Source organism: Cyprinus carpio, chromosome A20 (assembly GCF_018340385.1).
Source record: "Cyprinus carpio isolate SPL01 chromosome A20, ASM1834038v1, whole genome shotgun sequence".
Taxonomy (NCBI): Eukaryota; Metazoa; Chordata; class Actinopteri; order Cypriniformes; family Cyprinidae; genus Cyprinus; species Cyprinus carpio.
This window is the reverse complement of record NC_056591.1, coordinates 27,003,977-27,065,316: the sequence shown is the minus strand read 5'-3', so window position 1 is coordinate 27,065,316 and position 61,340 is coordinate 27,003,977. Positions and strand designations below refer to the sequence as shown.

Below are 61,340 nucleotides of genomic sequence, written 5' to 3'. Positions count from 1 at the left end.
CTCTGACAGATGGATTCCTGCTGTCGGAGAGTAACGTGACCTCATAAAGGATTCAAGCATCATGTATGAGCAGTGGATGAATATTACATAAAGCATTTGGAAAGCTTTCTAGTTATGAATTTGAGGTTGTGTTCTTAAAGCTTGGTTTGGGGCCATCGTGCTTGTCTATTTTTGTGTGTATGTGTTATTTTTTTGTATTCTATATGTGACTCTGTACTTGCATGTTGTGTGTGTGTGTGTGTGAGGCCAAGGCCTCCTAAACACAGCCATATTCTGCAGATAACTGGATTAGGAACGAGGCGTATAATAAGTCTGTGAATGTGGCCCCTGGCGCCGCTGGTAATCCTCTGCTTTGATGTCTCTCTCGGCTCCATCAGGTGCGAGCGGGCTCTCGGGGCCCCGGGCTGAAGCTCCGCTCCGCAGCTCAAAGTGCCTCATTAGTTTTGCCTGTTTTACTAAACTTGGCCCCTTGTGATGGAAAATAGTCAGATGCACAGCCAAATCCTGTCAACGATGCACATTTCTCTCTTTTCAGAAAGTGGGAGGCAGGGAGAAGGATGCCGGAGACATCTTGCAGTGTCCGAATTTACCTCAACACCAGCGTGGGTTCATTATTTGCAGCTTTATGCATCATATATCAGCACTGGGTTCAATTATTTCAGGATCATAAAACAGAAAATGAGAGAAAAGATGTACTAATTAGAAGTGGTTTAATACACAGGACTACATTTTCATGTCGATGTGTATTGAAATGCATGCATTTTAAAGGGGTCATATGATGCGATTTCAAGTTTTCCTTTCTCTTTGGGGTGTTACAAGCTCTTGGTGCATAAAGAGGATCTAACCCAAAGAGATATTCTTTATAAAAGTTAAGACTCGTCCAAGCCCTCCTAAAATGCCTCATTTAAACATGCCCGCCAGTGCCATGTCGTGGAGACGCTGTTTCGTTGTGAAAGCGAAAATTTGTTTGGCCTTCCCAAAGAGGACACAACTAGAAATCAGTGGTTAAGTTGTATTTACAACACAGTTCAACAGTTCAACCCAAATATTCAGATGTGTGCTGCACATTTTATGGAGGACTGTTTCCTGATCCTGGGAGAGAAGACTACAATGCCAGCTGTTCTGACTCACAGTCTGTAATTACATTTACATATGTAAAGGATTTGCCACTGATGATTCAAACGAGAGTTTTGAGCAGTGTAGAGCAGCGGTTCTCAATTCCAGTCCTCGCGCCCCCTGCTCTGCACATTTTGTATGTTTCTCTTATGGCTCAGATGTTTGTTCTATTCGAACGTAAGTGCCCTGCGAAGTGGACATCACAGAATATTCTGCCATGATTCCAGTTTGAAGCGAACGTATGTTCCATTCAAAGTGCATTGAAGTGTGTGAGACGTAAATTTAAATTGTATCTATTTACAGATGGATATAATAAGACACATTTGTCCATGTGTGAAGATGTTGCGCAGCGCAAATCTGTGAATGAATGTTCCGAAGTGAGGTAAACTTCAACAGATTTCCCGTGCTCAGGGAGTAGGGAGCAATGAACACTGTGTAGGGACCATGTCAATGGGAACACAGTTCATGCACGGAGCTCACTTCTTATGAGCTGGTTATCTGAATTAGGGGTGTTAACAAAGAGAGACATGCAAAATATGCAGAGCTGGGCGCAAGGACTGCAATTGAGAATGGCTGGTGTAGAGTAGCGCTTGTTGTTTGTCGTTTCTCTGATCAAAAATGCTAACATGGTTTTATGTTTACGCGGCGCGATAACATAGTGTATAAGTCATTATAATCCGTAATTATGTCCCCACTGGATGCAACAAATGGCTCGTTTGTAATGGGTTTTATTGTTATTGTCTTGTCACGCCGGTGTTCTCAAAAACTGAGACATATAAACTCAAAACAATACGATCAGTCAGTTCCAACAGATCTTCAATTCCAAAAGTTATACATTTTATTCGTTTGTGGATTCCCTGGGAATCAAACCCAAAGCCTTGCTGTTGCAAGCACCATGCTCTACTTGAGCTACAGGAATGTGCATCACTGCTTATTTTTGGTGTTTGTTGTTTATATTATATTATTTGTGTAAAAATGTGTGTTTTTATGTGCTTTGTGTACGTGTGTGTGTGTGTGCCTCACTCAGCTGCAGATTCTAATTAAAAATATCACAATAATTAAAGTCTTCAGCCTGACATGCACAGACTGCGCTACGCCTTCAGACATTCCCAGCTAATTAGTTAATTAATCCAAACGCAAATTATAAGCAATAATTAGTCAGTCAAGCTTAACGTGAAGTCTGGTGACTTGTAGCGTTCCTTCACCTCCTTCTGTTCGTGTCTCTACGCTGTCTCACACAGTCTCCTTCTTTTGGAAGCATTCCTGCTCTGGTGAGGTAATTAATTTTCGGCTCTTAACGGGTTTAACAGCAGAATTGACTACGGCTCTCGTAACGCTCCGGATTCAGATCGGACTCTCACCCTGAGCGGAGCAAGACAATTACACATCACAAACAACAGAGAGCAGCGTGAAAGAGCTCTTATTAAGACATTAGACACACCTACTCATATACACACACTAGTCTGATCATACACACATTCGACGCTCCTCTTGAACATCCACATATAGCTCATACTTTCCCAGGTAGGTTTCACTATCATTATAGCTCATAACTTTATTCAAGTGGCTAGGGATTTTCTTTTAAACAAACCCTCAATCTTTTAGTTTAGCATTAATGTACTTCTCAGAAATGGGCTTATGTAACTCCTCAGACATATTACTTTAAAAATGACATTTATCTTGACTCTTACTCCAAAGTCTAATTAAACTTAAATGCATATCTTTTCAAAGTGATAAGATTGTGATTTTTAGCTGACAGATGATAAAATGGGTAGAAACAAACTGACAGATGATAAAATGGGTAGAAACTGACAAACTTATAAACGAGGGACTTAGAAACGTCCTAGCAAACTAAAAACACTTTACCAACAGCAACACCCTGGCAACTGTAACATGCTAAAAAAACCTCTCAGACGGCCTTAGCAACGACATAGCAACGCAATTGCATAGTAACCAGTGTTTAAGTTTGGGATACTTTTACACTGTTCTCCTATTGAAAGAAAACAGCGGAAAAAATGGGAATGAGCTGGTTTTGGCCTAGTTTTGAACATTGGCTGGTTTTGTTTCTCAGACCTGGCAACCCTGATAGTAATCTGCAAACCCTTACAAAAATAAACTATGGTTTTACTACTTTCACCAGTCGTGTCGTGTCACATATTTTCTGAATCAGACTCAGCGATGCCTGAATTATGATTATTGAATCACTGTTTTAAGTTGGTTCTTTTCCGTGGCTTCAACAGACGGATCAGCAAAACGATGTGTTGCATGTATTGCAGTGCATGCATTTGAAGGATCTTTGGGGTGTCGGAATGTGCTTTTTTATTTGTATATATTATTTATGTATCTGTACTTTATTTATATAGGAATTAATTCAGAATAATGGGGACATTTTCCCAGTCATCCCAATAGCAAAGTGTCCTAGTTTTCCTGAATTCACACTTTTATTTACATTTATGAATTTGTCAGACGCTGATGTTCTTGATCAAAAATGACAGGCCTTTTAAAAGTTACTTGTAAATCTCTCATTATGCTGTATTACTTTTACACTGTTGCAGCAGATTTCGACTGAGAGGATCTCCAGCTGAAGGAAAAACCGCAGAAAAAAACTGGATTGAGCTAGTTTTGAACAACAATTGGGTTGGTTTTGTTTTGCAGATCTGGCAACCCTGATAGTAATAGCTATAACCTTACGAAAATAAAACATGGTTTTACTACAAAAAGAAAAAGGTTATTATAGTTAAACAATGGTAACCACAAATTTAACATGGTTTTGCTACACTAACCATAGTAACCATGGATTTTGTAGTAAGACTGTGGTTATAGAAACGGTAATCAAAACGCCAAAAAAAAAAAAAAAAAAATGTTTACTACACTGTTCCTGTAATAAAACCATGGTTACTACAATTTTACTAAATTTAAAAATGTTCCTAAGGGAAACCCCCTCAAAGCGCCTCAGAACCGCATAGCAACGCCATGACATCGATTCAACACCGCAGCAACTAACGTTACATGCTAAAAATCCCTCGTAAGATTTACTTATAATTCATTGTTTAACAATGAAGACTACAATTTACTGACCTGAGAATCTTTTCCCTCACGATATTTCACCAGTCGTGTCGTGTCTCATTTTCTGAATCAGAACCAGCGATGCCCGAATCGTGATTACTGAATCACTGTTTTGAGTCGGTTCTTTTCCGTGGCTTCGTCAAACGGATCAGCAAAACTGTCTGAATCGGTTCGCCATTCAGTATGAATCGTTTGGATAGTTCACTCACACAGTGAATCTTGGAGCGGTTTCTCAATCAGTAAACAGATACTTCACGACTCAAAGAATAAAAAGAAAGCTGAGCGAGGTGAATATTTAGGCTACCTAATATCCAGTTAACTAAATTTTAAACAAACCTGCAAAATAATCCTATCATTTGCCATTAAGAAGGTCAACAGCACGTGAAGCTTGAGAACGTCTCTGTACTTCAGGTAGTAGGCTATGTTGCAACAATTTGTTGCAACTTTGTGTGTTAATTTCACTTTATGGTAATGCCTAAACTACCGTTTAAAATGCTGAGGTCAGTATTATTATTATTATTATTATTATTATTATTATTATTATTATTATTATTATTTGAAAGAAATTATACTTTTATTAAGCAATGCATTAAATTAACCAAAAGCGAATGTAAACACATTTAAAATGTTACACAAAATTTTGGTTCAAATAAGTATTGTTCTTTTGATATTTCTATTCATTAAAAAATCCTGAAAAAAAAAATCACAAAAATTTTAATTAGCATTGATTAGTTTCTTGAGCAGCAAATCAGCATAATAGAATGCAGCAAAAGAGACTTATGTCATGGATCCCAAACACAAACTCAACAAACCAACATTTTATATAAAAGACACATTCCAACAATACACACATATATTATATATTAAACAAAAACATAATTTCATCCAAAGATTGTCATTTATATTTTTTATTTCACAGAAATATCATTTCATTGCCTTGCATTACTTCTGCACACTCCATTGTTTTACATTTAATAAATTTTGATTTGATTTGATATCTTAATATAATTATCTTTCTTACAAGTCCCTTCTGTGAGTCCTTAATCATGATGGTGAATTTCCCCATGGTACTTAGACTTTGAGTAGAAATGTTTAAGCATGTGTTTTTTATGATGGCGATTGTTTTAAATACAGTATCATATCAATCACTGTCTGACATGAGAAAATGAGTTTATGTGCTGAGCTGACCGAGAGGAAGTGAGAGAAAAAGGAAAATGAGGAAAGGATGGACTGAGAGAGAGAAAGAGAGAGATGCATGTAGGAGCAAGTAAGCTGCCCCGAGGGAGCATGACTGCAGCTGTCAATCAAAGTTCAGACAGAGACTGACAGAGGATGACCTGAATGTGCAAATCACACGCACACACACATAAAGAAGAGGAAAAAAAGACAACATCACATTCCAGTTAACTGGAGACTTACATTCTGATACGCACTAGGTCTGAATTTGAATGAAAACTATATTTTACACTCTCCAAGAATGCTTAAAGTTTCACTTTAATATCCTTTAATATACTGCTCATCTCATATGATGGTCTTTTCATTGTTTTTAGGTTCCCCATTGGGACAAAGGCCAGAAATATAGATGATACATCAGAGTAAGTTCTTCATTGATCTGTTTGGATTGACTTTATGTTAAATATATATAATTCAGTGATTTTGAAATGAATTATTTGTCTTCAAATTGTTAATATAATCTACTGACCTTACAAAACTGAATAGGCAGCTATTACTGAAGTTCTATAACTTAATATATATATATATGTGTGTGTGTGTGTGTGTGTGTGTGTGTGTGTGTGTGTGTGTGTGTATATATATAATTTTTATGGAGGATGTTTGATGCATGTTATCAATTTTGTATCAGTGTGTGTGTGTGTGTGTGTGTTCCACAGAAAGATGAAAAATCATGTACATTTTGGGTGTCTCTTTAAATATCAATATAATATCAATATAAATTAAGGTCAATCTGTAGCATTTGCAGCATAATGTTGATGCCCTCAAAAATGGCTTTTGACTTGTGACTTTTGACCTCATTTCTATAAAAAAGGACTTTAATATGATTTACTTACAATGGAAGTGATTAGGGACATTTTTTGGAGGATTTAAAAGCAATGTAAAAATGTATTTCATAAAAGCACATATTAATTCTTCTGTGAAAACTTGTAAACAAAGTTGTAAAATTGGTCAGAACTTTACACAGAAAAAGTTAGTAAGCGTCCATTGTAAGTTCCTCAGTATAATTTTGTTTTTTAAGTTTAAATGCATTTTTTTGTGGTAAATCAAAACCTGGAGTTATTCCTGAAAGAAGTAAACAGGCTTAAGGCAAGGCAGCTTTATTTATATAGCAGATCTCATACACAGTGGTAATTCACATTATAAAAATGCTTATAAGAAAAAAAAGTAAAAATTGAAATAATTTTTTTTTTTTTAAGAAATAAAAATTGGTGTAAATTACATGATTTATATTTAAGCAGAAATTATTCTAAAAACTAATTATCACTGAAGAGGTAAAAAAAAAAAAACATGCAGGCTGTCATGTGCGAGAGCAGTGCCCATGTTGTTTATGCTGGGCACCACTCACCACACTAGTCCTTGTCACAGAGAGTTTAGGCGTCCGATGCAGTGCCTGCGCTGGCAGTATGACTGGTGGGCAGACACCAGGGCAGATGGGTCTTTCACAAGACATTCTCATCTCACACACACAGTGGGGGAGAGAGAGTTTCTCACAAACACACACACATATATATGCTGTCCACACTGCTGAGCATCTTGTTCCATGAAACAATGTCTCAACCAATCAGTGTTCAGGAATGCCGTCGCCAAAGATATACATCTGCTGGACATCAGCACTGCTGAGAACCAAACATACACACATATTACAGTACAATCACATTCTCACTTCCTCACTGCTCATTAAAACTAGCTGTAAAAATGAGGAAATTTTAAAGAAGTATTTTTTCTTCGATTATTAGATTAAATAGTGATATTGTGATGTATTATTGCAATTTAAAATAACAGTTTTCTATGTGAAAATGTTTTGTAATTTATTCCTGTTATCAAAGCTGAATTTTCAGCATCATTATTCCAGTCTTCAGTGTCACATGATCTTCAGAAATCATTCTAATATGCTGATTTGCTGCTAAGAAACATTTCTCATTATTATCAATGTTGAAAACAGTTGTGCTGCTTCAGATTTTTTTATGGAAACTGTGATATATTTGTTTCAGGATTCTTTGATAAATAGAAAGTTCATAAGACCAGCATTTATTTGAAATATAAATCTTTTGTAACATGAAATCTTTTGTTTTTACCGTCAGCTTTGATCAATTTAATACATCCTTGCTGAATAAAAGTATTGATTTCTTTTAGAAATTAATCTATAAAAAAAATCTATAATATAGTAATGCACTTATAATGACTAACCCTATTTCTAAAAAATTGTTTTATTTTTATTTTTTTATCCAATTGAAGATGTCTGCAGATGTCCTGGTGGATTTTTGTCAGATTTAACTGATTTTTGGAGACAGTTTGTGTATAGCTAAGTAACCCGTGAACAGTAAACAATAAACATTTTGTAATTTTTTTTAATGAAATAAATTATACTTATGTATTTAATTTCTGAATTATTTTCCAATTGAGGACTGCAAAGGGAGGTTTGGAGGGGACAACTAACAATTGACAATTTGGGGATACACTCTTAAAAATAAAGAACCTTTTTGTCTAAATGGTTCCATAAAGAACCTTTAACATCTGAAGAACGTTTCTGTTTCACAAAAGGTTCTTTGTGCTGAGAGAAGGTCCTTCAGATTATAAAAAAGGTAAGAGACAGATGGTTCTTTAAAGAACCTTTGACTGAATGGTTCTTTGTGGAACCTAAAACGGTTCTTCTATGGCATCGCTTGAATAACCTTTTGAAACACCTTTATTTTTAAGAGTGTAAACTGCTCATGTTTTGATCACCATAGTTTGTGTGTCAAATGGACGTTCTACCTGCACATGTGCATTCACACATAACAGCACATATTCAACCAGCCAGGCTTCCAAAAAGTGCCTTGGTTTGTGTGTGTATGTGTGTGTTCGTCCATGTGTAAATAACAGTAGCCAAGGGCATGGATTTAGTCAGCATACAAGGTCACACAGCAGAAAACCCAAATGAAAGTGAGAGAGAGAGAGAGAGGTTTGCTCCTCTCATCAGAGTTTATAATTGTAATTGTATGTTCAACAGACTGTTCCAGACAAACACTATAAAGCTCATCATAAGCGCAAGGATAATATTTTACTTATTCAAACAGTGGCCTATATTATATTGTGAACGTTCATTTTTATTCCCCCCCCCCACCACCCACAGAGGTCATTAAATCCTGAGCAGAAAGTGTGTGTCTGTGTGTGTGTGTGGAACATTATAGAGAGAGATCACCAATGCGTTAGTTAGTTAGACCTGGAGGCACTCACACACAATACAACACACACACACATACACACACACACATACACACACACACACACACACACACACACACACACCAGCCTATGTTTCAGAGGATGGAAAAAGTCCAGTGGTGCAGTGTGGGAAATGAAGTACTATATGCCTGAAGAGAAATGAAGCAAACTCAGAGACACCTGAAGCACAAGTGAGACATGAAACACGCAGGTGCATTTTCTGCCCACAAATGTTTCTCTTTTGGTTTCAAGATTAAGAGAAAAATTCACCCTACACTGTAAAAATTATCTTAATTTTACCAGTAAAAGGCTGCAAAAATCCTCCTGTAAAAACAGTTAGTTAGTAACGGTAAGTACCCTAAAATGGTCATATCTAAGAAGACATTTCCTATAATTTTACAGTAAAAATATCATTACATTTACAGTTTTTTGAAGTGAAAATTTGTCAAGTCATAATTTATGGTGAAACATTTATTGAAATTATGTTTCTTTGTTTGTCTTGTCAGTTATGTACTTTTTTTATTTATGTATTTATTTTTAAATCATATGTTGTTTAATTAAAGTTCATTGCATTATTTTTAGTGTCATGTGTTACCACAATGATAGTGTTTTGTATTTGTATGACACAGGGCACTTTCTATATATTAATATATATATATATATATATATATTAATATATATATATATATATATAAATGGAAAAGTAACTTGTGATAAAATTTGATTTTAGTAAATTGGTATATTATCATTTTTTTCAGTAAATGAGATATATATGGTTTTTACTGTGAATTTAAATTCAATCTGGAAACCTTAAAGCTATCTTATCCTCAAACAACTTGAGTAGATTCAGTATTGTTCCAATATTATGCTCTTTTGCATTGAATGAAAGCATAAAGTGTCCGGCTGTCAAACAATTAATCAGTAGATTCCAAAATAAAAGTTTGTTTACATAATATATGTGTGTATACTGTGTTTGCATTGATATATAAATACACACAAAGTGTATATATTTAGAATAGTTATGTTTATATATTAAATATATAAATAAATAAATAATAAGACTATAAATATATAAATGTATATAATATAAATATATATATATATATATATATGTGTATATATTATATATACATAATAAATATACCCTGTCACATACATATAGTTTGGAAACAAAACTATTATTTTGGATGTGATTAATTGATTAATCATTTCTCTTCTGCAAAAATCAAACCTGCAGTTTATTTTGATCAAAAATACAGAAAAATAAAAGTAATATTGTGTCCAAAGTATTAAACTTAACAACTTAAATAAATAAATAGTTTTCTATTTGATATATATTTGAAATATATATATTTATTCCTGTGATGCAAAGATTAAACGATTTTCAGCATCATTACTAAAAGCCTTCAGTGTCATAATATGTAACATCCAGGGTCTATTTACGATGTATATAGAAATCACACATAAATATATATTTAGAAAATATTTATGTATGAGTTATTGGAAACAGTTCTTATATTTGTCTAATATATTTGATTATATAAACATAACATATTCTTTTAAATATATACATGAATGTGTGTGTATTATATATACAAATAAATATACAAAAAACATTCTATAATGTAAACAAAACTTTTATTCTAATGTGATTAATCGTTTTAATCATTTGACATCCCTTTTTATATATATATACATACATATCCTTACCAATGAATAATAAGTATATATATTATTATTTAAAAAAAGATATATACAAAAAAATTATATGACCCATATAATTATATAGCACCATAAAAATAGTCCATATGATTGTTATTACAAAATATTGACATTGTAAAATATTTAGCTCTCTCTTATTTTTTTGTATTTATTTTATTCAGCGATTGAATATTCATCAAAGTGATCCTATAAAAAGTATTTGTACAAAGAGTTCTGAATACCAAGAGGGAGTAAATGATGACAGAATTTTCATGTTGCCACACTTTGATTTAAAATGAATGTGGAAGAATGTTAGAATGATTACTAAAGGATCATGTTCTGGATTCATCATCCTAACCTGTTTTTCTTTGCATCAACACAGAAAGCAAATTATACAAACTTAAAGTATACACACATAAGACCTTTAAAAACAGCACTTACATTTTAAATTCAAATAATCCTTTTTGGTCACAATTATTATTGATGTTTTTGTGCATTTTTTCATCAAAAATTAATGCAGGTGGAGTGGTCTTTTTGATTTAGAAGAAATTCTGTGTGTAAAGTATTTCAAAATAGTAAAGGTAAAATCCAAACTTTTCAGGACCTGTAAAGGGATTTTTTTTATACACCTTAAAAGATAAAGGTTCTTTCTTGGCAAAAGTGGTTCCATGAAGATCCTTTAACATCTATAATCTTTTCACTGCTTGAAAGGTTCTTTATAGTGGAAAAAAGTTCTTTAGATTATTAAAATGTTCTTCACACTTAGAGAAAAAAAAATATTTTAAGAACTGTTCACTAAAAGGTTCTTTGGGGAACCAAAAATGGTTCTATGGCATTTGCTGCAAAACCCCCTTTTGGAATCTTTATTTTTAAAAGTGTTGAATTGGAATTTTGGGGGGAATTAATTTGTTTTATTTCCTGCAATTCCACAAAGTGGCAATGTTTCTTGCTGTCTATATTATTGGTTGAGTTGCTGATGACAAGTGAACAGAAAGAGTCGGAGCAAGTTCGGGGTGTGTGTGTGTGTGTGTGTGTGTATGTGTGTGTGTTAGATGAAACATCAAAGCCAAACATAGTCAATCATTTACTCACACAAAACCCAATGATCCAAAACCACAAACAGACATCAAATAAAACCAGTCCTGCCTTTCTAGGCATTATACCGTGTGTGTATTTATGAGTGTTTGCTACCTGGAGAGGAGCTGAAACCTTGAACATTTATAGCCCCTTCCTTCTTTCTGCTTACAGACAAACTTCAGTGCAAATCTAAGAAAAACAAAGGCAAGTAACCCTTGAAGAATCTTAAATCAAATACATTACCTGGAGTGATCACCTCAATATGTTCATGTTCTTTGCTTTGAAACTCTCAGTGAAAGACAGTGTGGACGGAGGAGCTCCAGTGCAGAGCTAAAGGAGGTAAAAGCAGCTGTGAATGAGGAGGTCATGGGAGGTGTTTTGATTCAGTGAAGCATTAAACAGAACTAAAGTTATGCATACAGAGACTGTGCGCTACCACCATTAATGACAGCATGCTCAGTTAATGAATGATGACAATGATTAACCATCACTACTGTAAGAGGCCTATACATTTACATTTAATCATTTAGTAGATGCTGTTATCCAAAGCGACTTACAAATGAGGAAACCCACAAGCAATTAATCATACAGAAGCCCAAAGTACCGCAATATAGAGTTTCAAAAGTAAATCAGAGCAGTGCAGAAGTGCTGGAAAGGAGGAAAATTGCTTCCTTTATTAAAATAAAGTGTCTATTTTATTGTTATGGATATTATTAAGTGCTTGCAAATTAAGTATGTTTTCAGCCATTTCTTAAGGGATGTTAGGGTTTCTGGGCATTTTTTAACTAGTTTAATCATCTGACATTTTGTAAATCATTTTATAAATACTTCATTTGTAGAAAGTTTATTTTAAATTCACTAACATAGATTAACAAGAACAAGTGTTTATCACAAGAACACTTGCAAACCATTAATTGTCTTGATGAAATGTACTTTTTTTTTACTTATTTTCAATCATTTGAAGTATTTAATGTAAAGCTCAGATCATAGAAAAACAGTTGGAAAGTGAGTAAATTATTTGGCACGAAAGCGAAATTTTTATCAAAGTAAAGAACTATGAGAAAACCTGACATTGTTGTATTATTGAAAGAGCTGTAAAATTATGTTTTGATAACTTAGATCAGAAATCAATTAAACTGCCTATACTCCTTTAACCAAACTCCCTCTCGTTAAATAACTACGTTCTTCAAATCAACAGAAGTTAGCAAAAGACGCAAAAATGATTGATAGACAGAGCGCGTTTATTATTGGCTACAAAAAGGCGGGCCGCTCCCCAAATTGTTGTTGTTTACAGATCCTGGGGGCTGTAGCACAGGTAGGTGTGATATCTCAGGACACTATTAGTTCAGTGCAGTCTGTCAGGTAGTTGGGGCATGTGTTTGGTATTCCAAAATAATCGCTTACACAAGTCTGATGAGACGCTTCTGCTTCTGATGTCCTTTCGTCCAGTGTGGACGCGTGTCATTGCCGTAGCAATCGCATATCTCCGTTTGTTTATCAGCGTTGTTTTGTCTTTTCCAAATAGTGACTGAAGTGGGGGGTTATATTAAAAACGCCTCGATTTTTCCACGGGCTGTGTCACGCTCAACGGGCTTTGACAAGCTCGCGCGCTGCTTATTATTCATGACGATCTCGAGCTGTTTCGGGATGTTGAATTGCCTATAATAATAATACACACAGAGGGGGAAAAAAACAGCTCGGGATCAAATGGGCCAATTTTCCACGCCTGACACCAACTGCAGCCGAACGGTCGGATCCTGCAAGCCGCTCCCGCGATAATGAGAGGGATTTGTTAAACAGTAAATTAATGAATAATGAAATATCCAGGTTGATCAGTTAGGCTCGCTGCCTGCGGTCATCCAGCCTCGAGCAGGAATTACGCGCGCCCTGCGCGTGTCTGGATAAACCATTTTTACAGTCCATTGCGTGACAGTGAGCAGAGGGACCTGCGCTCAGACGAAGCTCTTCTTCGTCCTCTCATCCCCGAAAAAAAAATTAAAAAAAATAAGATGATGGAAATGGGACTTTTCACTACAAGGTTTTAAACCTTTAGTCTCAGGACGCCAGAGTCTGTTCCACCTCAAACCGATTCAGCTGAAAGTCATCAGGCATGAAGTCGACCGAACAGATTTTTATTCGATATTTCATGTCTTGTTTTTTAAAGGCCTTTGTGTTTTACCCTTCCCTCTTTTGATCATAAATTGAGAGAATAAAATGGATTTTTTTAATGTCCGATTATTAATCTTTTAGCTACATAGACTACATGTCCTAATCCCAAACATTCATTAATGTTTGCTTACGTCTTTGAATAAAATAACTCAGAATGGTTTGAGATGTTTGATAAAATCAGGGAGTTGGGACTAATTAGCAGTTTATAGCCCATAGGGCATTTTGTTGGTGCACATTTTATTTTTATGCTTGGAAAAAAAAAGTTAACTGATGTTAGTTGTTTGTGATAAAAAAAAAAAGGTCAATAATTATGGAGTATAAAAGCAGCGATATTATTGGTTTGGTCTTATGTGTTTTTCTATCTCTTTTTTTTTCAGAAGTAATGAGAACCAAGTTGGAGGGAAGGATGAAAGATCCCGGCTTGTGTTGTTTCAGGTCCCATGGGTGAGAGCGAGGCTAGTCTTTTTTTCCTGCTGAAGAGAAATCTCTGAATCTCGTAGAGATCCACGTCGCTCGCGGACATGCGGGTGCTGCACCTGGGTCACAATACTTCACGCATGACGAGTCACGCGATGGAACCCGCAGGCCACGCGCTCCTCCGCATTAAATACACCAGCGCGAGCTGATGCGCGCGGGGACTCGCGGGGGTCTGACCTGCGGCCGGGATATGAGTTCACTTTACTGCCGCGAACACACGTCTTCAAGGGATTGTTTTCGATAAATTTTGGCATTCTTTTCTTGAATGAGATAGGAAGATACAGAATCAGAATTTTCATTTCCGTTTTTCAATTCCGAGTTTTGTTGATTTCCGTTCTGCTGATTGCATTATGAGTCAGTGTGATAATGAAAACATTACTAGACGTTCATATAACAATGATAATATTCAGAATACTGTTAGATAAAAGGTCTTTCAGTGACAGATTTTGACATTTTCTTTAATCTTAAATTAATCCTTGATACTAATTGTGGTAAAATATTTTTAATACCAACAGCAATGACATAATTGACTGCAATTTATTTATTTTTTATATTATTCATTGCCTCCCTTGGTTCTGTTACAGCTGGATTAACAATGTTAGCAAAAAAAAAATTCAAAGGAACACGATTTTCTTTATGAAGAAAAATGTATTTTTATTTGGATGAAAACATATTTTGGAGGTTTATATTTATTTTCCAAAGTCAGTACTAATTATCATTGATTATTCAAAAACTAATGATAGTACTGTTGTCTTTTCTTTCTTTTTTTTAAATAAAATCAGCAATTCTAATGCTAGCTTAGATGCTGTTGCTTGACTTCTTGCCCATCTAAAAAAAATTACTTTCATGCAAATAAAACAATTACATGAACTAATTGTATAACTACGTAAACATTTTACTTGGATGATATTTGGTTTAGTTATTCGGAATTTAGGCACTTAAAACTGCATGCTTTCTGAAACGTTTTTGACGTGTCATGCGTAGACCACGTTATAAGACAAGAACATAAGGGTTTAACCACACAGCAACGACTACAATAAAACACACTATTTATTCTTATTTCGAGGTAAATGAAAATCACCAGACAAGAACCAACTTCTAGCCTTCACCACATAACACCGTATCCATGAAACAAAAAAATACAAGATGCTATCTAAAACAAGCGTTCACCCACGCACAGAGACAGTCACAGATAGACGACCCAGTCTATTCCTATGTACAAACGCCCATTAAATTAAGCATAAATAAATATATACAAACATAAATAAAATAACCTTCCTCACACAGTTAACCAGATATTTACTTTGACAGACAGGCTATAATCCAGCGTGCGCACTCACGACGGCTGAGGTGTGCGCGAAAAGGCTGCGCCAGTGCGCGTGGCCGTGTTCCAGCACGCGCGGTCACCTCAGTTCTAAGCGCACAAATCCGGGACCCTTGTTATGTCTATTTTCAAAAGTCTTTTTTTTTTCGGTCAAAGCAAGCTTCCATTCACCTGATGTAGGGTTGTAAAACCAATAAACAATATTTAGGCCATAAAATGTGTTTTCTTTGTCCTATGTTGATTTAGCTCTGTGTAAATGTTTGCATATAAAAAAATACATACATAGATGAATTGTCATTGAAACTGTTGATTCAGTTGGTCAGATGATTGCTGTCAAAACTAACGGAAAATGTCCTCACATTTTCATAACCAAATGGCCAAGACAGCAAGCAATAGCAGTTTCAAATACAAAGAAATACAACCAAAAAAATACAAAATTATCAAATATTGCCCAAGGTGTTTTAAAGAATATGTTAAATCTCAGTGTTTTCATTTGGCTTGTAATCTTTTTATGAACAATCAGACTGAGAACGTTCTAATGATTCTAATGAATTGCTGTGTTTATGTAAAGTATGTGTGAATGTTATGGGCTGTCAGATGGTGAATCTGTCATATATGTAACGTGATGGACTGAACCATAAATAGCATTATGCTTTGTTGTAGCACAAATAGCCTCTTTTCGGATAACACTCAATTTAAATGCACCGCTTGTGTTACTAAATGCAATAAAATCTCTTATATTTGAATATTCTGTCTCTTTTGTGGAACATTTTTACTTTTACGGACAGAATATGATTGTTTTACTGTAGGTGTAGTTTTGGTGAAGGTTGAATGGAATGTACTTAATATTGCACAACTGTGCACCTATAATTTTGTATAATAAGTATAATTAAATATAGTAGTTGATAGTGTCTCCACCAGCATCCCAACAAACCTGTCCTCCTGTGTGCTGGCCATTATAATGATGATCACTCAAATATTAGGTATCGGATGCATGTGTGTAAAGGACTGCCTGCGTCTAACATCATGTAAAATGTCATACTTTGATACACGAAAACACACTCACAAACACTCCTCGAATATTTTCACACTCGCACACGAATGAGATGAAGATGGTGAACATGTCACAGCAGACTCGTGTCCCCCAGTCTCTTTTATGGTATCGTTCCTTTCGTTTCCCGTGATCTGTTGTCCACTCTCCACCTTCAATCCAGAATGTAAAACGCAATGTCATAAAACTAGAGTTTATAGAATCTCTGAACATCTCCAATGACTCTCCTTCCTTAAAATCATATTTCCACAGTTCATTTCCTGTGTTTTTCCTCTTTTTCTCCAACTCCTTTGGAGCCGGGTCCATCTGCAGGTGTGTGTCGGTTGGAGGTGGGGTTGTTCAGGAACATCTTGTCGAGGCCTTTAAGGGCTTCAGTCAGGTAATTCTGCAAAGCCGTGAGGGCGGCGCAGATGGCTGGAGAACCAAAACCGTGCGTGATGAAGCTAAAGTGTGACAGGCAGCTCTGGATTCCTGGCTCCAGGATGGATGTAGGTCGAGAGTTTCCTAGTGGAGTGCGATCTTGAGCCAACAGGTCTGTGAATTCCTTACACAACTGCCTGAGAAGTGAGGGAAAAAGACAGAGATGAAGCCTAGAATTTTCCATTATCAATCCAAAGAATTACAACCAAAATTACAAAATTGTTCTTTATTGGCACTGATGGTTCCATGAAGAACATTTAGAATCCATGGAACCTTTCTATTGCACAAAAGGTTCTTTAGATTTTTTAAAATGTTCTACACACTAAGAAAAAATGGTTCTTTTAAGAACTGTTCACTGAAAGTCTCTTTGGGGAACCCAAAATGGTTCTTCTATGGCATCACTGCAAAAAACCCTATGATTTGGCTTGTAATCTTTATAAGTATAATAAGACTGAGAACTTAATTTCTGACAAATTGCTGTGATTAAACTCTGGACTATCGCGAATCACTGTGATAGACCATACAATGAATGTAACATCTGTGATGGACTGATCCACAAATATTTGCACTAAAGACAAATGAAGCTCAGAATTTTGTTAGTTTCCATTATCACAGACAATACACAATTTCTAATTAAAACAACCAGCTCTTGCCAGAAGTGTCGGCCACAGGGAATGATGTGGCGTTTATTGGAGAGTAGAAATATTTAAGCAAATGTATGTTTTCAGTTTCAAAATCATTCTGATGGCACAACGCCATTTAATGGGGCGAATGTCTTCTTTTTCTTTTCTGGGAGTTTTAGTGAGCTGCTACGAAATTCCACGAAGAGGGCGGATTGCTTTACGGCAGCAACAAATGTGTGCATTCAGATATACACTGTAATTACGACAGTGGTATATTTTACGACAATCAGTTCCACTGACTTAATGTAGGAGGCTCAAGTCACAAAAATAGAACTACATACAGTTGTTTTAAAATTAAGAATTAAAGGCTAATTTGAAGCTAAAAGTGTGCTCCAAACAAAAAATTACTTATGTATCACAATTACATTATGGTGTATGTAAAAGTTAATGCTCTTTTCAACAATGCAATTATGCGTTAAAATACATATATGCTGTCTGATAACATTGTTTGTACAATATACTGTTCATTTTCTGACTGTATTGTGGATATTGTTGTGTTTATTGTTGTTTGTCTCATGCTGTTTGCACAAGGTGACTGGAGGAACTACATTTTATTCCTTAGGAAAACAACTTTGACTTAACATGCCAACAGTCTGCTAATGGGACAGTGTGGGGTCTAGACATGCTGTGCCTATAGCAAGACTAGTCAGGTGGGTTTTAGGATCAGTCCCACTAACTGTGTCCTATCTGATTCCTTTACCATCTACACAGCTTTGATCCAATCAGAGAATGTCATGACATTTTTTCATGGCACATCAAGCATGACAAATTCTTCATTCACATTTATCAGAACATGCATCAGAAGGGACGTGCTTGATCTTCTGTATCAGTTAAAGAAATGCGACCTGCTCGCTCCTGGATTACAGCATTCATTTTTCAAGAAATGAATTTAAGTCATAAGTTGAATTAAACAATCAAATGGAAAAGACATCAACCATGATTCCATTAAAAAAGCCTTTCTGCCTACCAAAGAAGCTGAAAAGAACTATCAACTTACTGCCATGGATATTCCTACTTATTTCTTTATATATTCTTATTTTCTCTACATATTCTTTTAACTTCGTGTGAAATATTGATTATAAAGAAGATCTCTTGCATAATATCAAAAGCCACTGCACAGCAACTCTGAAAACCTTCATCCATAAATTACAAACACTGTGACTTCAGCATTTGAACATTTATGATGAAATTTATAAAATAAAAAATATTAAATGAAAACTGTTGATATATTAGGCTCTCACAGATCAAAAAGTTAACCATAAATATTACAAAAGCCCTAGTTCACATCACACCCATGTTTGTTCATCTCAGTGTCTCACATAATGATGATGTGATTGCTTCAGTTGCTCTTAATTATCTTGAGTAATAGAAAACACTTAGATAGCAGGTGCTCTGACAGGTTCAAGCTTGCAATAGTTCAGTAGCTCTGTGGCGTCCCTGGGAATCATGGGTTTCTCATCCCCCAACACACTGCAAGCAAAAGGTCTCCAAAAAATATTTTTACAATTAAAAAAAGGCTGACATCTACTTTAAATGAAACTATCCAGTGTTCACTGTCCATACATATGAAGAAAAGAGATACAGAACTTGAAAGCCTCAGAGCAAAGCCTGCATATTTCTGCTTCTGAGAGCAAAGCCCGTCAATTAGAATAAAGCCATCAATTTAACTTCCAGTCTACTGGGAGAGTGTCTTTATCTGTCATTACTGGGGAATATTCTGTTCTCAGCATATTTCACTTCCTGAAAGAGCCAGTGCTCTCAATGTGTATGCTTTTCTTGCTTTGGGGAATCATATAGAAAAATACAGGCAGGTATTTTAGCCATGTGCCCAGATGGCCTGACATACTAATGACCTCTTAACATTTGACCTCCACGTTTCTCTGAAACTGCCTGCGTACAGTATCTGTAAGTGAACATCCAATAATAATATGATCAGCAATGTAATTCAGATAATTATCTGAAACTTGCAAGGTAAATTTAAAATTAATTAAAATTTCCCAAATGAAGAAAAACTATTAAATTCATGTCTTTTTCACAGCATGCACCCAAAATACTTGTGTCCTGTTCATAATAATAATGCTTCGAGGTGCAATGTAATCTCAAGTAAGAATCTGAGCAAATGATCATACTTCAGTCTTTAAAAGGTCATTTGTGACAAACAGTTCAAATGCCTCCGACTGGCAGCGTTGCAGAGCCCTGCTGCGGCATCTGCAGTTGTCTGGACTTGTCAGATTTTGACCCACATTCGCTTTCGCGTCTCAGAGCCACAAACAGTCTTGTTGTCCAGTCGGGAGAGCGCAGCGCGCCTCTCTCTCTCATTCCAGAGCGACAGAACGCGAGTGCCCGAGGCGCGTGCAGGGGCGGGGGCGCGGGCTGACTGACGGGACTTTGACAGACAGACTGTGAAAGGAGAGGCGAGGGAGGAGGAATGACCTTAGGCAAAACTTCAAGGGGAAAGCTGGCACTTTAAGACTTGAAACATTTCACTTAAATATAATGAGTTTCTAGCTCGGTGCCAGGCTGAGATGGATAAGAGACGCGTGTTTCTGCTGGACCTGAACTGCCTCATTAGAAACCAGCTAAACGTGTCAAAACGCACCAGGCACTAAGCGGACAGCTATCAAAACGACACACTCCCCTGCAATCCGTGATGGATTCAGCATTCACCTCGAAATGTGGCTACACATTTGTTCAGATGAGGGCGGCAAGCTGTTACACCACCAGCTTCCAATGAAGGCAACGATATTAATCAGGCAAAAAACACATTGTGACACGTTGTTTACGTACTTTGTGGCGAGCAGCATGTTCTTTCGCGAGTGCAGTTCGTTTGGATCCGTGTGCTGTCTGTTCAGATATTCAGACACGGCCTTTGTGGGAAATTCAGTTTCACAAATGTAGCCGAAGTCCCGAGCCAAATGAACAGCTTCTCCTGGAAATGAAAAATAAACACAATATGGTAAAAAAAATGGAATTACCCCACATCTTCGCTTAAAATATTTTTATAGGCCTACTAAATTACAGCTGTAGCTTCAGCTGAACTGGAAGGAGAGACAGCCTATTAAGCAAATGAATGATTGCGGTGCAGCAACAATCAGACAGTCACAACAATAATTAGGCTAGGCTATATGAAATTAGCTGTGCTGTTAAAATGCATCTGTTAACTATTTGCAAGGAAAACAAATCAAAAAAAATAAACTCAAAATGTTCGTGGTTCATTCTAAACTCAAATTTTCATTTTAGGCTTAAATTGTAAAATTATTCGATTAAACTGATAAACTATAGGTTGTTTATATATATATATATCGATTAAATATATATATTATATGATAAATATATATATATATATATATATATTATATATATATATATATATATATATATATATATATATATATTAAATCCGTACTTGTTTTCCATTATCATTGTCTATTGTTTTGCTCTCTTTAAGGGCCTAAATTCCCAAACATGGTGAAAAAAAAAAAATCTAAATAAGAAACAAGAATCAGATGTCCTGCTTTACCTTCTACTAGAGACGTCAGTAAAGTGACATTCGCTGCTTTGCGTCTCCCCGCGGGCAAATTCAAGCCGATTTTCTCCAGCTTTTCCCTCAGTGATCTGCCGCCATTTTTCGACTTCGCTCTGAGGATAGCGCAGGTGTAATTAGAGACGTGCTTCATGACGGATTGACAGCAAAGATACACCATGAAAAGTGAGAATTCAAAATCAGACATGTTATTGGCAGAAGTAATTTTTTTGTTTTTAAAAAAGAACTTTTGTTCAGCGTCCGTTGGCTAATCAACGTCTCGTCAGAAACCGCAGATGTGCCCATAACCCTGATGTTCATCAGTTATAAATTGAAAGTACGATTTTTTTGTCTTTAATCCATTGACCTCTGGTCTGCTTATAATGTGGATTCTTGGCTGATTTATCGATGCTCTCACCTCCGTAGAACCCCGCCGAGCAGAGAGGCGTTCAGGCACTCCGGCGGAGAGAGGCGTCGCTGGACCTCGCCAACCGTCACTTTGTATTTGGATGTGGAGCTTAGAAGCGACAGGCGGCCGGGAACCGAGCAGAAGACCTCGTTGACGTTTACGGTGATCCCGCCGATTAGACCGTCTTTGTTCATCATCAGAGAAGCGACGCTCTTGTGTGGAACTGGAAATGTGCGAGAGACACAGAAAACTACGTCATATAGCCTAATACAGACCTACTCAAATTTACTGGAAATTATGATTTGATCAAGCGCTTTGAACGCTAACGGTAGGCTACTTGCTTCGCAAAATGACGCTATAGCGGTAAAACAAGAGGTGTTATTATTTCAAAATAATATCTAAGACTAGTCACAGACAGCGCAGGCCTGTCAGAATAGGTTCTTATTATGTAATGTAAAATATTAGCACATGAAAGCGCCGTGAGCTCGAGCCCTCGGCTGGCCCGGGTCAACCTGCACGCGCCCGGAGCTGCCAGCTCGTGCTCCTGCTTACATACGTTAATTCCACGGACAATAGAAAGCACGAAAGCAAGCCAGATTTTTTTTTCTTAAATAGCCTATAGCCTATTTATCTAAACATGTTGCCAACAACGGCGTTAAAAATATATACGGTTCAATTTGTGCGGTAATGTTTTGCAGTTTCCAACATGATTGAAATGCTAGCATTACACTTACAAATGCTTAGATTTAGTCCTTTCCTTTCGTTTATTCAATTCAGTTACACTTTCCTGTCAGCTTCCACGGTGACATTTCAACACGTCTACACTCATTTATTCTATTATCGATTGGTAATGGACACATGCTAATAACATTAACCACCTATATTTCAAATCACCCCCCACTCCCTCCACTCCACTCCACACACAAACTCACAAGCTGACCGTTAAAAGATGTCTACTAACTTAAGCGCTAATGGGGTAACGAGCGCTCGAGCCCGCGGAGATCTCTACAGGGGATAATATAGAAAACGAGCTCTAAACGAGCTCACAAGATCTGCGCTCAGAAAACCATCCATCACCGCGGCCACTTAAAGCCCGTCTCTTCTGGGACGAGAGGACCGTGTTCCGTTAACTAAATTACCGTCAAACGTCCCTCATAACGGACAAAAATTAACCCGAGCCCGGGGAGTGTTGCTGGAGCTCTTACTGACTGCATGAAGGCCTTATCTCAGAGTAAATATGTCAAAACCTCCTTGGAGAAATTACAGCCTATCAACAAAGTGGTGCTTAAGTGTCGATTTTACATGCACCCCCCCAAAAAAGACAGACATAGGCCTACATAAATCTTGAATTTGTGCTTGCCTACCTACTTAATTAATAAAAAAAACAGACAACAAAAAAAAACACACACAAAAGACGTAAAATTGTCCATTATAGATAGGCTATTATAACGACACTAAATTCTTAGCTCGATTATAACTGTAGGACGATGATTCTAAAAATATTCAATGGCCTCCAATTCCAATTGCTTTGGTTGAGCGTCCAAGGTTAAGGGAATAGGCAGGTGACATCATTTAAATACCAAATATGGTTCAGCGCATGCGTAAAAAGGTGCGCTAAGGTGTATTCACCTGAAATGACTTTTTGCCCCAAATCCATAGAACAGTGATTTCTTCTATCAGCACTTTTTTTTTTTGTTGCAAAAGCCCAGTGATCGTTGAAAAACATTAAATTATCAAATAATTAAATACAGCACTGGCATAATTCTTCCAGCCATTTTCCCCATTTACCTTTTTTAATAACTGACTGATCCAGGATGTGCATCCCGTTGTTTGCGTCCTCCACAGCCTAAAAAGGCATAATGAGAAAAAAATTAACCTTTGAACAAACGCTACAGTCAATTATAAATATTCAGATAACTTCCGGATAATGACCTTCTGTTTAGTTATGAAAATACCCGTAGATTCCACCGGGGACATTGACAAAAATACATACATGCATATTTCCAATCGAGGGTAAAAAAACATAAACAAAAACAAAAAACTTTGATCCAAATAGTGAACATTAGCAATTGAAAAATGCTTTTTAATTAAGTTTAGGTCTCATATCATTGTTTACACTAACAATTCATGCAAAACTACAATTTTCCATGTAAGTTTTCTGAATGAATTTATCAGGAAACGTAAACTAATCTGGATTCAGCCTAAATAATTTTTTTATTTAAAAATAAAAATAAGATGCCAGTTAAGCTCTACCACAGTTACGTTTTATAATCATTTTGGGAACAGTGGCAGACAATCATTGTCCAGTCATCTGAACAGGGACAGGCCTTATCTTAACATTTAGATTGCAGAAACTATCCATTGACGAAATTAGATATGAAGTGTGCAGAGAGCCTATATTGATAAAAAAAAAAAAAAAAAAAAAACAGATGGTAATGCTTGTGAACCGAGCAGACGATGGCTTCGTGAAGTTTTCATTTTTAGCAATTGCAAAAATTATTTTTAGTTAACAGCAGTTTACCTTAACACAGGCCTAACTATAATGCATTTAAATATTATTTATGACGTGAAAATATAGTACGCAACAGAATATTGCTTCAAATAAAAAGTAAGCCTTTAGGGTATTTACTAGGCTACTACTATTCATACATATGCTAAAGAGTTTGGATTCCGTTTATTCATAGGCTACAGGATATAGTAAAAATGTTTGTAACGTGTCACAGAAAATGTCAACAGGTCAGAAAACTCCCCCCAAGATATAGTACAGAATTATGCCATATAGAGCTACTGACATTATATAAAATACAAGATAAAAAAATGAAATTAATTCGTTTAAATATAAACTTGTTAGGTCATTCTGACCGCGAAATAAAAATTCAAAACGATTTGTCCCCACAAAAGAGGTTATCTTCCAAGCCAAAAAAAAAAAAAAAAATCATAACCAACCTGCACATCATCCATGCCGTGCGCCAGGCCATGAAGGGACAGACCGTCTCCCATTCCCGCCTCGAGCCCGTGATGCGTGGAGTGGAGCAGCACGTCCGGTCGGCGCACGGTCGAGTAGTCCCGCCGGGGGTCCAGACCCGAGAGCTGCGGCAAAGAGGCTCGAGGCTGCGGCAGTAAACCTCCGCTCTCCGTGCCCACGTCCTGCCGCTGCCGGGAGCCCCACGGGTGCTGCTGGGACTGGTGAAGAGCGTTCAGAGAGTACGGGTCACTGACGTGTGAGTACGGGTCCTGACTCTGGTGATACGGCAGCGGCTGGTACGGCGGCGGAAAGTACGGCGGTTGGAAGTCCGAGGAAGGTGTGTGAGAGAGCGGCGGAGCGCTGGAGTACGGACCCTGAGAGACCGAACCCAGCTGGGACAGTCTGGAACTGTGGCTCGGTACCCCATCATGGCGGTCTCAAACGAGAAAAGATTATAAATACGATTACAAACCAACCATTTGTTTTAGCGTTCTATTTAAAAAAAATAAAAAATAGCCTAAACTTTTTGGATGTTTTGAATGGCTACTGGAACGAATTCAACGATATGGAAAGACTATTTAATGGTAGCTATAGGCTATATGGCGCCCGCGGTGATCCAAGAAAGTACAAAAGCTTTCAAAATATTTGTATTTTCTAACTGATTCATGTATAGTAGCTAATTTAACAAAACATACCTAAAACAAGGTATAGACGCAGGATTTAAGTTCCTAAGCTCGCAACACAATAAGCAAAACCCTCATGCCACCTTTTTACCAAGAAGCTACAAGAAAGTATTTTTCTTGGTGTTTCAGACTCACCGTGGAGGAATAGGTGTGCACTAACATCTGGACGAAAAAACGCAAGCTCGTTTAGAGCAGAAGGACACGCGACAGCACGACACAAGCTCGCCTGAAGAAAAACGCGCTCCTTTCTCAACTCCTCATGACCACACGGAGCAAAAACTAGTTTTGTTTTTCTCCCCCAGCTCAAATGGCTTCTCCTACACAGCCCTGTTCCTCCAGGTCTCGGTTCTGTTCTTCCCGATCCGACGCTCTGATCCAGAGTGCGGTGCTCCGTCCGTTCGCCTCGCTACACCTCCTCAGAATAATTGTTATTCATGACTCCTCTAATATTGCGGGAATACTTAAAGCAGCGGGGAGCAGCGGAGCGTGAATGCGCTGCTGCTGTAAGTGACGTTCATTCAGGAGGAGGAAACACTCGTGCTCTGTTTTATTCCCCTCTCTGTTTGAGGTCCGGCATGCACGGGTCCAGACTCTTTCTTTTGCTATTGTTGTCTTTTATGTTATTGTTAAATGTGCACAGTCCATTTATCTCCAGCCAGAACAAACGAATCCCCGGAATCAGCTGCTTTGAGCAGGCAGATGGACAGAGGCCTCATTCACAAGCACTATATTCTCACATACTTTAATATGCATTATAATCACTTCTACATCATACTCACCATAGCTATTCAGACTCTTACTCACAACAGCAAAATTGGATTCCACCATATCCTACTATTGGACACAAATTATAAAAAGAAGCCCTATTTCTACAGCCTACATAATAATTTGGAGCCCCTGTAGCACATTAACCATAACTGTGCCCTTGTTATTCCATATTCACCATAGTTTCACATGCATGTGTGTTTAAGCAGGCCAAGGTCTTTGATAAGCAGAAACATGAACTTCACGATAACAATATTACACAAACACTCATCGCGGTTTAAACTGTCCCTAACAAAGAGGTGAAGCTTTAAAATAAGCATAAACAGGTTTTTTAAAAAATGGGTTCTGCACCGAGTGACAGTTTAAAGTCCTCCACTAATGGTGCCCCATTAAACAGTTCGTATAATGGTCGATTTCACGGACTGGGGTCGAAGTGTTTAATTACACGCGTGACGGTGACTGTGAGAGAAAAGCCATGTGTGACTCTATGGGTCGGCATCCAGCGAGGCTTTTCCAAAAACCACCACGAGACTCTCCCACGAGCTCGAGCTCATTCAGGGGAATCCACGGGACTCCCACGCGTGACACTGGGTCCTATCCTTCTGTAGATGCGATTCTCTTATTAATAAATCGATGGCAGGCTCTCAAGAAAATAATGCGAGAAGTTTTTCAGTGCATATAAACATCGAGATGATCTTGTTTTTTCTTTGATTTTTTATGCTAACTCTTTTTTTTAAATACCACCTTTCATTAGTGTTAATAATAATAAAACAATATAAACGTGGAAAAATAGAGCGTTTAAACGTTGCTCTTTTTTGACAAAGCAATTACAATTTTCTCACAAATTTCATAATTTGCAAAGTTATTATATTAAAAACTCTACTGTAAACAAATGAAAAATAGCCTACTTTTAAAGGAAATAAAGAAACCTGCTAAAATCACTACATTGTTAATACAAAAATAACAAGCAACTGGGGAACAAACGAATTGTTATGAATATGACAAAATGCTTCTAAATCAAACGTTTACATTTACGCCGCCCCCCCCCCCCCCCTTTTAAATAGGCTAACCAGCATAAACCCCCTATCAATAAGAGACTAAACTTATTAGAAAAAAAACAAACAAAAACACGACAAATTCAACGTAGTTTTTGTCGTTACATGAATCAGACAGTGAAAAAAACAGATGCAGATGCAGTCTGTCTTCTCGTTACCTCGTATATATCTTCATACTTGACATTTTCCACCAGTTTCCACAGCATGTTCGCGCGCTGATCCCTGTATAACGAGTGCATTCACGTGAAGAGTGAAGATCTCAACTCTCTCTCTCTCTCTCTCTCTCTCTCTCTCTCTCACTCACTCACCAAAAACGAAAAGCGCGTAGAAAAATTCCCGATACCCTTTACGGTGTTTGTCTGCGTGTGTGCTGTAACGGCGTTGATACAGTGTAAGTGTGATAAGTGATAAGTGTGTTGACTTTGGGTTGTATGTAAAGCTGCTGCAGGGTGATTCGCTGAGACTCCCGCTCCATCATCAGCTGCACTTGAAGTGAACGCTTAACAAACGCGGTCTGCCATTTTACAGGAGCGAATCAAAGTGTAAGCATGCTTTTTTAAAGGAATCAGAACAAAAAGCATTATCCGCATAACCTAAAACAATTAATAGATTTGATATATAATTTAAAAAGTCATTCTTGCAAAGTCAGTTGGAAAAGGCGATGATAGCTTGGTAAACTCTAGGCTGTTTAATCAACTCTAGGCGGTTTTGATCGCTCAGTTTTTGCTACAAATCTCCGTCATTGCTGTAAGCAAACATTACCTCAAAGATACTAGCAAGAAAGCGAGGTCAGATGTCCACAGCTGCCTCTTATACAGTTACAGCGACGCAGTGATGAGAGGCAGTCCAGTGCGCCCCCTGCTGGTCAATGAAACACATATTTAAACACTGAAAAGAGGACAAGAGGCTCGATTTAGGTTGACTGGAAATAGAATAACAAAACATTTCAGCTTGTTTTGAGACGAGGTCCAACAGTACTAAACTTCATGGTATCGTGATACTCACTGTTTCTAAAATATCTGACATCAATAAGAACTGCGGTGCTCATTCCAGCTCCTGCAGAGTTTAGTCCCAGCCCCGCTCTAACACACCTGCCTGTGACTGACCCTCACAAAGCCCCGCCCCTTGGTTACTGTTGCTATACAAACTGTATTAGAGTTAAACGTGATCAGGCGGTAAAATAGAACGGAATTTATTTTTATGTAGGTTAGAATGAATTGTGACGTCGTTTAGTAGCCTATTTAAAGAAATCTCCCTTTTTCGTAAAGGAATTATTAAATCACACAGCAAAGCGATTAATAACTGCAAATCAGATCTGAGCCAAACACGTCTCACTATCAAATCAAATCAAATCAAATCAAATAAGAGAATCTGAAAGCAAATCACGTGATCACAGTGAACAAATCTGTTCTCAACGCGTTGCTGTGAAGTTTTTAAATTTACCTAGTTTTGACTTATTTTAAAGATGTATTTGGGAATTAGATCTGACACTTTGTTTAAACGTAAGTTTATCAATATTGAAGCATTTTAATGACCCTCTCGGTGTAGCCTACCACTCATCAACAACGTTTTACTGTATTTTTGGGATAAAAATCCTGAAAAAAATGCGTTTAAAACCATGCTAAAACACACTAATCCTCCAAAGACTGACATTAGACAACAACAAAAGCTTCAAAAAGTCCCTAAACCAAAAGTCCTTGCAAATAAATAAATAATAAGTAAATGGAAGCAATAAACTAAATAAAACATAGCTTATGTATAGTTATAAGCAGGGGAGAAGGGGTTAATTATTACAGTTTTTACTCCTGCAAATAGGCTATATATTTCTTAGCATAGGTTTATTTCATTATTAGTTTCTAAAGACAAATCTTAAAGTCTTAGCCACACACACACACACACACACACACACACACACACACACACACACACACACACACACACACACACACACACACACACACAAAGGATACTGAACATTATTATTGCACAGGAAAAATAAGCTACAGGTCACTGAGCACAAGTTGATTTTTTTTTTTTTTTTTTTTTCTGACAACATGCCCCAGCAGCAGACACATAAAGTGGGCAAATGTTGCCACAAAGGGAGCCTGCCACAATAAAGCAACTAAACAATTCATGCAACATCAAAATTACTAAAGATAACAAAAAAAACAAATATATGATTGCAATTATATAATTGTATAATTGTCATTAATAACTCAAAATGTAAAAATATAAAAAATTACTAATAATTAAAATTATTTTATTCCATTTAGTGTCATTAATTTCAGTGCTGTAATTATTAGTTAAGTCAGAAATTCAGCACAGTCACTTACAATTTAACTTATAATTTTGCATTTAAAAATTGGAGATTAATATATAAAAGCATACTAACATACTAAGATGCTGCAGTATTGCAGCCACTGATCTAATGTTTCTGTTGTAGAAAGGGAACAATTCCCCCATCCTGCACAAGAGGTCACTGGGTCACACAGTTTTCCAATTTTGTTACTGATAATTGTATTGTATTTGTATTGTCAACATTTTGCTACATCTCCTAATATTTTCCAGAATGATTTAAATCAACTAAATTTATACTGTGGGATATTTTGTCCCTCACACTGTGAGACTAACTGAGCTTACAGATCTTGACCCAGTTTCATGTCAGTTTCTCAGATCTGTTTCACTGGCCATTAAAATGCAGCTTGACGTATGGAAGAGTGAAAATAATCTGCGATTAATGTTTCAGCTGCCCTGCTGCCACAGAGAAAGTGCCAGAGCCACACACACTCGCACGCTTACTCTGGGCATGTCTAGAGGCCATGACAGATGTCCAAACAGTTTGAGAGAAAGTTGGCTCATTCTGAACAGACTTTGATTAGAATTCAACATAATCACACATTAAAATTCTCACAGAACACAAAAACACATGGGCACACATAGATTCCCACACATACACACATGCACGTGTGCACAAACTTGGCAAAAACATGTTTTTGTCACATCCTCAAATCATAAAAGCAGAGAATAAAATAAAATAAAGAATTATTACATTTGGTATTGTTATAGGTGTCCACATGTTTTACTAAAATTAAAATGTCCACACCTAATAAAAAAATATGTGAACACTTATATGCAGACTACATTTATTTGATAATTTTAACATGGTGTGTGTGTGTGTGTGTGTGTGTGTGTGTGTGTACAAGCGCAACCGTTGCCTGCAATTACAGATACTGGCCACAAGATGACGCGCGAGTAACGTAATAAAGATCCTTTGCTTTTCTGTTGAAGACTTTCAAAAGAGGGAAGAAAGTCTTCAACTATGATAAACCAAGTCCAGACGCTTCAGATTCTTCCAGAGTGTATGAGGACTTGTACAAATAATAATCTTCATAGACACGTTTCGCATTGGACCTTTAAAGTTCTCTCTGTGTGAATCAATCCGGTGAAAATCAGGGATGCACCTACATGTAAAAACTATTCATAAAGTAGTTTTTCTATTTATTTATTTTAATGTGAATACTTTTGCTAATGATCGTTGTTTAAATGCAATTGGCTAAAATGCTTATGTTTGGACTTGAGCGATAATTATAGCCTATAATATCAACATCTAGTGCATGCGTGCATGACTATATAATATAGGCCTAGACCTTCGTTTTTTCTGAAAAAAGCTATTGTTTGTTTGTATTGTATTGTCTATTGTTTATGATTATTTAACTCAGAACCGCTGCTGGAACAGTCTGGCTAGATCGGTTGAGTATAAAAATTTACTTTTAAAATGGATGTTTGTTTAAATAGATAGAATAAGTGCCAATTGTTTGGTTGTGAGTAGTCTGGCTTCTCTGTATGTTCTCATGAGGACTTTTCATTTGCATTTTACTTTTTGAACTTAATTAGGCTGCTTAATCACCGCGTAAACTAGGTCGAGTCGACGTCGTAGCGCATTAAATGAAAGCGGAACTTTATGTATTGAACGTCACACATGCATTAGAACTGCCCAAACTGATAAAACACACTCGTGATCAATAAATGCGCTAATTATGCGTCAAGGCTATTTGGGTTTTTCTAAGATGGTATTATTGGGATAAGCTATAGGCTACGTTCGTTAACGTTGACTAGTCGCTGATTATTGAAAGTACTGAGATCACACAGCTGTTTCCTCCACACACACGCACACACACAAAAAAATGAATATGAATGCGAATCTCTTTTATCTTGTGCAAAGCTTCGCATCGATCTTTCAGTCGGTTATTGACTTTGTAAAGCCTTCCGGTGCAGCATCGTGTTGGTCTTTCCGTGCTGTTAATGATCTGTTCTGTTTGGGTGCTTATTTATTCTACATTAACCATTTATTCTAAATGTAGTCCAAAGAATCAGTTTTAGCTGCATTGCGATTATTTTTTAGAATGAATGAACTCCAAAAATTGTATAAATAAAGCTAGCTGCTCTTTTCTTATTTTAATCCAGTATTTTAAGTTCACTGGGTATTTTCATTTTCTGTGAATTAGGTAAAAATGTGAGTGAGGTAAAGCAAGTAGGCCTACTTTCCTGCAGCGTTTATTTACAAGTCTAACCAACCAGAACCAGCTAATCAAGGTCTTCAGGGTTATTGAAAAGCTGCTCTAGGAAGGTACTCCAGATCTCCAGAAGAAATGCCTGAGAGGCAGGTCAGCTAAAACTTGTCTAAGTTAAAACCACACGAACAGAAGCAGGTGAGTGAGATTTTTTGGCAGGTTGTTAAGTTGAAGTATGTGTCAGATAAATCGGTAAGGTGTTGTCTGTGTCAAATCCATTGCAAATGCACATAAAATATGATTCATACTCAAGAAGAAGCGCAAGAATTCAAGTCCAGTCAGGTGAGTTAATATAAGACTTTGAGCAATATGCTTTATTGAACACCAGTAGTTTGCATGTAGGGTTATTTCATATACGTAGTTCAAAGCCTACAAGAAAAGATTGAATTTATATATTTATATATAACTTTTTTTACAAATGCAGTCAAGAGTTTGTGTTCTGGAACAACAGTGAGGAATGTCAGTTTCAGATGGTGTTCAAAGTTTAACATGCACAATATACAGTAACTAACAGGGAAAAGTTACCTGTAGTAATTTACAGTCTTAAACTGACCTCAAATTAGGCCTTGCCAGAAATGGAATGTGAGTCTTTTAATAAAAGATAGATAAAAGATTGCATTTTTAAAATCATTATTTAAACTAATTACATACAGACAAACTTTAAGCAAAATAACTTCTTCAATAACTTATAAAATGGTTGGTGTTCGCCAGGCAGTGAGAATGACGTGACTGGTTTGTACATACAGACAGACCGATGTACAGGGAAAGCTGAGGTCATAGGAAGTTATGCCAGTTATATAAATAAAAGCATATGGAATAAAAACCCTGGAACCCCGCCCCTAGTAGCCACGCCCTGAATGAGGCCCGCCCATCAGGGCTCGGATCAGGAAGTGGGAAAGCGGCCACTCCTGCGTCAGAGTCATTCTGTTTTCTCGATTTTGCCATCTTTTGTCGGTGCCTCTGTGGATTTGCGCAGTGTTTTGTCCGAGTTGGAGTTGATCTGGTTGGTGTCCGGCGATCCTGTGCTCTTATTGGCTGAGTGTTTCTCCAGGTAATTAAGCATTTCACTGAGAATGGTTTGAAAGGTGCTAAGAGCCGCGCAAATTGCCGGAGTACCGAATCCATGCGTGATCAGACTGAAAAAGATAATACAAATGGTGATTAATAACAATACTTGCTTTAGCATATTCACCTTATTAATAACTTGAATGTGCAAGACTTCCAGAGTCATTGGCTTCCAGTTATTTTAGCTGTACAAAAAACAGTCAGTTACGCTGGTTGTATCACATTGTTTTATTATTGTAATCAAAAATGCAAATATTTTACAATGTACTGCACTTTTGTTACTTATATCAACTAACACATTTTTGGTCTTATGGTTACTTTCGCATAAGGTGGATGTTTGCTCTATTTTTGCAAGCAGGTTTCGATTTTATACCTGAAGTGTGTTAGATGTCTCTGAATGTCCAAGTCCAGAATAGGTGTGGGTCTAGAGGAACCGAGCGGAGATCGATCCTGACTTAACAAATCCTGAAATTCCTTACAGATCTGCCTGCAGAGACACACAGCCATTCGAACAGTTACAAGGACGCATCTCCAAAATGCAAACCAAAGGAACATTCCTCATAATTAATGCATAGAGGAGATTTAATGAAATCTTAGTTTTCATATGTTATACGCATGCAAACACGTATCCTTTCCTCCAATCCTCAATAATGAAACCTCATTCTCTAAGGTGCATCTGTTTTTGAAGATAAGTTCTAATGCAGCCAGACTGGACTAGATAAATCAAATTTGGTGCATATAAAGGTTTCATTTAGGAATTTATTATTCAAGAGTTCAAATGTATATCCAATAAAGTGGTATGGATAAATTAATTTGGCTAAAAGTACTAAAGATTTGCTGTCTTACTTGGTGGCCAGCACCATTTTCTTGCGCGCGTTCTGTTCCTTTGGTTCCGTGTGCTGGCGGGCGAGATGCTCCCCGACCGCTTTGGTGGGAAACTCTGTCTCACAGGTGTAGCCAAAGTCCCGAGCCAGATGTAGCGCTTCCCCTACACACACAGAGGAGGAAGATGAGGGATGAATGAAGCCAGGAAATCAGTTCATTCTCTAAATACTGCCCAAAAAATTGCATAGATGTTGCATCAATCTGTCTCACGCCTTTCTAATACTTAAACTCTTCCCTTGAGTAATAGAGATTTTGTCTGTAGACTAAAAATATTTCAGACTTTTTCTTTTATGCCAGAACAGATTTGCTTCAATCTTAATAAGAGCTCATCCACAGCAAAGAAACTATACCAGATGCATCAATATCATGCTTACAACCTGTTGAATTGCAAAAATGCATTCAACAGGTCCTAAAAACTAGATATTAAATAAAATGTAATGAAAATGTAAACAAGTTGCTCACATTTTGCATCTTATTTTATCTCTTCTTCCTTTAAACAACTTCAACAAACTAAATTCATAAAATGAGTCATTGTACAAACATCCGGCATCAAATCAAGTCAGAATTCAATGTTAGAAACAAAAGCATGCATATGAAAACAACCATGAATTTAATAAGCAAGAGGCAGCATTATAAAAATAAAAAAAGCACAAATGACTCCATACCTTCCACTAAAGAGGTCAACAGCGTGACGTTTGCCGCTTTCCTGCGGCCTGCCGGGAGATTGAGTCCCAACCTGTCCAGTTTCTCCCTGAGGCACCGACCGCCGTTCTTTGACTTGGCCCTGACCCACACAGATGGAGAAAGTCCTTCAGCAACACACTTACATGCAATTCACATGTTGCAATTCATGTCCACTGAAGAGCATTTACAGCCCTTCTCACCTTGTGCTTTTTTTTTCCAAAGCACTTTTACATGAATAAACCTAAACACTCTAGAAACCTACATTTCCAATTGAGCACACGAGAACTGTAGCTGTGTGAAAACTAAAACGAGTCCTCACTTTTTTTCAAGTATTTAGGACTAAACAGGATCAAAATGCTTATTTTGCCCATGCGTCTGCTTCATTCAGGCTATAATGTGTATAAAGGGTAATCAAGTATTTATTCAACAACAAATATTCATTTTTTTCTTTATATAGACTGAATTTCTGAATGTTTTTCTGGCGGTTCTTTTGTTTCTGCAGGCATTAATGAACCTGAGCTTTTCCAGCATGTCTTGTCCTGTGTTTAAAATGAGTGAGTGAGTGAGTGAATGTGTGTGTGTTTCTCCTCTATTCTGGTTACTGGCCTCATTTCTGCTCTCCAGTCTGTGTACCTCATCAATAATGGAACCTCAGCTTCACTGTTCTCATTCCCTCTCTCTCTCTCTTTCTATCTCTCTCACACACACATTCAGCCACATTCTCTTCTTTATCTCTGGATTAAATGTCCAGGACTCCATGTCCCATCTCTTTTTCCTCTTTCTGTCTTGCATTTGATTTTGCAAATGAACTAAAAAAAATGTAAAAAGTACTTTTCTTCATTTTCATTACTTACATGAATTTATTTTGCTGTAATAATTGTAATACCTGAATCTGGAGTTAGCAAAAAACATGCATGAGAAAACTGAATGCAGCTAAACTTGTGCCAATAAACACTACAGCTGTGCTTCTCTTAGACTTCAGAATTGGATGCTGCCAGGTGTTTAATATCTAGTATTCCAAAATTCCAAACGTGTGCTTTCCAATTTATGAGTTTTGTATGTTTAAAGTGCATCTCTTACCTTCTTAATATCCCACCGAGTAGTGAAGCATTGAGACACTCTGGAGGAGAGAGGCGGCGTTTGACTTCAGCGATGGTGACTTTGTACTTTGAGGTAGAGCTGAGTAGAGAAAGTCTTCCTGGTACAGAGCAGAAAAGGTCTGTAGGGTTCACTACACACGTGCCACCTGTACACAACAACAAACGTCACGTCAAACCTTTGGAAATAACCCGCAATGGTGCTTGCATGTTCTGTTTGTGGCCACAAATGAGAAAATTACCCATATCCTTCAGAAATGGAATAAAAATTACAGTATATCAGATAATTTCAAAGAAATAAACTGATAGTGATTCATAATCATTCATAATGCTTTTTATTTTGCAACTACTTCAAAAAGCATGCATTGAAGCTGTACAGTTGTATATGAGTGGTTGACACGTAACATGTCAATGAACTTAAAATGTATATAAACTTATGCATATGCTTATGCATTGTAGGTAGTTTAAAGTTTTAAAACATTTTAATCAGCTTTTTGCCTTCTATAGTTAATTTTAATGAATTTTTAAAAAGTGAGCAGGCATGCATAAAAATGATTAAAATGCTACTAAAATGCAAATAATTTTAAGTATTTTATGCCAACTACCTGTATGATTAATTATGTTTCATACAGAAGTATTTTGCACATATAATTGCATATTAAGTTGTATGTGTTTATTTATTAGAACACTGTATGTCAAATCCAAACTATGCCTAGATCCATTTATGTTGCAAAGATCACAAGCTCAGCTAGAGCTGGTTCGGCTACCTTTTTTAGCCACGTGTGTGCATTTGTGTTTGAGTGTGAACGTGTGTGTTCCTGAAGGAGTTTTCTGGCTAGTGGGCCTCTAACCTGCTCCTCATCAGTCACCCTAAAGCGCTCTGACAAACCCAAGATCTCTGCTAGCATGCAAGTTCACTTCACATTAATTCCATCCAAAATGTTTTGATTCAAAGTAGTTTGTATTTTATGTTGCCAAGGGCAATTGAAAAAGAGCTATTGCCGGTAGTCTGGTCGCGCGCGCCGGGCCCAGAGGCGATAGCGGGTATTTAAGCGCGAGGGAGAGTAGCCCGAGGCAGCGCGCGAGCGATCACAAAGCGAATCAAGCGCTTTTTGCGAGTTTGCCACGAAAATTAAAGAAAAAAGACATAGGCCAAATGTCATTATGTTTCTATTTCAATTGTGGCGGTGGTGTGTGTTTACGCGCGCGCTTCACGCTCATCACCCAAAACACACACACACGCACGCGCTCATGAGCGAGCACGCGCACAGTGAGAGAAAGATGCAGTGTGTGTGTGCGCGCGCGTGTAAAGGCGGGGTGAGGCGCGATCAAATTCCTGAAAACTACGAGGGATAATCATGATTAAAAAACACAGAGACTTTTCTAAGTAGGATCCTCGTTTCTTGACTGATTTCTTTTGAAAAAGGTTATCTGAATATTCAAAGAAGCCAAAGCTGCAGTCAGTGTGAACAACATTAATATGATCTCCACTGAATTTGGAGCCGCGCTGCATTAACATATCAAAGCGTGCGCCCGAGGCGCGAGAAGCTATCGATACCGGAGCGCGAGGTAAAGCAATGATTATTGGTTGTGATGGCTGGAGCGGCGGAGCTCGCGGCTAAATCCTGCACACCATTAACTGGAAGTGATGGCGAGCCCAACACCTAGACAGAGTTTATTAAAAATTAAGCGCCCAAGACACCGCTCGCTTTATGGCAAACTCCACACGTGTGTCGATCCGCTGCTGCTTTGAAGAGACAGACAAAGATGCGACTGATATTAAGAAAATATTAAGAAACGTGGAACACGATTCGATTCATCCGCACAAGACTCGCGATTTTACAAAATACAGCGGCACACAGACAGAGAATACAGAAATTCTTCTGAGATCATCTTGAACAGCTCTCAGTGGAGAATATGTTTTTATCGGGGTTTGAACTTCTGAAAAAGATACAGTTCCTTAATTATGCAGTCTCGGACTAATTAATTAATACATTTTCTCAGAATTGCGACGTCAGCTAGAAAGATAATAGTAAACATGTTATGAGACAAGTAATACACATTTTAAAAGAAACAACAACGTCTAGGACAACAAAACCATCAACAACAACAATAATACATTTTAAACAACAAAAGATTTGTTTTCAGAAAAATAGCATAAATAATAGCCTACGTAAAAGATCATATGAATTTGCAGCTTTTTGCCCGGGAAAAAAAAAATAAAAAAATGGTTGCATCCAATATATAAATACAATATGCATTTAATTAAGCTAAATTCATTGAAATTTTTCCTGCCGATACTGAAACGTTTATTATTTTTGTTGCATTTGTTATTTATCTTTTTTGTCAGTAACAGTAATAATTTAACAAACATTGAAAGCAGTGGGCCTGTTAATAGACATTCACATGAATCCAATACCATTTGAAAGGAAAGCCAAAATGTAAAAATATTACAAATAAATTATTTCCTTAAATTTTAAGTAAAATATTAGCATTACTGTTGTCGGTATAAAACATTTTTTTGGGGGGGGGATTCTTAAATGAATAAAACCAACGTGATTTTAGTATCATTACATTACGTAGGCTATTAAATAATAATTTAATTTATTATTAATTTAGAGAGCAGTACGTAGGCTATTAAATAATAATTTAATTTATTATTAATTTAATAATAATAATAATAATAATAATAATAATAATAATAATAAAACGGTGTAAACGGCTATTTATTTATTTTTGGTATTTATTTTTTTCTCCTGTAATTATAAAATAAGAATTCAAATCATAGTTAACAGACAAGACTGACGTGAAAATATAATTATAAATAAATAAAAATTAAAAACACCTTATAAAATAAATTAAATGAGTGTGTGCTTCTCTTGCTTTGTTTATATGTGTGTGTGTGTTGTGACCTTACCTCTTCGAATCACTCCACCTTGTCCATTTAACACGAGTCCGCATTGCGCGTCTACAGATCCCTAGACACACATACATATCATATATATGAACTTCATAATAATAAACTAATCTAAAACATGATGATCAGTATTTAGGTTTTGAAGAGGACTGTGTGATAAATTAAACAGGCCACGTGGTTACAGGTAGCTAAGTTGCAATCTGTTACATTAACGGAACCTGTTACATTATGATGTCAAACCAACAGATTATTTTACTTTCTCTTATCCGTGATGTCATCAGCCAAAGGAACACTAGATCGCATCAAAAGAAAAGAGTTAATCCTTCTCACAAGCCACGACCAGTCTGGAGGCCAAGTCAGACACAGAGTCTAAAAAAAGCACACATAGCCTATTTCACCCACACACGCTCACATACTGACGTGCTCTTATAACCCTTTAACAAACTCATGCTCTACTTTTCTTTCCCCCGCAGTTAAAGTGATTATAAAATCAATATACAAACCCGTCGGATCAGGCATAAATTACGCGTGTGCGTGTTAAAGGTGCGGCAGCTTCTATTGTTCCGCGTGCCAAATCTGTTTAGCGGCTCAAAGATGCGCTTGTGCGCACGAGACTGACCGCATCTGTTCCGCGGCATTCTCCGAGCGCACGGTTTTATTCAGCACCAAAGAAAGGTCCAAAACCTTTTCACGGGACGTATGTGTTGTTTTCTGTGTTTTTGTGTCTGTTCTCCTGTGGGCCTTTTTTTGTGTGCGTGTGCAGAATGTTCCTGAACACGCGACAGCAATACCAAAATGAATCTTCACCATTTTTGTTAAAACCACATCTTAACTTTGTAATAGTGTATATTATTTGATCACTTTTGTGAAGCTACTATTCAAACATTTTCAATATTGCAAAACTGCTTCTGTGCTAACATAGCTTTATGAATATTGTCTGACAAAATGTTAATGCAAAATAAAATAATAATTATACTGCTGATTTTATTGTGTCCGTGTTATTTAAATATGCCCTGTAAAACACTATGAGCAAATAAAAAAGTAATTATGCAACAATTATTTTTTTTAATTATTAGTCAAAACAATAAAAAGAAATGTACTTAACATTTTATATTAGTACCGTATTCCATGATCTAATCTTTTGTAGATTTGTTTTATTCTGTTATTTCTATAAATTAGATTACGTATGTTATAATTTATATACTATTAAAATTAGAATTCCCTTTCTATGCAATGAAGTAAAAATCTAAAATATAATCTGCTAGCTAGAATATTTTCTTTCAAAAACAATATATTTTATATTTTCAACTTTACTGTCGCACTAAAGGATTAAAAGAATTGTATATTTTTTATTTTAAATTATTCTTGACTCACCGGTTAAACTTGAGCTGTTTCAGATGTCTGTGCATAAATAACCAGTTGATTGACATTAAGTCCTAAATTGGATAAACTACGGTGCTCTACTGCGGAGGATTTGCCTTTTGTTCGCACCTTTTCAAGCCCTTAATCCGCCTTTTAACGGAGGAAAAAGAAACAGCGGCTTTACAGCAGCGAGGCCCGACATACGCGCAGCCGAATTCAGACTTCTCAATATTCACTATATTAAATATGTAAAATCCGCCAGTTATATCAATTGAAAAGATGGAGCTTCCAAAGTTTCAAAATATAGCTTTAAAAAGTCTTATTTCACATGTTGTGGGAAATAATGCATTTCTGCAAATCGGACTGTTTTTTTTTTTCACTGTGATTTTTTTCAGTGTTTATCAGTTTATTTTAATAAGCTATTTCGAAATATTAATGTAGGCCTATTATCCGTTATTAAATTAATTTGTGCGAAAACTGTGATCGCTCGGCCTCGAGTTTTCTCTTTCAGTCTCTCCTGATGTCTCAGATTTTTTGTCGAAGCCCTCGGGCAATCATTTCTTCTGTTCGGGCAGTGAAAGTGACTATACAACATCCCTGAAGGCGTCACCTTCTCTGCAGCCTGCGTGCGTGTGAGACGGTGGTGACACGTTGAGTGTGTGTATTTTGTGCTTGAACGGTAGAAAAGCCGGTGAGGTGTACCTGTAGGTCATCGGCTCCCGTTGACGGCAGCCCCAGACCCGCCCCGGGCAGCAGTCTTTGCTCGGGGTGCATGCCGTACTGAGAGCCGTGGCTCATGATTGACAGGTCATGCCTACGGTACGCGTCCAAGCAGCCCAGTTCCCGCCGCTGCTCGTCCAGGCACGAGGACTTGAGCGCACGGGCGTTGTGAAGGTTGATGAAGTCCGCCGGCTCGCCGTGATGGAGCTGCTGGTAATACTGCTGCGAGTGATGGAGAGAGTTTAACGAGTACGCGTCCGGGTTCACGGCCGGGTGGCTGTGCTGGAACTCGTAGTGGAAGGACTGGTGGTGTAAGGGCGTGTACTGGTTCGTGGGAAAATACGGGGAGGCAAATTCGGTTCCGGTAGCTGGGTATGTAAGCGGAGACGATGAAGAGTAAGCGACAGACGAGTTGGCCACAGATTCCAAGCATCCGAGTTGCATCAAACGGTAGCTGTTTGATCCGTCGTGACGTATCTGTGCGGGGAAAAAAGAGAAAAATATGAGGGATGTCATTTACACGCGCTCGCAGCGATCCGCGCGCATTTCTCAAGCAGCGGAAACTCAAACCTTCCCCAAACACACAAACACACACACAGCAGCTCAAAGTGTCTTTAGAAAAGTACCTGACGGCGATGTCATCTCTCCGTGCCTGGGAGGGAGTGCGTGAAACACACTGCAAACTGCTCCACGAGCTCACAGCGTTGCTTCCCTCCCTCACTTGTCTATCATTTGCCACGGAGTGTATTATTTGATTATATTATTATTACTACATCCGTGCAAACGCCATTAAAAGCCGTTTCTACGCCCGTTTCACTGCAGGTAAGCACAAGGCACGAGAGTCTGCACTGATAATTTTTATTATGTATAAAAAAGAACGAGCAAATGGTTCCAATCACAGTAGAGACTTTTACATGAACTCCATATTCGCCACGAAAAAAAACAAATAGTAAAATGCATTTTCACTAGAAAATAACACACGGTATTTATTCTCGCCTTGCAACAAACTTCCCTCAGAAGTCTTGACTTATATTTCCCTGTGCTAAGTGATCCTAATTTCACTCCATGCGATGCAACGCAAAATTAAATGAAATTTAGATATTTGTGAGGTGATAAGAAATGAATTTAAATACCTCCGCGTCGTGCACCAGTCCCGGAAATGTGGCTGACATTCTCGCGATCCAATAACCCGATTTCCTCGCGCTGCTGGACGAAAGAAAGAAAAAAAATCCCCAAAATAGCGCGTGAAAATGAAATGTCGCCTCGCGCGGTCGGTAAAAGCGGCTGAAATGCCTCCCCTCTGCACAAAGCGCTCCCTGGCTCGGATTTTGTACTTGCTGGGTATTTCTCCGGCTGATGTCGTAGGTCCCTTGGTAATATAGAAGTTTTGAAAATTAAGCATCAGCATTGAGGAAAGGGAGGACAATAGAGAGAGCAGCCTCATCCCTGGAGACACGGAATAAATATTGTATCTTCGCCTAATAAGGAACCAAGTACGCTTTCAACATTTTTGATGATTTTTGTGGACTTTTCTTTAAGGTCGTTTGTGCTTTCTTTAGCAGGGCCAGTTTTATTTCTCTGGTTTCCTCGCGGCTTTACCATTTACCTGCTTTTTTGGATTTTTTTCAGCAGCACGTAAGTTTTACTGAGTGCATTGTGTCACTGTAATTTGGATTGCACGATTAAACGTTTTGTTTTGTTATTTCACTGTGGTCTTAATCTGTTTTTATCAAATATTTTAATTTCTGTTTAACTGAATGAAAGACACTTGCATGAAAGCAAAATTAATTGCAGATATAGCAGAACGAATATTTACCTTTTATATCATCACAAAATGCTTTTAAAAAATATATAATCGAACTCGTTTGGAAATAATGTTGCACAAAAACATTAAACAGCAGAAGAATATTAAATCTACGAATTATTTAAACACTGTTTTAATGCAATGGAATACAAATAGCCTATTTATACTACTGTATCATCAGTTGTACCTATACAATAATTAGACCACATTATTTTTAAATTAAATTAGCCTGTTTTAGATACTGTAATAACCGGTACTGTGCGGTCACTTTTGATTCAGTTTAATTCTCCTACAGCCAATCCAGTCAACATTTTTTTTCCTGTTCTATTCTGTTCACCGCTGTAACCAAACGGGACAGTGACGATCTGACCCATGCTGGAAGTGTTTTGTGCACGTTTAGGATGATAAGTGGGGCGCGCGTGGGGGGTCATCGCTCCTATCAGCCTGTCGGTCAAATTAAGAGCCACACAGGTGCATGAAAAGACACGGACACCCGTTTTACCCATCTAAATGTCCTTAATATTAATAGCTATATATATTTTTCATATAAAAATGAAACGTGTAATAACGCTTAACAGTTTATGAGTAAGACTTTTTGGCTCATGTGCAAATGTGTGTGTGTGTGTGTGTGTGTGTGTGTTTAAGTGAGCCTTGTTCTCAGTGTTTCTGAATGTCTCCTCCCTCCCCAGCAGCAAAATACTCGAGTCTTTGGGTTTTTGTGTCTACGAGAGCTTTGGAAGTTTTTATGTGTTTAAAAAGATGATGCTCTCCTTATTTAACCCAAATTACCGCCATTACCGCGGGCTCGCGCCCTCGTGCATGAGAAGGGCGGACTGAGACGCCTCGAGCGCCCGGTGTCTCCTCTCACAAACATACACTTATACTGACGTATTCCGCTTCATAAATGTTTTACTCGCAAAACAACGTGAGAAAAGGGAAGCCTCATTTTATTTTCATTTAATGGGCGAGCAAAAACGGCTGATGTTATTTTAAGTAGACATTATTGAGCAGGTCTACACCATTGGCTATTTCTCTCTCTGTTTCTCTAGCAAACGAAACAGAAAGGAATGGAAATTTAATATATGATTCATGAAGACCCAATACCACCAGGATGAATTCAGATGAACATAACACAATGTAGGCTAATCAGCTAAGCTAATAAAACCATAGCGAATATAGGCTAGCCAACAAATGGTTCGTAAACTCAATGTTGAATATCAAAAACAGAATAATAGAATACAAAAACGAGCTGGTTGTTGTGCCATAAATGCACTTTCAAGGTCTCGAGGTGACTGTGGAAATGAATCGCCCAGCAGGAGGCTCTTATGAAATAACACGGTCTGGTTTCAGATATATATCAAGGCCTCCAGGCAGACTGTAAATTACACGATGTGAGCGCGAGAGAACCCGTCCTCTCACGTGAGGGATTAGAAGATTTCGCTTGTGTAGTCTGCGAGAGCTCGCGGGATTGAGCGAAGCACCAGTTGCACGGTAGACGGTCTTAATAGGGCTTAACGCGCAAAGCAGCGGATGCACATATGCACGCTATACCGGTCAGTGCTCGAGTCCATCTGTTCGGTCTGGGTGCTCCTCGAGATGCTTCCACCACGTAAATCCGCCACCAATCCATGGAACATTACAAATAAAAATAACAGATGCAAAATGAAACTTTAGAGGAGGTGTCCATCCCAGTATAGTTTGGCCCAGAGTTGACTGTAATTGATTTAACATTGGATTAAAAGCGTCGCAAACTGTGACTGGCAGCTGGCTGCCACCAGATCATAAGAACTGTCATTTGGGGCAGCAACAATCATAAACTAAGACAAATATGCTGGTGACTCTTAAAACATGAATTAATTTGTAACCATGTCAACATGTAAAATCGAAATGCTTTGACCGACACTCAAACATTTCTAACAAAGCTTATAATAAAGACAAAGAAAACACTGGCAGAAACAAGTGATTTTGTAAATAATTTATCCAACTTAACAGTCATATTTCAATTTTACAATGGCTAATTTATGAGCAGTTCAGCTAGTTAGGACGGTCTTATCAGAAAATGATCGTTCAAAAGTCATATTCAACCACATTTGTTTATAAGCCTTGCTGATTAAAAAAACAGACTTTCTTAAATAAAAAACTGTCGCTCTCAAAAAGTTTACCAGAGCGGTGCTTTTTCTTTTTATCTAAAGTTTGGCATCAGTGATCGAACATCTAAAATCATTACTGCTAAAATACAGTGTGAATCTAAAAATATAGGACAGTGATAGAGAAAATAAAACCGTTTTAATATAAATTGAGTTTTATATAATGGTTGTCTTACATAGTGTAGTGGCCTATCTGAGAAGTGGCCAAATCGAGTTCATCTAAATGAGGATGTGTGAGTGAAGCTCAATATGGTGTCGCGTCCGTTAAGTAACGGCTCTCTAGACTGTAAAACACGGAATAAGGTGTTTAGGCCTACGAGATAATCATAATTACAAAGTATGAGCAGTCCTCATCGATGTGACCTACATTTACCACACACACACACACACACACACACACAGGCAGTATTTTATATGCTAATGGGGGGGAGGGGCGCAGCGTCAGTTACAGCGCGTGGTGTTTGGCTTAGTTAATGAAGTGCACTAAATTAATTTTCTCTCTGTTGGGAGAAACGAAATATTTGGCCAGTTTCATTAGATGTTTAAAAGGGCGAAAAGAAACATATGACGCAAATCTCACTCAATTTATGGCATGAAAAGTTTGCTGTAAAAAGACAATATGATTATACACATTTACCTCACAAAAAAAAAAAAAAAAAAAAAAAAAAAAAACACCGATGAGGCCTCCGGCTGGACTGTTCGGTCCAAACTACAATCAATAAATGGTCAGTGAAAGACTGTAATCACAGAATCTGTTGATCAAAAACGTACGAGAGAATTTTAACTACACTCAATAACAGTTTTTCTGCCGTCTCTTAGATCTGTCAAAATATGAGCCAAATGTGGTCTCTCGACTGCAAATTCATTTCGCCCAGTAAACAAACACCACTGACCGCTAGTGTGTTATTTTTCCTTGAGTGAACTAAGCTGAATCTTAAAAATTAATTTAAATCTATACACGTGCCAGATGCGCGCAAATGAGCGTTAATTAAAAGAACAATCTGCCAAAATAACGGTATTTTGACGCGCGCGCACACACGCACCAAAACTCACAAAACCGCAATGAAGGCCTCAACATTTTCACAGCCTAATATAAAATGAATAATAATAACAATAATAAAAATAATTCACATATCTTATAAAATTTACATAAAAAAAGATAGGCCTAGCCTAATATACAATTACAGGAAAGACCTATCAAACATTATTTTCCCCCAAATTTGTAATTTCTGACACATTAAAGTAGGCCTAATAAATTCTACATACATCTGTTTGTTGATACAGTCTTTAACTTCTGTCATCGGTTGTTTCCGTCTCATTTCTCCATTAGTTCCGAGTCAAAGGTCCGTTACAAACGGAGCGTTACGGTCCGGTGAACTCATCAAACTTCTGGACGCCATACTCCAGTCGGTTTTACAGCAATGCAAGGCTTTAACATCATTCCAACACTGTACATTAACCACAACCGTCCTCAGATACTTCTTAATTTAAAAGCCCTTCAGGTGCTAAAATGGGATTCTTCTAAAAATTAAAATAAATAGGCTCAATAAATAGACTACATCAACCTGTAGAGGGCAGCTTGTGGAGCTGACCATCAAAAGTCGTATTAAACTCCATTTGGGCATGAACATGGATCAATACTCCATTATGTTCATCAGAGGCAGTGCTACACAGTGAGGAAAACTCGCTTATATCAAATTAACAGCATGCTGTCGTGTTGAATGGGCTTTTCGGTGACTGAACATATAGTTTGATTTTTAATCCAGATCTAGTTTAATCCAATTTCATCTAATCTAGATTATCTGTTATTGTTACTACTTTCTAATCCTTTTTAGCAGAGCTTATTCAATAGGCTTATTTAACAAGATAACAAAAATGATCAATTAAACAGTTAGTTGTTGTTTATAGTTGGATGGCTAAATTTATAATCCATCCTACAGTTATCAATGGAGTTTTACAGCAATAGCAAAACTGGTCACAACTAATTAACCACTAATCATGACAGTAAAGCCAAAATGCTCAAGTGCCTATCAGCAGACGACCATCAACAAACAAACAAACAACCTCCTGACTGTTGAAGATGTCCTACATTCTTTATTGTATGATTTATCTGTTTAGCTTCCATAAAGTGACAGTGTGTCTAGTTTTTAAACTGGTTCAATGGCAACACCATTTTCATTGAAATCCAATTAGAAGGAGAATATTCAGGTGGTGCTGCATATTCACATATGTCAATGAAGTTTTTAATTCTGAGTAAATAGCATGCTACTTCAAATAAAGAGTAAACTTGGTGACTAGTGTATTTTGTAGTGCAACCTACCCCCTAGAGCACACATTATTTAGTGCAAATCAGTCAGTATTCATTCTTAAAACAGTTTGCATTTATAAAAACATGTCGGAATGCAACAAAATGATCGTTCTTTGAATGCATGTAAATGCACAGTGTGTCTGCTGTGTGTGTGTGTGTGTGTGAGTGAGTGTCAGAGACCCTGAGGCCTGTACCAGAGGGCGGGATTAGCTGTTACGTTCATTCAGCACAAAATGGATTCCGATATCAGATAGAGCAGGGCAAGAGGTGTATCCCTCTCTCTCTGTCTCACACACAAACAATCTCCTTCTCACTCACACACTCGTTCGCTCTCTCCCCCACTCTCTTATACATCCTGACTTTTGCTCTTTGATCGTGTAATTCCTTTGTAATCTGTTAAACGAGGTTGTTTTGTTTATGGATATGAACTTAATCAGCAGGCAAATCAAGATGCACAAAAATACACAGAGAAAGAGACAGGCTCGGATATTGTAAATATTGGTAACTATGGCATCTTATAAGCAGGAAAACTCTAAGAAGAGCGAGTTAGACGGTCAAAGGCTCTAACAAAAGTTTTACTCAAGATGATTTGGGTTTTATCTTGTTTCTGTTTATGAACAATCACCCAAAGAGTTTATGATTGGTACTAAGGAACAATCACTTGAAACATTTCTCACTGTAAAATCCTTCCTGAAACACGTGGATGGACGTCAGAAATGGAAAGAAAGATGCAACGAAAAGACTGATAAACAGACTGATGGCCAAGGAACGTTGTGAACATACTAAGTAGTTCTGACGAAAGAGAGAAAAGAAAAAGCAGAGAGGAAATAGAACTGATGCTATTGACTTCCTGGAGCTGAAGTAAATGAGTTCTGAGAAACGCCGGCTTGAATAAAACCTTCACTGGAAAAAACGTAGCTGCCCGGAGAGGATGAAAGGTTTGAGCCGCAGTATAGAATCAGTTCACTAATAGTTACACATTTACTTAATTTCACAGTTATTCATTCATCCAAAACGAGCAAAAGCCAAGGTAGAAATAGCAATGTTTAACTTAAAACTTGGTGCTTGACCTCATCAAGTAAGAAGCTTTCAAAAATACAGGTTCTACAACTATTTACAAATATTTAAAATTGCAGCTTAAATGGAAATAAATTCCACATATCCTGATAAATGTTCTATAAAACTCAAAAAACAATAAAATAATGCAGGAAAAAAATCTCAAATACAAAAATATCACTAAGCCCCGCCACATGGACACACCAGCCCGTTTGATTGATTTACTTAGAGTTCGTCCAATCAGAGTGTCCGTTTTATCGGCATGAGGAGCACTGAACAGCTGGAGCAACAGCACCAGGGAAGACGTGCTCAGAAAGTAATCGCGCTTTTGATCAATCAGTCATAATGAGAACAACACTCGTTTCAAAACACACACACCGAGCTGCGCACATACTCAAAAATACACCAAATACACTACCTGCACTCCCAAAAACACACACACTGAGAACCTGTTCAAAGGAAAGCAAAGAAATAAACAAAGGAGAGAAGGCAACCCCTCCTCTCCTCTGGGAATTTTACTATTCTGCACTTCTCGGCTTCTCTCATCCCTCTCTTCCCACAATCCTTTGTGCTCGGAATAAAGCTGCTGATTATGAAGCCCAGAGCACTGAGACTCTGCTCACCTGTCAATCAAATGGTAACCTACACACACAAGCACACACTCAATGTCAGATACTCTGTAATACACCCGACTCATATAGACATTATGACATTAACACCGTTTCTCCAACACAATATCAGATAGATAGAAATGCTGAAGATGACAACGTCCATCTTCAAAATATTTTCATTTTCTGTTCTCATTACTGCCACAAGAAATGAACCAAGATGCTCTTGGTTTAGTTTTACAGCTATGATCTCCATGTTGTCTTACATGCTAATGTAATCAACTACAATATTAAACTGTATCATTACAAGCAGAATAATTAAATGAACTCTGTAATTAAGTGTGTGAATGTGTTTAGTAATACTGTGTGTAATCTGCTGAATTGTAATCTATATATGTAAAATAACAATGTCTAATTGCATGCTTTTCAACAGCCTTATTTGTAGATACTATACTATGTAAACGCATTTTAACATCAACTCATTTATAAGGAATATTTCTGCTCAATACAAGGTAAACTTCGAGGTATAATGTTGCTCAAATGGCTCATTCGTGGCAAATGGCTCATGCCTTATTTTCTTTAAAAAGCAAAAAAGGATGTTATGGTGAGGCACTTACGTTGGAAGTAATTGGAATACATTTTTGGAGGGATTAAACTATCGTGCAGTCATTTTAGCAATTTAGGGTTTATGGTGTTGTCATTTCAAGTTCTCTACACAGGAAAGATCAGGAAGTGATTTTTCAAACTAAAATCATAATCATAACACACATATTGTGTAATTTTTTTTTTTTTAAATCATACGAATCCTTTTGTTGTAGATTCTGTTTACCATTAGAAGTTTACCCAGAAATGTGAAAAAAAACAGAATAAACACGGAAATGGGAAAAGATCCATTATTTTTGTTTTTTATTAAAGAATTACATTTCCATCACACTTTATTTTACGGTTCAATTCTCACTATTTACTAACTATTAACTATGACTTCTGCCTCAATAAACTAATAATTTGCTGCTTCTTAATAGTCAGTAAGGTAGTTGTTAAGATTTAGGTGTGGGGTAGGATTAAGGGATCTAAAATATGGTCATGCACAATAAGCCATTAATATGTGCTTTTTAAGTACTATTAAACAGCAAACATGCTAATAATATTTATGCTAATAAAAGTGAGAATTTGTCATTTAAATAAAGTGTTACCAAGATTTCTATTTCAAATAAATGCTGCTCTGCTGAACTTTCTATTTATCAAAAAATGCATTAAAAAATTGTATCCCGGTTTTCACAACCGTTGTGCATCTGTTGATAACACTGATAATAATAAGCAATGTTTCTTGAGCAGCAAATCAGCATATAAGAATGATTTCTGAACAATCATATGACACTGAAGACTGGAGTAACGATGGGGAAAATTCAGCTTTGCGTCACATGAATAAATTACATTTTACAATATATTCACAGAAAGATTTGTAATAATATTTCATAATATTACTGTTTTTATTGTATTTTTGATCAAATAAATGCAGCCTTGGTGAGCAGAAGAGTCTTCTTTCAAAAGTTTTTGAACATTATTGTATCATGTTTTATAATCTGCTCCTATATGACTCTGCTTAATGGATTTTAAATGAGTAAATAGGTCACATTGAGTTGTTTCGCATGTGTAACAGTGTCATCTGTCACTGATAAGCTTCACCCAAAACCATCTTCCAGAAAAGGCTTTCTGTCCTTCTTTAAAAAATACAGTAATTACCAGAGTGACAGGTCAGTGTGCAGTTCACCCAGCGCTGTGTGCTACACACACTCCTGGAGGAGAGACTTTACAAGAGGTGTACGGTTAACTCATGCGGCCTGCTATGAGGTTTCCATAGAAACGGCTCTGTCCTGCGGCCTAGGTAATCCACAGGAGCTGTGTGTGAGAGTGTGTGCTGCGGTGCAGACTGGTAAATGTCGAGAGGAGAGGGACCCTGACCTGCCAAGAGAGCTGAATTAGTATTCACACAGTATGTGAACCCCACTGTGCTCCCTACCTCTCTCTCTCTCTCTCTCTCTCTCTCTCTCACACACACACACACACACACACATATATTTGGCATACACTTTCATATGTTTGATGATGTGGAAACACTAATAGACTTCAGAGTGCTGGAGCAGGACAGATCAATACTGCTCTTCTGCAACCAAACATTTAATTCCAGCAAATGTGAAATTTCATTTCTGTACCACAGAGACAAACACTGATAAAGACATTTGCATCCACCTTGCATTGTTCTCTATCAAATGATACAACAAAAATCTCTTCAGAGTTTGCTTGATTTGGCTGCTTTAGAATGAAAGCTGAAAGAAAGAACGGAAACACCAGTGTTTAGTTCAAGAAACATGTCAAGTCAACATGAATCAGCATTTACAACCAATTTTACATATATAAGGTAATATTTTCAAGTGAAACTGAATGTTCATCAAAGTAGGGAAGGACTTGATTGTATCTACTTGGAACTGATTGGATGATGAAAAGTGGGTGTTCCCTTCCCTTGATGCCACTGCTGGTTAATCTAACATGGAGATGTTTTATTATGAAAGACTTTGGCCTATATAATGTAGCTTCTTGTGTGGGTTTTGAGAAATTAAGCAACAGGTGTCGTCACGTTTAAAGCAACATACAATAAGATTCTGTTATTATATATACTATTTTTAACTCACTTGTGTGACGTTCAAAACCATCCACATAATTTTTCTTTCTTCCGTGGAACAGAAAAGTTGAAAATATGAAGAACTGCAGGTCACTCTGTTCCATGCATTTGCAATGAATGTCAACTAAAGCTTTTTTTAAAAAAGGATGCAAAATCAGCATAAATGTCTGTTTAGAGTTCAGTCTGAAAAATATCATGCAACTTATTGCAAGAGTCATATTTATCACTTTTGTGATACTTATATGATAAATAAAAGCCACAAGTTATTGTTTAAAAGTTTGGGAACAGTAAGATTTTTTAAAAGAATGTTTTATTCAGCAAGGATGCATTAAATTGATAAAAAGTGACAGTAAAGACATTTATAATGTTACAAAACATTTCTATTTTAAATAAATGCTGTTCTTTTGAATTTTTCTATTCGATTCTAAAATGGATAAAGTTTTCCATAAAAATATTAACCAGCACAACTGTTCTCAACATTGATAATAATCAGAAATGTTTCTTGAGCAGCAAATCAGTATATTAGAATGATTTCTGAAGCATCATGTGACACTGAAGACTGGAGTAATGATGCTGAAAATACAGCTTTGATCACAGGAATAAATTACATTTTAAAATATATTCAAATGGAAAATGGATACTTTAAAATGTAAACAATATTTCACAATACTACTGTATTTTTAATCAAATAAATGCAGCCTTGGAGAGAATTATTTCAAAAACATTTTAAAAAGCTTACCAACCCAAAACATCTAATTGTATATTGTACACTGAAATGCAATTAAAGTGATTCTATCACCTCAGCAACATGTTTTTTCTTCTTGCACTAATGAATCTGAGGTGTCAACAACAGGTGGAATTACGTGTTGAAAGAAACTGAAGATCATCATCACCATCAGAAGGCTTCCAGCGCTAGTTTTAAACATTTAGAGAGCAAACTCCTAAACTAAATAGAAGCTAATCAGCAAATCACCATAAAAACCCTCTCATTAGGATGCAAAAGGAGATTCACTTCCTCCCCCATGAGCTAATGCTAAGCCCATGCTAAACGCTAGCCCTTTACTGCCCTGCCCCGCCACACCCTGATGCCCTTCTGCCCGCCTGCGCTTTGACGGACAGCTGTGGAGTTCTGGACCAACTCCAGCCAGCGGGATTACTCATGCAAGTAATCTCCCATGATGCCCTGCGGCCAAGCTAGGGCGTGCTGCGCCTCTGCTCCTTATTAATATGCATGAGAATGCTAATGAGCAGGAAGCACACAGGTGAGCTCGCTCAAAGAAACCAGTCACAACACAGGAGCCCATATTCTAATTATGCGCCGCAGACTTTCCCACATGACACAGAGACAATATCACATTCTCACACACACAGCGTGAAAACTCTCAGCCTCTCGATGTGAGCCGGATAACCTAAACACCCAACTGTCTGACGAGACACACTTCTGGCTTTTGCAGAAACACTCTGCAAACTCATTCCTGAAATGCAGTGTCACGGGTGTTAGTGAGACATTTCAAATCAAAACCTGGTTTATACAGTATATAAAGGTTACAGGCAAAAGCCATGAGCAAATTCCCTGAAGCCTCTATCAGTCAATCTGAGTTTAAACACACACACACACAATAAATACTGTGACGATATTACTGCAGTAGCAACCTGACAAGGTGATATGAAGAACTCCTGAGCACCAGAAACATAAAATACTGCTGTTATCATTTCTAAATATATCATCTTGATATACAATACCTGTTTGGAGTTTTTTTCTTGAAAGAAATTCCACAGGATGACTTAATTATATTACAAACAAAATAATTTAAACTTAATAAAAGTTGCCTAAAAAATGATCAAACAGCTGTGTGGTAGGTAACTTAGTTATCATAACCTCACTTATAACTCATTCACAAATGGACTGAACTTGTTAAAAAGTAACGATAAATCCATCTTTAAAATGTAGGCTATTAATGGTCTCCAAAAACGTGAGATTGGTGGACAAGACCCCTCTCTAAATATGTGGGTGCCGCCATTTATAACTTAAATGTGCCAGACTTCCGTTGTCATTCCCTTCATCGTTTTAGCAGTACAAGTCCATCACAGTCTGTTATCTTGCTTTATGGCCTATTTTAAACTAGTATTTGTTATCATATAACTTCACACATTATTGTAATCATAAACACACTGGTTTGTAGTGCAAATAGCCTAGTTTTACTGTTTACGGCACTGTTTTTCTTCTAGTTATTCCCCTAGAGCAGCTAATGAAATGGAAGTCTCACACACATTCACAGAAAAGAGCTTCCGTGTTGCAAAATAAGGTAGCCTTGTGTTTGACCCTTACCAGAATCATGTTTCTCACCGTTACAAAAGACTCTCCGAATCAGCCATACCTGCAGCATAAAACTCACCCTGTCAATCTAACCAGCTCCGGGTCAAACACAGTAACACAATGTCTCTCTTAACAAGACACGATTCTAGTCTGAAATGGGTTTATGAGTGGTGACGTGCCGTCCCCTTCTGCCCTCGCAAAAGCACAGCGCAGTCACACTTCAAACGCACACTAGTTGTATTATTGCATCATGGTAAACAGCAGCCGCAGAAAGCTACACACGCAGTGTACTAGAGAGAGAATCACATTAAACAGAACGCTTGACACCGCAGACGCCTCACATTACTCCTGCTGCGCGCACGATAACGCTTCATGATGCCTGACAGCTCTGAACTCCTTCCCATAATGCATTGTGCAGAGAGACACTCTAATTGATGACACAGGTGAGACTGCACGAGGTGATCGAAAGTGTTGTCGCGGGTGAGACAAAGTGTGCGCGCACGTTTGATGTTGATTACATATGGAGGAAGAAATGAAATCTTCAGTCAGTTCTCTCCGGATTTAAGTAGACATCAAGAGAGAGAGAAAGAGAGAACGGGGTGGAAGACAAGGTGATGCAATCATTTAAAGAAGAGGAGTTCTCCTCATTCCTCTCGTTATCAAACACTCCCTGAGATTTTATTCTGTTCTGAGGAGATCCATCTGTGCGGTTTTGGGAATGTCTTTATCTTAATAAACCAAAAGGTTTCACGTGTGCTTTAATATGGTATAACAAACGCAAACTTACGTGGTGCACACGAGACGCATGCGGCCTGCAGAGACACACGGAGGCTGAAAAGGTTTTTATACATGCATGCTACAAATGTGGATGTGTGATGAGGCCTGTCATGTTCTTTAGTTGTGGGTTGTTGTGTGTTTTGTGGGAGGGTGAAATTCTTGTAAATCTCGAGTTAAAGTACTGTTCTCTTCTGATTTTAGAGATTTAAAATAACAATTTAAAACAACAAATGAAACAAGATTAGACAAGAAGACAAATGAGCAAATGAAATGAGAGGAGATGAAAAAAAGAGAAGAAACAAGAAAATCAGAGAAAAGAAAATGGTAAAGAGAAAACAAGATGAAAGGGGCAAGAAGAAATAAGCAGAGAAGGGAAGAAAATAAGAGTAGAGACAAAAATGATAATGAACAGAAGAGATTAGAAAAGATGAGCTGACAAAATGAGAAGAAATTTAATATAAAAATAAATATAGATATAATTAAAAGAATAGGAGATTAAAATAAGAGGAGAAAAGAAATGAGACAAGTGCAGACAAGACAAACAAATTAAGAACGAAAAACTGAGAAAAAACAAAAACAGAGAAAATAGCAGAGACGTGAGAAGAGATTAAAGAGAAAAAGATGGGAGACAAGAAGAGAAGAAATGAGCAGAGACAAGAAGGCAGAAAAAACAATAAATGAGATGAAATAAAAGAAGAGGATTCAAATAAGAGGAAAGGAGTTATGAGACGAAATGAGACGAGACAAATGAAGAGAGATAAGAAACAAGAAAATAATAGAGAAGAGATGAGATGAAAGAGACATGAAGAGCAGAGGTGAGCAGAGAAAAGAAAAAAATGAGAAGAAACCAGACAAGAAGAGATAAAGAAGAGTTGAGGAAAGGTTAGCTATAAATTCAGTATTAAGAAACTAAATAAGAGATGGAATGAGAATGGAAGAGAAGAAAATGAGAAAAATGAGAATGAAATAAGAAGAGATGAGATGAAAAAGATGACAAATGAGGCAAAATGTGAGGAATCGAAAGAAATGATGAAATGAGAACGGGAGAGATGAAATGAGAAGAGAAGACACGAAATGAGAATAGATGAGACAACATGAGAAGATGTGTGAAAAAAATGAAGAAATTACATGATTGACATGAAGAAAAAAAAATAATTAGAGAATTAGAATGAGAAAAAATGAAATACGACACATTGAGAAGAGGAAAAAAGAAGAGCAGAAAAGAAATGAAACAGTCGATGCCGATAACCTCGTGGGCAGTGCTCTGACATACAGCACCGTTACGAGTTGGGCGACCCGAGTTCGAGTCCTGGCTCGTGGTTCTTTCCCAATCCTGTCCCCACTTTCTCCCACTTCTTTTCCTGTCAATATATATTATCCTATCCTAATAAAAGGCAATAATGCAAAAAATAAATATTTAGAAATGAAATGACATGAGAAAAAAAGAGAAGAGATAAAAGATGAGCTGAAAATGACAAAAGACAAAATGAGAAGAGAAGAGAATGTAATGAGAGGGGGATGGAGGGAAGAGGAGAGGAAGGTTTCATGTAAAAGAGGGAGACTGAAGCTCCCATGAGACTCTCTCCATTAATTGTGAAGTGAAGGTGCCCCCAGGCCAACACAGGGGAACAGAATCACTCACACACACAGAGAAACATAAACACACTGACACATACTATAACACTATACAAATAACTATTCTATAACATTACAAACACAGATGCACATCACATAATGTATACATGTAACAATAAAAACACGTATGTAACAAAAATCACAGTTTAATGTATGTGTGGGTTAATTTAGCACAAATGTGTCCACAGAAGTTACTGAAATCTGACAAAAACCTGCCTTATTTGGAGATGCTGTCAACGTAAAAATGATTCAGAAAGTAAACAATATTTTGTATTCTACAAAATAAAAAGTTTAAAATGACTGTATAGTCATTATTATTAGCTTTATAAAAAAATAAACATATTCAAAAAGCCTATGCTAAATGAATTTATGCTCTAGCATATCAGAGTCTGTGATTGACACTGGGATTATTGACTGAGCTGTAAAACAATCAGTCCACTAGAGGGAGCACTGGGAATACTGTATGACTGGCCCTCTCTCTCTCTCTCTCTCTCTCTCACACACACACACACACACACACACACACACACACACACACACACACACACTGTTTGGGCCTATTAAACACTTCGAGCATTCCTTCTTCATATTCTAGACAGACATGAACACAAAACCTCTGACAAATTACCTAGAAAACACATCTCATATTAAAGACGTGTTCTGTATTCAGTAAGAGTTTACTGACCACACCATAGACTCATTTTGACTCATCTCTCGTTTCTAAAAACAGCAAGGATGAGCATGTTCATTTCATTCTGTCAGTCGCAACACAGCTGTTCACATTCATACATTCTCACTCCAATACTCTAATTTCACTACATTTGAGTAATTAAATGTCAATTTAGAGATCAAGTCTCGAGTTTGAGTCCTCTGACTCAGACAGAAAGATAAATGTGTTTATCTCAGTCAAGGATTACATGAACGTGAGATCTTGGGCAAGACACTGCACTATTATAATAATATAATATAACTTTGCTTTAAACAAATATGGCAAATAGTGTCTCTTATATATTAATCAGATGAATCTCAGACAGATTTAAAGTACTTTTAAACAGCAGAGAGATGAAAAATAGATAATGTGGAGGACATGAAGAGATGCAGCTGATTTCTCTAACACTGTGATTTACGTTATTATGTACACTACAAGACTTTCTTTTCCTGAATAGAAAATTCTGGGGTTGACTAACTCAAAGACAGCAACACAATGCTAAATATTAAAATGCTAAAACCAATCATATAATTGTGCAAAGACATGACAGAAAAAAAAATATTTAGGTTTGTGAACTATGAAAAGGCAGGAGTTAACACCATATCTTTTGTTGATGATGTCAAAAGTCATGTGTCCAATTAAACGCTACAGTATTTTGGTGCAAACTGTCTTCTAGCTTTTTAATTTCTCTAATAGTAATGTATTACATAACCTGATGTTTGTTTTGTGCATTTTGCTGGTAAATCAATCTTACGCTGTATACATTTTCATGTTATTTTACATATTGTTAATGCATCGATTTCAGTATACTTTTTTGTAAGCTAAACTATTTAGTGTTCTGTCGCCACTTGCTTTCCAATATAAAATCTTGATCTGGAAGAAAAACTAGATTCAACTAAACCCTAGTTGTTTGCAGCCTTTCCCTGTAAACCTTTACTTAGTTCAGTGGCAGATGATAATACTATAGTATTTTGTGATAGACAATGTATAATTAAACAGTTAAAACATATGATATTTGCACAGTACTCTGGTACATAAAAAATACCACACAGTACACCTCCAAAAATATTGGAAGGCTCTTTGTTAGTGCTGTACAAGTGCTGCTTCTTTCCCAGATTTCAGTGTGAATTCAGTCCTGAGGAAAGACAGTGTGTTTGACTCAAGGTTTCACCATGACATACTGAGGAAGAGGAGGACAGTGAGAGGAAGATAACAGGAAACACACACACAGAGACTGCTCTCTCCTGTTTCCCTCTCCGTCCGATCTCTCCATCCTGACAGGAGAGGCTTCAGGCATCTGCTGAGCTTCAGGCCACACACACACACACACATACATGGTGATGTCTAACCACATTACAGCCTCATAACAACAAATTCACGCTGTACTCTGCTGTCACGCGCGCGCAGGATGAATTCAGCGTTGTGATTGTGTGACTGTGAGCGTTTCTACAAACCACACTATTCCACTGATGACAGTGTGTGTGTATGTGTGTGGCCTGACGGCGGACTGAAGTTTTGCCGTGCTCCCAGGGATGGCGAGTGCAAAGTGGGTTGCCGGGGGCGACGGCGATATGAAAGGTGGCTAATGAAGCACTTAGCATTTGAAGGCTAGCAGCGGACCGCGCCCGGGTTCCATCAGTTCTGATTGGCCGACGGGAGGGCTAACGCGAGCTGAGTGGTCTTTTGTTGCTCGGCGACGAGCCCTGAGGCGACGCCCCAACCCTGACCCCTCCTCCCCATCAGCACGGATACAATGTGACAAGTTGAGCCGCTCTTTTCTTTCTCTCTGTACAGCCGGAGAGGTCGCGTGTGTTTATCAGATCTGCTCTGAATGAATGAGAATGAGAGAATATCTGTCTCACCTCATGTTTCATTCGCTTGCTCTTTGCCAGCACCTGTCTCCCTGCATTTCACTTCTGCCGCGCTTCCCCTCGTTCTCTTTTAAACGCAATATTTGATTTAAGACAGTCAACGCCAGCTCCTCTTATACCGAACCGATGCAAACACGCTCATCTGGATAATGAGGAAGACTCACCATACACGGGCGAACTGGGGCTAGCCGTCACGTGTGGATTTCCTAGGGTGGGTTTATTGTTGAAAGTCACTTTCTGTATAGATTTAAAACGCTTTTCACTGTTTTGCATGCAGTTAATATAACATGCTAAATTACTATTACTGGTAAAACAATTATGAGGCATAAAAAGATAAATGAAAAGCAAAAATATTAAAGAAAATAAAAATGTTTTGGCCAGCATATATTAATATGCAAATATTTAGAAAGTATTTATACATACAACATATTTTAAAAAGCCACAACAATAAATGAAGAATACTATATAAAGCTTCTCTTCTCTAAAAGGTATCTCTTTCAAATAAATGCTGGTGTTTTAAACTTTCTTTTCACCAATCCTTGTTTCCATAAAAAAAAAATATATATATATATATGTTGCAGCACAACTGTTTTTAACATTGATAAAAAAAAATCAGAAATGATTCTTGAGCAGCAAGTCAGCAAATTAGAAAGATCATGTGACACCGAAGACTGGAGTAATGATGATGAAAATTCAGCTTAGCGTCACAGAAATACATTTCATTTTAGAATATATTTAAATATAAAACTTATTTTAGATTGTAATAATATTTCACAATACTACTGTGTTTTTTTTTTTTTTCAAATAAATGCAGCCTTGAGACTTCCTTCAAAATTATTTAAAAACGTATTATGTTAGTAGCTTTTAACTAGATGCTTGAAAAAGAGAAAATTACTGCTAACAAGATAAAGATTTGAAATATTGACTTCTGTTTAAAAATAGCCATTGTGACATTTTCTTCGAGTGACGACTAGCCCCAGTCTGTCTTGAAGCCAATTATAAACCATACCCTATATAAAAAGATGAAAAAAATGTGAAATTGTTTATTATTTATAGGAGAGTTTTGTCCAATTAAGCTTACTTCTGGGGACAATTTAATATAAAATTTAACTCAAACTCACATAAACTCACATTAATGTCAAGTTACATGAGCTGCATGTTTGTATTTTCAGACAGGCAGTGACAGTGAAGCCCAGTGCAGTGTCAGGGCAGAGGAGTGGAAAATTAAAGCCATTGACCGAAGGAGTAATGAACCACAAAAAAAATGAGTGTGATGGACAAACAACAGTAAAAATAAAGAGAATGGCCCATTCCTCCCGCGTGAGGCACTTATGTATCAGAAGACTTTCTGTTTTATTGTTCTAGAGCTGAAAATCGACCATTCACAATGTCTTGAGACATTGCAGACTAGCAAAGAGCAATCAATTTCTGCATACACACACACACACACACACACACACACACACACACACACACACACACACACAGTTGTGTTGTTTTTAGGTTATGTCCCTTAAAACACTTTCTCTGTCTTTTATGTTTATTTGTTTCTCATGTACTCGTGTTTTATTGAGTTTGCTATCGTCATGTCTTTATTTCCACGACAGAGCCGAGCGCCGTCCCAGCAGAGTCAACTTCATTTGAACGTCACAATGAATTTGTGTGCATGTGTGTCTGAACCACTCTGATGTCTGTTTCACTCTCATTTCACTCTTTAAGTCTGAGATTATCCTCAAAAAAAAAAAAAAAAAAATATTGATCAAGATCCCGCTCAAGCCTCAACTTTGGCCTAATTTGTAGTCTAATTGGTCAGTTACACACTTCACGCGTCGCACAAACACACACATGCTGAAGAGGCACTTCTGTGAAGTTTGCTGCTCCTCCCGTTTGTTTAGATTTGTGGATATTGATGTCGTCAGCCAGTTCTGTTTATACTTAAGGGCAAAAATCATCAGTGCTTTCATCTTTATGATTACAAAAAATTACAGACATTGAGAAGAGAGCAAGAGGATGAGAGAAGTGATAAATTAAACAAAGATCTCTCCTCATCTATAAATCTATACATCTGCATTAGAGTGGACAGTGACAGGAGTCAGCGAAACTCTGTAAGGACAAGTCAATTTGAGGGAAAAACAAACACATTCATTTAACTAAATGGCCTTCAAACTCAAACCATAATCACAAAATTACTTAATATGACAAATTACAACTACAGTGATTTTAGCATGTTTAAATGGTCTCTGTAGTACATAAAACCCTTTATATTAGCTGTCTGTAACTTAAATTTAACGCTAATGTTGTGTTACAGTCATTTTGACCCAGATAGGGTTTTCTTTTTCCTGAAAATGCTAGTTAATGTGACATTGTACTAAAACCTACTGACTTTGCACACACAGGGTATTTCAATGTCCCAAAAACTGTGATAATTTTTGTAATTTATTCCCCGGATCTTGTTATACACATGGTGTTCCCAATCAAAAATGACTGGACTACAAAAAATTGAATATACATTTCTTGTTATGCTATATTATTAACAAATACTGGATTCAATCTTTATATCAGCTTGTTTTCTTTCAATGAGCACAGGTTTTGTATTTCTTTTCAGAACTGGTAGGCCTAAATAGGCCTCACTGATCTGACTCCATGCACCTCAATTTATCAGTGAACATTTCAAAAATGATCCACAAATCATGTTTTTATTAATTTTTTTTATTTTTGCACTCAAAAACTGAGATGCATAAGCTCAGATGAACGAGGCCTACGTTCAATCAATTCCAAAAAGAAATACAAAACCTGTGCAAATTGAAAGAAAACAAGATGACAAAATGATTTTAATCCAAGATTTGGAATAACATGGCACAATGAGAGAATTACAAGCATTTAAAAAAAAATGCTTGTTATTTTTTTACTGGGAAAACCAAATTAGGTAAAAGATTCTCAGCACAGCACAAGGGTTAAGAGTTTTAAATGCAGAATGTACTTCTTCTGCACATTGTTGAATAAACAGTTAAATCCATTATTAATAATAATCAAAGTAAATAATTTTCACTAATAACGGTTGTTTACAGTTGCCATGCAACAGGCAAGGTGCATCAATATAGAATTAATATAGAATCTCATTAAACTCGCATGATGCATGTGTTTAGAATAAGGAAGGTTTGTGCGAGCGTGTCTGAACATATTTGTGAGTGTGTGTTTGTGTGTTT

At 37.2% G+C, this 61,340-nt stretch overlaps 2 protein-coding genes across 4 annotated transcripts; both read right to left on the bottom strand.

Annotated features, from left to right (window-relative positions):
- Nucleotides 1-15,075: 15,075 nt before the first annotated feature.
- LOC109066771 (transcription factor AP-2-beta-like) lies at nucleotides 15,076-27,405 on the bottom strand. 3 transcript variants are annotated; one of them, XM_042778280.1, is made up of 8 exons: nucleotides 27,080-27,405; nucleotide 25,174; nucleotides 24,400-24,854; nucleotides 23,242-23,299; nucleotides 21,463-21,703; nucleotides 21,042-21,160; nucleotides 20,309-20,450; nucleotides 15,076-16,975 (listed from the first exon to the last, which is right to left on the bottom strand). In XM_042778280.1, the coding sequence occupies exons 1-8, from the start codon at nucleotides 27,158-27,160 to the stop codon at nucleotides 16,672-16,674; spliced, it is 1,401 nt and encodes a 466-aa protein (XP_042634214.1). In that variant the 5' UTR covers nucleotides 27,161-27,405; the 3' UTR covers nucleotides 15,076-16,671. The 3 variants fall into 3 exon arrangements, with proteins under 3 accessions (XP_042634214.1, XP_042634211.1, XP_042634213.1); XM_042778277.1 differs by lacking the exons at nucleotide 25,174; nucleotides 27,080-27,405 and adding an exon at nucleotides 25,237-26,113 and having other exon boundaries at nucleotides 24,400-24,855; XM_042778279.1 differs by lacking the exons at nucleotide 25,174; nucleotides 27,080-27,405 and adding an exon at nucleotides 25,237-26,092 and having other exon boundaries at nucleotides 21,463-21,676; nucleotides 24,400-24,855.
- Nucleotides 27,406-31,778: 4,373 nt separating this feature from the next.
- LOC109066753 (transcription factor AP-2-delta-like) lies at nucleotides 31,779-41,905 on the bottom strand. The gene is given in 9 exon segments (XM_042778276.1): nucleotides 31,779-32,628; nucleotides 32,931-33,044; nucleotides 33,404-33,545; nucleotides 34,108-34,226; nucleotides 35,207-35,372; nucleotides 38,141-38,201; nucleotides 40,205-40,699; nucleotides 41,356-41,502; nucleotides 41,505-41,905. Coding segments are annotated over 9 exon segments (1,623 nt in total). The 5' UTR covers nucleotides 41,667-41,905; the 3' UTR covers nucleotides 31,779-32,411.
- Nucleotides 41,906-61,340: the final 19,435 nt, after the last annotated feature.

Excerpts from the sequence above, each read along its gene's own strand:
- LOC109066771 (XM_042778280.1), bottom strand. The coding sequence starts at position 27,160 with ATGCACTCGTTATACAGGGATCAGCGCGCGAACATGCTGTGGAAACTG. Across the intron at positions 20,451-21,041 it reads ACTGACGTCTCTAGTAGAAG|GAGAAGCTGTTCATTTGGCT; the intron begins GTAAAGCAGGAC and ends TTTCATTTCCAG. Across the intron at positions 16,976-20,308 it reads AACATGCTGCTCGCCACAAA|GCAGTTGTGTAAGGAATTCA; the intron begins GTACGTAAACAA and ends CTCACTTCTCAG.